The 60,948-nt window shown below is 52.0% G+C and overlaps 2 protein-coding genes, 1 long non-coding RNA gene and 1 other non-coding gene across 7 annotated transcripts; 2 read left to right on the plus strand and 2 right to left on the minus strand.

Moving 5' to 3' along the window:
- Window positions 1–340: 340 nt before the first annotated feature.
- LOC101120381 (uncharacterized) lies at window positions 341–10,546 on the minus strand. Its single transcript, XR_009598580.1, has 2 exons — window positions 10,504–10,546; window positions 341–7,983 (listed from the first exon to the last, which is right to left on the minus strand). It is a non-coding gene; the product is annotated as an uncharacterized LOC101120381 (transcript).
- An 8,490-nt stretch (window positions 10,547–19,036) lies between these two features.
- RASSF4 (Ras association domain family member 4) lies at window positions 19,037–53,590 on the minus strand. 4 transcript variants are annotated; one of them, XM_004021571.4, is made up of 11 exons: window positions 53,511–53,590; window positions 43,003–43,096; window positions 40,588–40,663; window positions 31,157–31,290; window positions 29,682–29,773; window positions 28,608–28,765; window positions 23,716–23,817; window positions 23,385–23,436; window positions 22,676–22,797; window positions 21,754–21,851; window positions 19,037–20,553 (listed from the first exon to the last, which is right to left on the minus strand). In XM_004021571.4, exons 2-11 carry the CDS (start codon window positions 43,062–43,064, stop codon window positions 20,493–20,495), a joined length of 957 nt encoding a protein of 318 aa, XP_004021620.3. In that variant the 5' UTR covers window positions 43,065–43,096; window positions 53,511–53,590; the 3' UTR covers window positions 19,037–20,492. The 4 variants fall into 4 exon arrangements, with proteins under 4 accessions (XP_004021620.3, XP_027818154.2, XP_027818155.2 ...); XM_027962353.2 differs by having other exon boundaries at window positions 43,003–43,099; XM_027962354.2 differs by lacking the exon at window positions 21,754–21,851.
- On the plus strand, window positions 33,934–35,378 carry DEPP1 (DEPP autophagy regulator 1). The gene is made up of 2 exons (XM_012105581.4): window positions 33,934–34,114; window positions 34,686–35,378. Exon 2 carries the CDS (start codon window positions 34,720–34,722, stop codon window positions 35,344–35,346), a length of 627 nt encoding a protein of 208 aa, XP_011960971.1. The 5' UTR covers window positions 33,934–34,114; window positions 34,686–34,719; the 3' UTR covers window positions 35,347–35,378.
- Window positions 53,591–53,788: 198 nt separating the features above from the next.
- LOC132658637 (uncharacterized) lies at window positions 53,789–58,846 on the plus strand. The gene is made up of 2 exons (XR_009598523.1): window positions 53,789–55,703; window positions 57,345–58,846. It is a non-coding gene; the product is annotated as an uncharacterized LOC132658637 (long non-coding RNA).
- Window positions 58,847–60,948: the final 2,102 nt, after the last annotated feature.

The following is a 60,948-nucleotide window of genomic DNA, read 5'->3' on the forward strand; positions in this document are numbered from 1 at the left end:
ATTGTGAGCATTACCTTGCTAGCATGTGAAATGTGTGCGGTTGTGCAGTAGTTTGAGCATTCTTTGGCATTGCCCTTTTGGGAGATTGGAATGAAAACGGACATTTTCCAGTCCTGTGGCCACTGCTGAGTTTTCCAAATTTGCTGGCATATTGAGGGCAGAACTTTAACAGCATAATTCTTTAGGATTTGAAATAGTTCCACTGGAATTTCATCACCTCCACTAGCTTTGTTTGCAGTAATGCTCCCGAAGGCCAACTTGACTTCACTGGATTTTTCTTTAGTTGGCTAAAATCAGTTTCAGCAACTTAGAAGCATAGAATCATAAATGAAACAACTGGTTTAACTGCCAAACTCGTCTTTATTTGATAGGTGAGCAGATTTAGGACCAGAGAGGAAAAATGAATTGCCCAAGGGCACATGGGTCTTCCACAGAAAAGGATCTAGAGCTCAGGACTGATCATTTCAATGCAGAGAAATCTCTCTCTGTCACACTGCCTCACCGCCTCTTATATTTAATAGCCCCTTTCTCCCTGCCCCGCCCCAGATGCACACGACCACTGAATACCCAGTTTTCCCACATGTAGGCTCCGTGACGTAATTCAGCCTTTTAGAAGTGGGGGAAAATAAAATACCAGGGAAAGGATGGGAGGAGCAAGTTCTAGATGAGGTGGTGAGTTTATGAAGTGAATGCTACTTGGCACTTAGTGATACAGTGCTGGGGCACCGCTCTGGGACCGCACTGCCTATTTCCCAGCTGTTCCCCGTCTCCATCTCGCTATGGAGTGCAATTGGCTTCACATTTATATTTAAATTGTAAGTATAACGCATTCATAAGGCAAAAGTTCAAATAGTTGTACTGAATCAAAGGTTCAAACTGTGGAGAGCAGACTAACTGTTCAACTCTGAAACGTTCTCTAACGTTAGTTTCTTCAACAGCATTCTTCCCTGCAAGGGTTCTGGCCTTACCTCTGAGCCTTCCTCTTAGTGGCCTTGAACCACTGTTCTGAATGAATTTTCAGAGAATCCTTGGAAACTGTTTTTCTGAGCAGAGAAGTGTTGAAAGCCTGATGGATTTTAACAAGGAACTGGCTAAGGAAAGAATGCCAGGTATGTAAAGGGAGAAATATAAAATCAAGGAGGAGGCTGTATAGGAGAGCAAAGAAAGAGGGGAGCACAGAAAATGGCTATGATTAAAAAAAAAACACTTTACATGATTTACTTTCCTACCAAAATAAGAAAGGGACTTGCTTATATCCCTGTGCTTTGTATATATTTAATGTCTAAGTTACGGTGGAAATGGAAATGACATCCAGGTAATTTGCCTAAAGTATGCTCAAATTAAGAAATTCAGTTTGTATCCTTAAAGACATTTTACTAAAGCCTAGCTGTCTGTAAAGAGTGGCCTCAAATTTGTTAGCGTTTTGAGTATGGTATTTTCAAGGGAAAATACAAGTTCAATGTAGGGAGGCTGGTTTCCATTTTATGTCCTTTGCTGCCCTCTAGAGACTGTTCCAGGTAGTGTAAACAAATGAAGGCGTCCAGCATCCCAGAATGAAGACTCCAGGAACCGAGTACATTCCGCGTCCTTTGCCCGCGCAGTGCCCTCATTGGCCTGGAGTGTTTCTGATTGAGCCTCGGAATCTGATCTGCTGATTTGCACCAGTGGTGACACTTAGCTCCTCAAGAGCACTTACTAAACGTGTTTCTGGGTCCTCTACGAAGGCAAGCAGACCCCTGAAAATGACAAGTGGGATTCAACTAAAGCGCAAGCAGATAGCCATGAGGCCATCACGAAAAACAAGCCCACCACTGAAGAGATGCGTATGTGATTACACGGAAGCTGAGCGTCTTCCACTAAGAAACCAGCCTTTTCTACAAGAACTTGCTGCCCTGTGTGCACATTGTATCTTTTGTTACTGTATCTTTGGGACCAGTTCCTCCACAGCGTAATTCCTGGGTCAAACAGTAAACCCACATACAAATCTGCTGGATATCGCCAAGTTCTCCTCTGTAGAGGTCCAATATTTTGTATCCCCACCAACAAAGCGTGAGTTTGGCCGGTTCTCCCTAGCTTTGCCAGCGGAGCAGCGTTCACGCTTTTTCACAACACAACCTGGCAGACAGAGCACGACAGACCCTGCACTTCCGGCTTTGCTTCCGTTTCGACTGTGGTTTCAAAGTCCAGTGAGGAAAAGAAAACCACACCAAATATTTTAATGCAGAAAACTAAATGCAGGTGAAATGTTGAGCAAGAATTGGACTAAAACGCAAAAGCAAGCACGAGGAAATGGAGAGTGAATGCAAACTAAATCAGCTACATTAAAACTCTCCACATTTGGAATGAACAGTGACTGTGGCCTTCAACTGACCTTGACTTCTCTCCATGACTGCTGCCCCCAAATCATCATATTGACCTCTCTCTGACTTACCTGGGCAAACTTTGACACTTAGCCTTTTAACCTCACTGAATTCAGAGGCGTTTCTTATGTGCCAGAAGATTGCCTTGAACATAAAGATATGACCGGGAGGGTTCTCTGAGATCTGAAAAAGATCCTCATCTCAGAAGCTTTATTTAAGTCGACATGCCCATCCCCAACTTTTGAATTTTTAAGAATCTGTGCCTGAGAGGTCTCTTGAAAAACTAGGAGGCAGAATGGCGCATAAACAAGCCACTACAATCTTGGCCCATTTTCTCGAAAACTATGATGTGGAGTCACAGCAAAGTATTTTACAACAAAGATAACACATAAGAAAAAACTTACAGCAGTTACTTCACGTATGCTGATGCAAAAACTCCAAATAAAACACTATCAGATGTTATAATGCTAATAATAAAACAGCACTAGCAACAAAATCCTATTACTTAGTAGGTATACTTTCTAGAACTTATTCAATGCATTACCAAGTAAATGGGTCAAAGGAGAAAGATATCAATCACCCCCTCATAAAATAATCACAAAAGATTTCATCTTATTATACTTAAATTTAGACAACACTGCTATGTGTACCTGGTCTTTTCTCCAAGGAAAGCGACCAAGAATTGTATCTCTAGTTTACATCTTTTCTCATCTTTCAGTAGCAAAATTTATGTTTCAAACTGGAGTGGATTAGTTTGCACTTATTATGAAAAATGAAGCAAAACTAATTATTTTACCAGATAAGCCCCCGTGCTGTATCTAAAACGGACAGAAAAGCATTTCTGGGTGATGAGTTTTATCGTAGAACTCTGAGTTTAAGAATCAGCTCAATACATTTTTACCTGAAAAAAAAAAAAGGGGGAAGGAAATGGATAGCCCCTTTCACCTCCAGGGTGGTGGAAAATGCAGGCTCAATCCTGTTTTGTAGTCCCCTCAGTACTCTTGCCTGGAAAATCCCATGGACGGAGGAGCCTGGTGCTGCAGGCCCTGGGGTCGCTTCGAGTTGAACACGACTGAGCGGCTTCACTTTCACTTTTCATTTTCATCATTGGAGAAGGAAATGGCAACCCACTCCAGTGTTCTTGCCTGGAGAATCCCAGGGACAGGGGAGCCTGGTCGGCTGCCGTCTGTGGGGTTGCACAGAGTCGGACACGACTGAAGTGACTTAGCATTAGCAGCGCCTCGAGCTGCACCACAACCTAGGGCCTCATGTGGCACCTGGACTCCAGAGGAGCGTCCTCTAGTCTTCCCCATGGCGGTGGTTGGGGTGCTCACTGTCCAAGCTGACTCATCGCTTTGACGTCAAGGTGGGGGAGCAGGCCCATCCCCTGTGCAATGAAGGGTCTCGCCCTTACAGGTGGGCCCCCGGGTGGCTGTGCACCGTGCTGTGCACTGGCCTTGACGCACACACTCTGCGTGCAAGAGGGATGCACAGCCCTTTCTCCCGTGTCTGAAGACTGTACAGGTCTCAGGACCAAGTTCCTAATTCCAGGGGTGGCGTCAGCAATCCTGGAGTTTCAGGTTGCTGTAGCGATGTATGGGGTTCAGGACCATCTCCCCGGATGAGTGTGCTGTCTGGAGGAGCGGGCTGCGGAAGGGATGCCTCTGGTCAATGCTGTATCAGGCCTGGCCTCTCTTGCTGGCCCGGAGCCCTGTGTATGTGCACCCGGTCACGTCCCCCTTTTTGCGACCGCACGGACTGTAGCCCACCGGGCTCCTCTGTCCATGAGATTTCCCAGGCCAGAATACTGGAGTGGGGTACCATTTCTTTCTCTGGGGGGATCTTCCTGACCCAGGGATCGAACCCGTGTCTCTTGCGTCTCCTGCCTTGGCAGGCAGATTCTTTACCACTGGCGAGGTCCAGAGCCCCACCAGCCAAAAAAGAGTCACCATCTGCCCCTACCCCACCCTCTCCAAAACGTGGCTCAGGGACCGAGCCCGGCATCACCGTCCTGACCCTCAGGGACACCACACGTCAGCAGGGCAGCCACTTGCTGTTGTCCGGGCAGACCCTTCTGTGCTGCGCAGCGTCCACTCCGTCACGCACCCCTACCTCTCACCATGCCAGGCTCTCCACCTCCGCCACAGCCAGCCACACACAGGGCCTTGAAAAGACAGCTCAGCTGTGGTAAATTCTCAGAAGTTCTATGGGTTTTAAAATCTGGATTTCTGGTTTCTCTGGAAAGTGTCAAGATGTGGCCTATCTGGGCCTGATCCTCCGACGGCCACAACGACCGAAACCGAGTCAGGTGATCCTTTTAGACGGGCAAGTGCGCTTCAGGGCACAGCTCTTCCCACCTCGCTCACTCACAGCAGCTGCCTGACCTCCACAGACTCCCAGGGTTTCGACTCCTTCAGTGTACATGCCATCTGCTCCAAGGGCCCTTCCCTCTTCCCTGCACCTGATGAAAATCCTCCCAATCTGAATGGCAATCAGACGGTATAGTCATTACCTGTTTTTTACTTTCACTTAAAATTTACCAGTCCCACCAGTCTTTGGTAGACGCACACACGGCCAGTTCTCAATAAGTATTTTATCTTCTCAACAGAATGACAGCACTTTCCTTCCCTATCATGGGGCCTAAACAGCATTTGCAGCTGTGTATCTTTATTTTGAAGACATACTCCCACCACCTGTCAGAAGTCCAAACAAATACTTCAATTTCCCTTAGGAACTTACTAAATGGTTCTCGTCCTCTATAGGTGTAACTTTCTTTCAAGAGTACTCACTCAGTCAAAATAAAATTGAACTAACCTTTAAATCTGAGAGTAATACTTTTGCTGCTGACAATTTTAGATTTAATTCAACAGCTTTTCTGCATCCAAAGACCTGATAAGTCAATCAGTAAAATCTAAACAATGTTTTTTGTAAAAGATAACTGTGTTCACTTTGTAAGGTATACCTTTATTGTTGTATTCCTTTAAAAAAAGAATTGAGGTTTGTGGCAAGTTTCTGGCAGCCTTGCACCGAGTGCCTGTCAGTGCGGTTTTCCCAGCAGAACGCGGTCACTGTGTTTCTGTGTCGTAGTTTGGCAATCCTTGCAACAGTTCAAACTTGTTCATTATATTTGTTATTTTCATTATATTTGTTACATGATAGGTGATGTTTCATGTTACTGCTATGGTTCACCGAAAGCTCAGATGATGGTTAGCATTTTTAGCAATAAAGTATTTTTAATTACAGTATTACATTGTTTTTTGGACATAATGCTATTGCAGTTAATAGACTACAAAATAGCGTAGACACAGCTTCACTACACACTGGGAAACCAAGAAAGTCCATGCAACGCACTTGACCGTGCCATTTGCTTTACTGTGGCACTCGAAGGCATGCCTGCGCTCACACAACACTATGAATATCCTGTTGGATCAAACTGCTGTTGACAAAGCCATCTGCCATGACTTGGCGCTCAAATACAAGGCCATGAGGGAGGCAAAGTTCAAGTTTGAGGCAATCAAAGACAGGCAAAACAAGAGGCTCTTCCCAGGCTGTGATTTAGATGCTGCCTACATCATCAGAGCAGCCTCCCAGGAGAAAAGCAAACAGAAGGCAGCAATATGCAAGGTACTCTTTAAAACATGTTTATGGATAACTGTCATTAATACAGCAGGATCAGATATGATTATGAAAGATACAAAAAAAACAGAAGAATGTTAGCATTTAATAGAAATTAAAACCTGAGCTGAAGGCTGATCAAAATGTTTGATACTTGGCACTATTCTCATGAAAGATAAGAAACTTGTTTGGTCTTATAAATAAGACAGGTAACTTAGAAAAAGTTAAACTTAGATTTCAAAAAAGCTACAATGCAGTAACACTTGACTTTTTCAAAACTTCACTATGCTACTGGCAAACTCTTAAGATAACCAGGGTTATAAGAAGCTCTTGAAGGGGGAGGACAGGGAAGCATATAAATTGTGGATTTTTAATCTGCAAGTTGAGATTATTTAGAAGAAATAATTTTGGTTTATTTATTCATTTAGCTCTAAAAGGCTGGCTCGGCCTGTCAGAGCACAAGAGAGAGCTCAAAGACGTGGGTAAGGACTGCCATGAAGCCGTTTCAGCTTCTAGAAATGAGCGGCGTGGTGTCAGACCACCAAAAAGGGCAGCATCAGCGGGGCAGGAGGCCCACGGTCGAACTCGCTGCTCTCTTTGGCTTCCAGAGTGTCGCTTACTAAGAATTTGATGAAAATCAATAGGGAAGCTCTACTCTTTTAATTAGTAACTATCTATAAACAGGAGAAATGAACAAAAAAAGCTAACACAAACTGATGTACTTCACTGACTAAAAACCTGTGAACGTGAATTCATTTTAGTCTGCTGAACCTTGAGACATACTTACAAACCAATGGGTAATATACTGCAAAACTTTAAAACATAAAGTCTCGTCTACGACAGAACTCTAAACCTGATGGAATTAATCTCTCCCTTTTAATTATTCTTTCCAAGGAAAGTCCTGAAACTGAGCAGTCACTGAATTTCTACACCTTTACACGTCATCAAAACATGATTTTTTTTTTTTTTGGTCAAAATGATGCAGGAAGCAATTTCAAAAGAGCTCAAGGAGCTTATGTTCTCTAGAAACACATTTCCTGTTTTTTGTACTGCAGGTTACATAAAAAAATAGGGAAGGCTGGACTCATAATCTCTCCGATCCCAATGTCACTGAACTCCCAACGTCCTCATGCTAGGAAAGGATACAGTGTTTAAGGACACTATTAAATTTAAAAAATACCTCCAGTTCTAAAAGAAACACTTTTTATTTTTTAAAAAAGGGCTGGTGCAGTGCCCTTTACTTAGCGGAGACCAGCCACTGACTTCCTCCCTTTACCAGCTTTCCAAGAGGACACCAAGTGAGCTTTCGCCCGGACGCTCTTGCCCCGGGCCCTCCGGGGCTTCTCCTCCTTGTGCACCTTCATGTGCTGCCTGAGGTGCGAGCTCTGGCTGAAGCACTTGCCGCACTCACTGCACTGGTAGGGCTTCTCCCCGGTGTGGGTTCGCTGGTGCTGAATGAGGTGGGAGCTCTGGCTGAAGCACCGGCCGCACTCGTCACACTGGTACGGCTTTTCTCCAGTGTGGATTCTCTGGTGCTGAATGAGGTTTGAGCTCTGTTTAAACCTCTCTCCACACTCATCGCACCGATAGGGCTTCTCCCCGGTGTGGACGCGGCGATGCTGAATGAGGTTAGAACTCTGAAAGAAGCTTTTCCCACAGTCTGCACACTTGTGGGACTTCTTTCCAGTATGGATCTTCTGGTGCTGGAAGAGAGTCGAGCTCTGACTGAAGCTCTTTTCACATTCGACACATTTATAAGGCTTTTCATCCAGGCCTCGTCTCAGTCTCCTGAAGCTTGAGTCAAATCGGACAGTCACCCCCCACCTCTGCCGCTGCCGGCCGGTTCTGCGCTGGTTCTCATAGACTTTTCCTTGGCTGGAGCTCCGAGATATAGCTCCTTTAGGTTTTCCTAACCGCATGGTGAAGAGCCAAATGTATTCTTAAGACAGGCTATGTCCTTCTTCTGAGCGACTGTTCCACTTCCTAGAGCTACACAGCTCAGAATTTTCTGTATAAAAGAAAAAAAAAACAAATTATAGATGACTTGTTAATTATTCAACTTTAACACCTCTTCTGGAGAATCCCAGGGACAGGGGAGCCTGGTGGGCTGCTGTCTCTGGGGTCGCACAGAGTCGGACACGACTGAAGCGACTTAGGAGCAGCAGCAGCAGCAGCAGCAGCAGCAGCAGCAGCAGCAGCAGCAGCAGCAGCAACACCTCTTTAAGCCCATCAAAATTCATCTATTTTTAAATTACGAATGTATTCAATATATATATGAAAACAAAGATAATTCTAGGGAAAATAATGTGCAAAAAAATTCTAATAATTTCAGTGAAAGTCACTCAGTCCTGCCCGACTCTTTGCGACCTCAGGGACTATACAGTCCACGGAATTCTCCAGGCCAGAATACTGGAGTGGATAGCTGTTGCCTTCTCCAGGGGATCTTCCCAACTCAGGGATTGAACCCAGGTCTCCCACATTGCAGGCAGATTCTTTACCAGCTGAGCCACAAGGGAAGCCCAATAATTTCAGAGTCTAAACTTAATAAATACAACCAAATTTACCTTTGGAGTTCTTGTCTGTGGGACAGGACAAAAAAAAGTGATAATATAAAATACAAATTTCTGTTGGGCAATAACAAATGAGTATGTAATTCTGAAAGATTAAAAAGTAGAGACAACATAATATTTTAATGGGAATTTAAAAATAGCTCCAAAAGACAATCAAAATTTGGGTAACAGATCATCATTACATTTTACTATTTGCTCCCATATTAAGCCGATTGTCATTTATGGGTGGCTAATTAGGGTGTCCAAATTAGAAAGAAATGACAACTCATACTCCTTTATTAAATATTTGTTTACCCTTATTTGCTCAGCCACTCTGCTTTCACAGCTGTGGAGGACAATCCAGTTCTAACTTTGTAGCATAAATTGTTTCAAATATGAGAACTATTCTATAAGCAGTGGAAAGTTTCTGTGAATCTATTCAACAAATACTGGATGAGGAAAATGTCAACAAAGAAACGTTTCATTATTATTTCTTCTAGATTCCAATGGCCCAAGAAAGGACAATTGTTTGAAAGCGTGGTACAAGAGGATTTTTTTCAGGGAGGGAAAAATTTCCAAAGAACTTTATTTGATAGTGTAATGAAACAGAATAAAAGGTGGTAGGTAAAACATAAGAAGAAGAAAGTAAGTATACACGTAAAAATAGGGAGGAATTTAAAAAATACCCAAATGCTGCAAGAATTCCAATGTTCAAATAAATTAATTTCACTTAATTACTTACAAGGTTATTTAAAATTGTGGCCACAAACAAGCACAAACTCCAAATAGGTGACAAATGTGGGAGAACCTAAGCCTGCAAAGGTCATACCATGATTGGAACTAATTTCCACCTCCTGTGTCAGCAAGTAAGTAGACTTTAAAATGGGAATAATCACCTTGGTCTTTGCACACAAGCTTACCAAGCAAATAACTGGAAACAATAATTACTTCATGGTTACTGCTTTTCCGTCATTATATTATATAACTGAGACTGTAGACCTGATAGTGCTGAGACTTTAACTGTGTATTTAACAGTTACATCTGCTGTAATTAAGGTAAGTACCAAAAGAGAAAACGGCCCACAACGCAAAATTAGAGCACTGCTCATTTCTTAACTTGGTAAATATTTGTGGAGCATCTATTTCAAGGAGACATCTGTCAGGTACATGATGTTGGTGCTCAAAAACAGCTATAATGGTAATTATACACTGAAAAAAACCCCATATTTATTTTTAAATACTACGGAAGGCAGTTCTAGTAGGAAGCTCTAATTCAGCTGGAACACTACAGATGAGGAAATCACACAGGTAGCCTGGGTCACTGTGCTATTTCATTCTCAGAGCAGGTTTATGGGACTAGCTTCATTCTACTCCCACTTTTAAGGAATCGGCAGGCACACTTTGGCCAGGCACCCAGCCCCTAGAAGCCTGACCCCAGAACCTGTACTCGCAGTGAGAACTGACTGCGACCGCAACTTGCAATGCCAAGTCCAGCGCTCCGGCCGGGGCTCTGCCCAGCTCCACGGCAGTCGCGGGCATCAGGGTACATTTGAGTGAGTGGGCCCGCTGGCCACGCCAACAAGCCGGGCCGGAATGTGCCTGCTTTCTCGCCAGCAACACTGGGACGACAACGAGGCCGCCACATCACCAGGGTGTTAGAAATTCACGCGCGTCAACGTCTGAAGGGCTCGCAACAGCCCTGCGCCCCCCAAGCGCTTCTGCAGGCCGTCTGAGCCGGCCGCGCGCCCGGCGGACGGGAACGCGGCCCCGGAGCCGGGCCGGCCCTCGGCCTCCGCTCGCCGGGCCCCCGCGGAAGGCCTCCCGCGCCGGGGCCTCCGGCCGCCGGGCCCACCCCGCCCGCCTCGCCGCCGGCCGCGGGGCCTCCCGGAGCGGAGCCCCGGAGCCGCGCCCCCCGCGCCGGCCGGGTCGGCGCCGCCCCGCCGCGGCCAGCCCGCGCCCCTGCGGGCTCGGCCCACTCACCGCCGCCGCCCTCGCCCGCTCGCCCCGAGCCCTTCGCGCTGCCGGAAGTGCAGGCCGCGCGGCTGGTCTGCGCCACGCGGTCGCTCTAGGATCCTGGCGGAGTGGCCCTCTATGGTCCCGAGCCCACCGGAAAGAACCGTCCTTCGTTTCCTCCCGTCCTTCCGTTTTCATCTCGTGTCCCTCGAGAGGCGTCGTGTGGCCGCCCAGGAGCGCAGGGCCTGCGGCTATCTCCCTCTGTGACGGAGGAGCCACCGGCAGGCCGGGAACCGCAGGCACGGTCTCAGGGCTTTTGAACTCAGTACCAGCCCGTTCGACCCCGAGACTCCACTGTACAAGTATTAATTACTGATTATATGGAGGTGCTTCTGGAGAGCCTAAACCATTCCTGATAGCTTTTGAGTCCTGATACTTATGTAATTATACCAAAAAGCCCCTACAAAATGGGAACGATCATACTCTTTAAAAATTTTTTTTCTTAAATGTTTTTTATTGGAGTATACTTGCTTTTTTGGAGGCTTCCCTGATGGTTCAGCGGGTAAAGAATCCGCCTGCAAAGCAGGAGACATAAGAGATGTGGGTTCAATCCCTGGGTCGGGAAGATCCCCCTGGATGAGAAAATGGCAACCCACTTCAGTATTCTTGCTTGCAAAATCCCATGGACAGAGGAGCCTGGCGGACTACTGTCCACAAAGAAATACGGAAACGACTGAGAGACGAAGCACACACACGTAGTTGCTTTACAGTGTCGTGTTAATTGATCATTCTCATTTCACAGCTAAGGAAACCAAGAATTAGAGCAGCAGTTTGCTCAAGGTCAGGCTGTGTTAGTGGACCGCTGCATATCGGAATGTGTCTTTTCGGCTCCAAGTCTCGTGATTTGCAACACAACCACCTGTTTTTCTTTCGTAATGACGTCTCCTGGTTTTAATTTCTTGGAGCCAATCACCTTCTTTTCCCACCTAGTCTGTGCGGGGTCACCTGATCCCTCCTCCTCTTCCTGGGCCCTCCTTTGCCTACAGAACGCCTCCAATCTAATGGCTTCAGATACTATGTGTATGTGCTGAACACTCTTGAACTGGTAACTCCAGTCTGAAGTTGGGATGCAAGTATTACTGAGCTCTAGATTTGTATATACAGTTATTCAGTGCCCACCAGATGAACTTACTATATTCACCAAACATGTTAATTCAGCAGTCTTCATCCTGACAGTTGATGGCAATTCCAACTTTCCAGTTGCTCAGGTCAAAAATCCTGATGTCACTGTTGTCTCTTTTTTTACCCCAAACCCAGTTCCAAGCCATCTATAATTCTATTGGCTCGATCTTCAGAATATATCCTGAATTGAACCACTTTCATCACCTCCTGCTATTAGCTCCACCAAGCTCTATTACCTCCTGTCTGCAAAGTTCAGTTCAGTTCAGCCGCTCAGTTGTGTCCAACTCTTTGCAACCCCATGAATCGCATCACACCAGGCCTCCCTGTCCATCACCAACTCCCAGAGTTCACTCACATTCGTGTCCATTGAGTCAGTGATGCCATCCAGCCATCTCATCCTCAGTCGTCCCCTTCTTCTCCCGCCCCCAATCCCTCCCAGCATCAGAGTCTTTTCCAATGAGTCAACTCTTCGCATGAGGTGGCCAAAGTACTGGAGCTTCAGCTTTAGCATCATGCCTTCCAAAGAAATCCCAGGGCTGATCTCCTTCAGAATGGACTGGTTGGATCTCCTTGCTGTCCAAGGGACTCTCAAGAGTCTTCTCCAACACCACAGTTCAAAAGCATCAATTCTTGGGCGCTCAGCCTTCTTCACAGTCCAACTCTCACATCCATACATGACCACAGGAAAAACCATAGCCTTGACTAGACGGACCTTAGTTGGCAAAGTAATGCCTCTGCTTTTGAATATACTATCTAGGTTGCTCATAACTTTCCTTCCAAAGAGTAAGCGTCTTTTTAATTTCACGGCTGCAATCACCATTTGCAGTGATTTTGGAGGCCCCCAAAATAAAGTCTGCCACTGTTTCCACTGTTTCCCCATCTATTTTCCATGAAGTGATGGGACCAGATGCCATGATCTTCGTTTTCTGAATGTTGAGCTTTAAGCCAACTTTTTCACTCTCCTCTTTTACTTTCATCAAGAGGCTTTTGAGTTCCTCTTCACTTTCTGCCATAAGGGTGGTGTCATCTGCATATCTGAGGTGATTGATATTTCTCCTGGCAATCTTGATTCCAGCTTGTGTTTCTTCCAGCCCAGCGTTTCTCAGGATGTATTCTGCATATAAGTTAAATAAGCAGGGTGACAATATACAGCCTTGACGTACTCCTTTTCCTATTTGGAACCAGTCTGTTGTCCCACGTCCAGTTCTAACTGTTGCTTCCTGGCCTGCATCCTGTCTGCAAAACATATCCAGAATTGAGCCCCTTTCAGCACCTCCACTGCCATTAATGCCACCAGGCTGCTATCACCTCTTATCTGGATTATTGCGTCGGCTTCCTCTCTGGTCTTCCTACACCTACTCACAGCCCCAGGGTGGTCCTCCGGAAAACAGCTTAGATTACGTCATTCATTTTGTTCAAAGTCCTCCAAAGGCTTCCTAAATTCTCGAAAGACTGCTCTTAGAGCAAAAGCTCCCCATTTTTCTAGAACAAGAGCTCATGACTTCACAGGGGTACCAAAGCTGTCGTGATCTATCTCCTGTTCTTTGTCATATCTGTAGTGCTCAGAACAGTGCTCAGAAGGTAGCAGGCACTCAGCAAGTATTTGTTGAATGAGTGAATTTATAAGATTTCTCATTGTTCACAAAGTGCTTTTACATCCGTTCTCTGGTCATTCATCTTTACTATAGTCTCACGAAGCAGGGATCCTAGTATCTGTCTTAAAGAGCAATAAGATAAGGCTAAGAGGGAAACTTGCCTGGAATACTTAGTTGGTTGATGGCAGAAGCAAGACTGGATCCAAGGTTCAGATCTCAAGATGGAGCCTTCTGCTCTGCAGATGGCAAAGCATGAAACTGTCCTGGACAGGGACTGTCATCTCGGTAATCTAGATGATAGCCAGACTGTTAATGATTAAATAAGATAATGTAAGGCACTTAGCACAATGCCTAACACATAGGAAATATGAGGCATGGTTTGTTGTTCCGTTGCGAAGTTGTGTCCGACTCTTTGTGACCCCATGGACTGGAGCATGCCAGCCATTGTTATTTTACTATTAACTTATTACTACAAGTGGTGGATTCTGGTGGCTGGGTGGGGGTGGGGGTATGGGACAGTGCATAAAGATCGTTTCGGTAAAGTTTCAAGAACAAAAGTGACCTGCTTGCACTGTTTGCTCTATGTCCATCAAAATAGTAAAAATTTATTCAAAAAATTTTTCTAGTAAGAGAGACATTACTCAGTCGTGTCTGACTCTTCTGCGACTCCGTGGACCGTATCCTGCCAGGCTCCTCTGTCCATGGGACTCTCCAGGCAGGAATCCTGGAGTGAGCTGCCATGTCCTTCTCCAGGGATCTTCTCAACCCAGGGATCGGACCCAGGCCTCCTTCGTTGCAGGCGGATTCTTTACCATCTGAGCTGCCTGGGAAGCCCAGTTAAAACTACGCATCCCTCGTAAAGGGGGATTATCCCTTCTGCCTGTACCTAAAAACATCTGGGCCAGCTACAGGAGGCCCAGAGATGTGCGGATGGGAGGGGTAGGGAACTGGATGAAGAAAGCTGGATCTTAAAAAGGAGAGGAGAAGTCAGGAGGTAAAGGGCTGTGGCCAAGAGTGAACAGAGTAGGGGGGGAGGATGGAGAGAGGCGAGAGAGAGAGAGAGAGAGAGAGAAGAGGATATGGGGTGGAGAGGCGGGGCGGAGTAGAGAAGAAAAGGAAGAAGAGAGAGAAAGCAGGCCAGGCTTTCCGCCCTCAGCCTGTCAGTGTGACAATAGCCGACACCTGCTGAGTGCTTCTAGGTTCCAGGTACTGTTGGAAGCGCTGGCAGTGCCTCATTCAGTATTCCTGTGCTCTGACTGTTCCTGAGCATTTGCTCCCCCTTCTTGAGTTTTACATCCCTGCTTAAGGCTGTGTGGCTTTCATTGTCTCCTAGTGAATGACTGTCCATTCCACTGATATTAACTTTGTATGAGTAGCACTGGCCAGCTGCTCGTGTGTGGATGCAGCGCACAGCCCATTCCAGAAGCCGCCTGGGTCACTGTGTTTCCGCCACCACTCTTGCTTCCTCTGCCTCAAGAATAACATGTCCCAAGTAGTGGCTGCTCCAGGATGAGAAGACGTGTGGAGTGGAGCCACACGAGCCCACTTGCAGCCACCTGCAGTCACATGTAACAGGCCAGAGAAATAAAACGCTCTTGTTGTAACCACAATTTTTATTGTTATTTGTTACTACAGCAAAGCTCATATACCTTCCACAACCTTAAGAGATAAGAATTGTTAGAATCCTGTAACAATGAGAAAATGGAGGCATGTAGCTTGCCTAAGGCCACATGTTCGTAAGTGGCAGACAGTTTGGCCTCAGAGCCCATGCCCTTCGCCTCTACCTAGCAGTATCTGTCAAATAGAAGTCCAGGTTGCTTTTAAACAGAGTAAATGACTGAAATTGGTCACACTGGATATTTACAGATCCAGTGTAAATATTCACAGATCCAGGGGATCTTCCCAACCCAGAGATCGAACCCAGGTACCCTGCACTGCAGGCAGATTCCTTACCAGCTGAGCCGCAAGGAAAGCCCAGATGTTTACAAAGCAGAAAGGAAAAGGCGGGCGGAAGGGAGAGGGAGGACTGTGCGGTCAGGGCCGCAGAGATGGGCTGTGTTCTCCTAACAGCACGTCTTCCTGAGAAAATTGGGTTAAGACAGGCCAGCTCTCTGAATGGTTAGGGCTTCTTCGGGAAACTGCTCACAGCAGGGGCCAGAGTGTCCCTGGGCCCAGTTGTGTCTAAAGGGCTCATTCTAGGAAGAAGAGGCTTCTGGGCTGAGAACAGTCTTTTTTTTTGAGTGTAATTGCGATGCAGAGTTGTGTTACAGACAGAACTGTCTTGGCAAGACAGCTTCTTTCTACTCTAGTTTCGTCCCTTGCACCCCAACTCGCTTGCAGACAGAGACACACGCCAGAAGGCACTGCCTCAGCAGGGAGCGCTGCTGCCTGGGGTCTACTTTGGCAACACTGCAAAGGAGGCCAGTCACACGTGTGGCCCAGCGACCAAGCGCGGGGACAGGGGCCGTCTCTCTCCCACGAAGAGCCCCTGAACAATGGTTCTGCCCTCCAAGCCTGAGGCTTTGCTTTGTTTCCTTTGGGTTCTCTGGGAATTCCCATTCCTGAGTTTGCAGAAAACATCTCTGTTAAAAGGCCAGCTGGGAGGGAGCAGAGTCCAAGGGCAGATCAGCAGCTGGCTTGCTCCCAGATAACCACAGCTCCTGGGACCTGAAGACAGCGTGTGCACTTGCTGTTTTTACATCTGGAAAGGCTTGAGTCTGACCGCCTATCCTGGGAGGGAGGAGCAGGGCGCCTGACAAACATAGCCCACTGCTGCCTGCAGCTGCGGGCACCTGGATCCTGCCCACACGGGCACATTGCGTATTGCTAGCTTCTCCACAATCGCCTGATCTGACAGGGTAAGCCTCGTGCTTTGTTTCCCTAGGACTAAGGGGCCAGGTGTGTCCTTGGTGAACCAATGGCTTTATTTTAACAGTGGGAAGGTCTTTAATCCATCTTCTGGTAAACAATCTAAACTGGTAGCAAATGGCTATCACCACAGGAAAAACAAGCCTTTTTTTTTTTTTTTCCTTCTGCTCATTTGCTCTGGGCAAATTACCCTGTTTTTCCTGAGTTCAGATCTTTTGCAATCATGCTGATTTTATCTTGCGTTTATTATTTGCCCTGGTTCCTGAAGTCTGACCTGGGAAGACCGTCCTGATCTAGGAGAGGACACTTATCACTGCAATCTCCACTCCACCTGTGTATACATTTTCTACCTGAGTTCCAGTGAGTGAAGCAAGGTATGGCAAACTCTCTAAAAGCTCTATGGAGAGAGGCACATGGAACTGCCACATAGACCAGCAGGAAACCGCAGAGCCTGGGAGAAAGTCTGAAATTGTGGTGTCCTGGTGAGCTGAGTTAGCATCTCTTCAAATTGCCTCTGGAAAGCAAGCATCGTTGAGAAAGCTTTGTAACCCTCAGATGGTTGTAGACGTGTACAGGCGTACTTTGCTCTGTTGTTCTTTGCAGACGCTGCATTTTTCTTAAATTGAAGGTTTGTGGCAACCTTGCGTTGAATGTCCATTGGTGCCATTTTCCCAATAGCCTTTGCTCAGTTCCCTGGTGGCTCAGACGGTGAACCGACTGTCTACAATGGGTGGGGAAGATCCCCTGGAGAAGGAAATGGCAATCCACTCCAGTACTATTGCCTGGAAAATCCCAAGGACAGAGGAGCCTGGTAGGCTGCAGTCCATGGGGTCCCAAAGAGTCGGACACGACTGGGCGACTTCACTTTGCTTAATTCATATCTCTGTGTCATATTTTGGCAATTCTCACTGCGGACAAAAAACTGTTGCATGTTGCCAGCCATTTCTGTAAACAAGAAATGTTGCCTGCTATCAAGCCATCAGTCACTGCAGCTGCTCCAAAGGTGCACCCTGAGGGGAAGTCAGGAGAGAGAAAAACAGGATACTGGCCCTCCACAGTTAAGATGCATATCTAAGGAGTAATTTTAATGAACCCAGACTCTAGTGTCTTCCATACACAGAAGGCAGTAAAATCATTAACTTGGGATGTCTGCTTTTTTGTGATTAGCATTAATCGTTTGATGTTTGATCACGTTTTTTTGTTCTGTTTTTAAGCAAAAACTTCATATCTTGTCTCCTCCCTTAACTCTCTGGAACAGTCCTTCAGAGCTGCCCAACAGGCTCTCCCATGGGGTTTGGTCCTCAGTAAGCTCCCCAAATAAAACATAACTCAGGAAGGGGGTTCAAGAGAGAGGGGACATATGTCAACCAATGCCAATTCATGTTGATGTATGGCAAAAATCATCACAATATTGTAATTATCCTCTAACTAAGAAAAACTCACAAATTTTAGGCTGTTTTTTTCAGTTGATATAGCAATTTTCAAGCCTGTCATTATAACAGTGATCTATGATCAATAATCTTTAACGTCACTGTTGCAAAAGATTATGCCAAAGGCTCTGAGAATGGTTAGCACTGCTTAGCAATGAAGTCTTTTAAAATTAAGGTGCGTGCTTTGTTTTTTGGACATGACGCTATTGCGCGCTTCACTGGTGACAGGAGGGCTTAAGCATAGCTCCGATACGCAGTGGGAAACCAATCTGTGGCTCACTTTATCGTGGCATTTGCCTTATTGCAGTGCTCTGGGACCGAATCTGCAGTGTCTCTGAGGTATGACTATACCTTTCCCCTTGTTAGAGATGTCTTAGCTATGCTGTTCAGAAGTTAGTTTCGCTAACTTTTCTATTTCACAAGTGGCCCTTATCAAGACAGGCTTTAAATGAAGTAATATTGTAACAGCTGAAAAGGAAAAACAAAACCAACCAACCAACCCCCCAAAACAAAACTGGGGAATGTTGACAGAGGGTTTCTTCATCTGATGGCTTTTCATGTGTCAGGCCCCGTCTGCTGCAAGGTTAGCGGGCGTCTTCAGGCTGGAATGTCTCACACGCTGTCTTAGGCCAGTGGGGCTCAGCCTTGGGCTTCCTTCCAGGGAGCTTCACCATCTCTCTGCTCTGCACATCCCCTGGCCCTGCAGGGTGTGTGGCCTGGTCTCCCAGTTAGGAGGCCTCTGAATGCAGGCTGCAGCAGGACTGTCTTTGTCCCTCTGGAGCTGAGCTCAGGTCTGGCACAAGGCAGTTGTCCCTCGGTTACTGCTGAACAATGGTCAGCTGTGGTCCTTGACCTGCATGTATAAATATGGTCTGGGAAGCCGGTGGTGGTTTTACCCATCATGTCTGACTCTTGTGACCCATGGACTGTAGCCCGCCAGGCTGCTCCGTCCATGGGATTTTCTAGGCAAGAATACTAGAGTGGGTTGCCATTTCCTTCTCCAGGGGATCTTCCCAACCCAAGGACTGAACCCAGGTCTCCTGCACGGCAGGCAGACTCTTTATCGTCTGAGCCACCAGGGAAGCCTTTTGGGTAGCTATCTCACTATTTTACTGGGGAACCCCGTTTGACCAGCTCTCTACCATCTCCTAGACCCTGTTGCATCCCCCTGAGCCCCGGAAGATTCCGAGGTGCCCCTGATGCTGGAACTCTGCAATTTGGGGCGACCCGGACGCTTACTGTCCAGGCTGCCCACAGACCTCCTCCTCTGAGCCCTACGGCTGTCGCCGTCCTCAGGCCCCACACCAGTCCCAAGGATGCGCCTGGAAAGGAAGGAATCATGTCAGGGTCAAAAGCGGTAGGCTGTGCTCAGCGTTAGCTCCTCTACCGAACTTGGTGACACGTCCCGCAGGACAGGAGTTTCAGAGGTCAGAGCAGAGGTCAGGGTGGACACACACAAGTGAAAAAAAAAAGCGTGGACCTAACTCCTTTGGTTGCACGTGGCAACACCTTTATTGAGAACCTAGGAAACCCTGCGGACAAAGGAGACGGGAACGGCGGCGGCCTCCCGGGGGCATCTCTGCGCCTGCCTCTGGGAGCAGGGCGCCAGGTGGGGGCAGTCCTGGTGTGGGGCTCACCCTGAACAGTGGGCTCGAATGGTGTAGCTGCTCCCATGCTCTGCTCTTTATGGGCGCCGGTGAGGAGCTGCTGATTGAGGCAGAGTTGGAGTCTCACTCATGCTGACTTTCTGGCTTCAGGAGACTTTATAGTTTTTCCCTTTAAATCCACAATCCATGGGCCCCATGGGGAGAATCTGGTCTCATTTGCTCTGTTTTGTACAAACATCTCACATGACTGCTGTAAACTGTTGCATAATTCTTGCAAAGGCCTTCTTATTCATTCTAGAATTTTTCCATCAACTGGCAGACCCAAATTGTTCTGATTTGGCCCCAGGGGATTCCAAGCCCTTTCTCCTCAAACAGTTTTTCCCGGTGGTGGCCTTTGATGGGAAGTACTGACGCACACCCAGAGAGGGCAGGAGGCACACAAGCGTCCGAGGAGCGCAGTGACGGGCGAGGCGTGGCCTTCCCAAGCCACTGCCGGCAGTCCCTAGACAGCTCCTGGCCTCTCACCCACCCTGCAGGCATCCTTTCGGGATCATGTGGGTCACCTCCTCAATGTGATACAGTTGACGAGCTTCTTTCAGCGAGCTCCTTATAAGAGTCCCTTCAGGTGCTGCCGGGGAAGTTCAGAGTGAGTGCCGCTGAGAGACGGGCTGCTGGTGCTCTTATTCTCGGTCTGACCTCTGCCGGCAGGGCACTGAGCTATGCGAGGCTCATGGAGCGACATCAGAGGCGCTACCTGGCACGCCACGGTGAAGTGACAGCTGGGAGCACTGCACATCCCATACCCGCTGGCAGTTCCTGCTCTTCCCAGCAGAGTTTCTGAGCGGCGGCATGAGGCGAGGGTGGACAGGGTCTAGGGGCTCACGTGTTTGATGAGGATAATGGCTTGCGGTTCTGCAGTAATTCTGGGCCAGGCACTGGGGAAGCAGGTGGAGCCCACACTCTAGAAGCAAGACTGTTCTGCTCCCCTGAGTTGGAGAGGTGTGGCATAAACAGGGCCGGCCATGCTGTCTAGTTCCTTAACTCGGCTCATGTCACAGCTCCAGGGCTGCTTGCAGCCCAGGCCCATCTCACATGCAGACCCCACCCAGCAAGCTCCTGGGTCCTCAGGCTTAGGACTGGGCCCCGTGAGTGCTCAGCTTGGAGCCACGCGCCAGGGCTGTGGGACTCAGGCTGCCTGGCGGGTGGACAGGCAGGGGCACAGACGCCAGATCCCTCGGCCGTGCGGCCAATCTGTGTGGCCAAGCGGGGCCTGGCCGCTGGCTGTCAGTGTGCGGTGGCTGCTGGGGGCTTCGGAAGGGGCAGGTGCTGCTGGGCTACTTGGCTTCCACCAGCTGCTCCAGGCGCTGTAACATTGTCAGACGCAGGGCTTGGAACCTGGAGGGAGACACAGCCGAGAGGATTCACTGGTACCAGAGGGGACAGGGAGCAAGGAGCACAGCAGAGGAGCCCAGAGATGCTGGGCCTGGAGACCCACGGCTCCCGACCGGCTGCTTAGTGGCCACCATCTCTCCTCTGCCAAGGGGAAGGAAGAAAGAGCCGGGACCCACATCCTGCAAGGCCACTGGCTTCGAGGAGCAGTTAAACAGGGCTGCAGACCCTGTCGAGCTTTACAGGAGAATGCTCCTTGTATTCCAAAGAGTCTCCGGTACAGACAGGAGTGTGCTGGATTAGACAGGGCGGCAGAGGGGGTCAGGAAGCCTTGTCCGAGCCCTGGCTCCACAGTCACGTGGTGTAGACTCCGTCCTCACCTCGGGCCGCCCTTCCCTCTCTGTGCACCGAGTGACCCCCAGGTCCCTCCTCGCTACAATGACACAGTTCCTTCTGCTGAGGTCTCCGCTGACTGCCTGAGTAGGGCCTGACTGTACACACAGAAGCCTTTTAAAGAGACATTCAGCCAGAAGCCAGGGTTTACATAGTCCCCCGACCGCAGACTCTCACGGTGAGCGGCCTTCCTCCTTCCCTTCCTAAGAGGGACTCTGGGACCGAGTTTCCCTCACAGAGGGAGACACAGACCATCGGGGTTTGTGACCTGACCTCACACAGCCAGGCTCCAGGAGCCAGCAGGTGACACCCACTCACCTGCTCACTGAACTGGTCCCCTGCGCTTGCAACCATCAGGGGGTACAGGCAGTCCCAATAACCGCCGCTTTGGGGCAGGCTCGGCGCTCCCGCCAGCATGGACCGGCACTTTTCGGACCAGGCTGAATGTGCACGGCAGCCCCCCGGCAGCACCTCCTGGGCAGTGCCGCCCGCAGAACACACAGCCCTGGGCCAGGGCCGGCCCACGCTGCTGCCCGAGTCTCCTGCCCAGTTTCAGCAGCTTGTGTCTGTCCCGTGACAGTGGGGCTGCCAAGGCTCGATGGGCGGGCTGGGCTGCAGGCCCCCATTTTGGCAGGCTGTCACCCCAGTCTGGTGGCACTACGGAGCAAGGGGCCAGGGGGAGGCATCCCTGAACTACGTGAGGACGCCTGGCACAACCGCAGGGAGAGCTCTCGCAGCCCCGGGCCTGGTGCTCCGACTGCACCCTTGCCCTGATGTTCCAGACCCATGACTGGCTATTCAAGGGCTGCTTACTTCACGGTCAGTTTGCTTATTTCTCTTTCCTCCTCTTCTTTTAATTTCTCAACAAAACTGTCCAGCACCGGCATTTCAAACTTAATGTACTGAGCGACCTAGAAAATCCAAGAACATTTCAATGTGCTTTAACTTAGAGGCCAAAAGTGTTTTCTTTTCCTTGTGGCCGACTCAGCAGGGTCTTGTCTCCAAGGAAGAGGCTGCCTGTCTTCCTCCCACCCCCCCGACACAGCTCTGTGTGTGCCAGGATGGGAAGATGGAGCCCATTCTGATCCCTAAGGCCACTGTGGTCCCTGGGAGGAAAGATTAAACTGAGTTTTAGGAAGACCGTTCAATAGCGAGGGGAGTCAGTCTGGGAGTTCTCTGGGGTGGGGGTGGAGACGGTGGGAATGCCATCGTTCCCAACAGTAGAATGAACTCACTAGTCTGCAAATGGCCCCAGGGACACAGGGTCACAGGCCTTCTTCTGGAGGTCCACACCCTATAGGCCTATTCTGTGTAGTGGAGTTTGGAAATGTGCTCATTGCCTAGTCAGGACTCAAGATGTCCTGAGACACTTGGTCCTTTCCATAAGGTGCAGTCAGACCCTAGGTAAGGAGCTTTTGTTGTTTTTTTAATGTAAATAACAACAAAACGCACTCCAATGAAGGAAAAGACTCCACCTGTCTGGAAAGAATGGAAAAGGCCAGGCCATGGTTTTCTAAGACCCAACTTCTTTCTCCCCTGAGCCAGCTGATGGATCTGGTGGTGGCTGATGGCAACAAGACGGATGAAACCGTTAAGACGGGATGGACTTAGTGATGGCCATGGGGGGCCCGGGAGCACTGCCCAAGGGGGCTCTGCCCGAGGTCACAGGAGTCTGCCACGCCATCCCCCGGCCGCCCCCTCAGGAGAGGCCTCGGGATGCCTCAGCCCCACTCACATCGTGGGGGACCTCCTCGCCCAAGTCAGCTTCCATCAGGAATATCCTGGCGATCTTCTCACAGGGCCCATGCAGGATTCTGGAAATCAGTGGGTACTCACAGTCCTTTAACTTTGTACGCTCTGAAAAAGAACGTGGTAGACAACATTCATGGGGTGGTAGGACCGTGTCTCTTTGTTCCAGGATGGGAATGGGATGGAAGACAGATGTCCAGGGGCCCTGGCAATGCTGCCAGATGTTGTGTGATGGACACTGCCTTGATGATGTGGATCGTGTCCTTCAGCGAAGGCCCAGCTCAGAGAGGAACCGTGGCTGGAGGAGCCCGGCGCGGGAAGCAGACCTGGGGAGGCCAGGCCATGCAGTGCCGGACAGAGGGCTGTGCGGTGCGAGCTCTGCAACAGCAGTTCTCAGTGGGTGAGGGGCTTCTCATCCATCCTGAAAACCCAGACGCACAGTCCTCCCCACGCCTCACTGAACCTACTGGAGAGAGCAGCTCACCATGTGGTTCTGGTGGGGTTCCGAAAGGGATGACAAGTGTGCCTGGATATAAGCCTGGGAGGGCTGCCTGTGGTGGGAGCACAGCATGTCCCAAGGCCAGGAGGGCACCTGCCCTGTGCCCACTGCACAAGCCAGCTCAGCCCTCAGAGAAGGAGCTCAGTCGGTGAGCTTGCCAAATGGATGGGGACTTGAGTCAAAGGCAGACACTTACCCCCAGACTCATGAACGATGTAGAGGGCAAACTCACTGGGGCTGTTTTCCACCTGCACAGGCAGGGACAGGGAGTCAGACCATGGCTTTTCAAGACAGGAGAGAGAGGAAAGGGCCCCTGGCAGTAACCACATCTCCAAGCCCCCACACACAAATCCCCAGGGACCCGCCCTGCCCCCGCCTCCTTAAATTCCCAGAGCATTTCTCCGGCTAGCTCAGCAGAGGAGACCTGTTCAGCCTTCCCCCAGGAGCCATGGCTTCCACCAGCCCCCTCCCCAGCAAAACTGCCAACCACCAGCATCTGGGGCGAGGCTGCCCACGGCCAGACTCACTCGGAACTTGTTCAGCAGCAGAGTGAGCACCTGGAGGGTCGTCATGGTGCTGTTGACTCTCACGTTGGTCGTGGACCCATAGGCGGGAGTGAACACGGAGGTCTGCACAGGAAGGGGGAGGCCAGAGGGGACACAGGGCTGACACAGGCAGGGTATGGGCATACGGTCAGCCCGCTGGCACTGAGCAGCCTGGGACAGCAGGTGAACCTGGGCTCTGTGATCACCTGTGTCTGTCTGCACAGATCCACACACAAGCTGCACCCAGATCCAGGCATGAGCAGAGAAGCTTTGACAGCTCACATCGTACGCGAGGCCTCTAAGAAAGATGCCTGCAGATCTATAAGAGCCAAACTCTTTTTTCTAGGAACCAGGGCCGTGGGAAGCTTGGTGTGTTGCAGTGCATGGGGTCGCAAAGAATTGTACACAAGTGAGCGACTGAACCAGAGAAGGCGATGGCACCCCACTCCAGTGCTCTTGCCTGGAGAACCCCATGGACGGAGGAGCCTGGTGGGCTGCAGTCCATGAGGTCGCTAACAGTCAGACATGACTGAGTGACTTCACTTCACTTTTCACTTGCATGCATTGGAGAAGGCAATGGCAACCCACTCCAGTGTTCTTGCCTGGAGAATCCCAGGGACGGGGGAGCCTGGTGGGCTGCCGTCTATGGGGTCACACAGAGTCGGACACGACTGAGCGACTCAGCAGCAGCAGAGTGACTGAACAATAACAAGGGCCGTGAGGGTCATCCACGAGGAGCTGGGGAGTGAGTCTCTCTACTCCGTCTAGAACCAAATCACCAAGTGTCTGCTGATTCTAAGGCTAAAGGTTCTCAAATCTGTCCTCTTTGCTCTATTCTCCCAGCTTGCCTGCGGTGAGGCCCTCTGTTTATACTGCATCAGCTTCCCAACTTTTCCCCTCTAGTCTCAGCCCTTTCGATCCATTTTCCTCCACCACCACCACAGCCTAGACGGCGGCGTCCGCAGCTCCTCCCACACGGCGCACATGTGGCGCGTGGCTCCCTCCCAAGCATCCCGTGCTCCAGCCACACGGCTTCTGCAGTTTTGGGTGCCCGTGGTATTCTCACAGGTATGCTGCCTTTGTTCATGAGACACCATACGTGAAGTCACCAGGGAACTTCCAGGGAATAAACTTAAAGCTTATTAAGTCCTTAATGATCACTAATCAGGTAATAACCCTGCTAAACACTTTACATAGATTCTTGATTTAATCCTCACAACAGTCCTTAGAAGTACATGGAGCTTGGAGAGGTTAGTAGCTCATCGGAGTCCCCCGTCTAGAAAGGGCAGAGCTGCCCCAAGCCTCATGCTTCACCAGCATGGCGCAGGGTCCTCCCTTCGTGTCTGACTTCCCTGTGGGCAAGCTCCTCCTTGCTTTCCGAAACCAAATTCCAGATCACACATTCCTCCTGGACGGTCCTAGCTCGGCTTTCCCCAGGATGTACTGGGGCTCAGGGTACATGAGGGCTTTGTTCAGTGTCCCCAGCTGAGGTCCAAGTGCTAGAGCCAGCCTCAAACCCAGACCTGCTTTCTCCACAGTCGAATGTAGAACGGCTGGGTGGCACAGAAAGTCCGAGTTTCTGAGAAATGTGAAACAGAGGAGTCGGGCTGTCTCTTGGAGAAGAAAGGTCATGTCAACAAGACGACGTGTTTCTCTTGCCCGAACTCTTTTCTCAAGAAGAGAACAATCAGCTCCAAGTGGGAGCAAAGGTCCCGTGGCTCTTTTCCCGTCTCTGCCCACAATGGTTTCTCCCTCACAGAACCCACATGATTCCGACGGACAAAGCACTTTTCTACCCACTCTGGAAATCAAGCCAACACTACTGTGAGTAAGAGCTGTCTTAGAAAATAATGAAGCGGAGCAATAGCGTGCAGTTCTAAGAAATAAAACCTGGAATAAAAACTCCAGGAAGTTAATTCTAGGAATTTATTATTGTTATTATTTTTTAATTGTTGCCTGTGACTCAAGCACTTGTTACCTAATTTCTAAGGACACTGATTCTGAATGGATGCGGAGCGAGGAGCAAAAAAGGGAGCCCCTTGCTCCTTCAGCAGATGTGAATCAACTGTCCAACATGCCTGCGACACTAGTTCATGAAGGCACCCAGTTTGCCTGGAAGAATGGACCCACATGTGGCAGGTAAGTCTGTGACTTAGGGAACAGCCACCCTGATTAGCGCGTCGAGTGTAGGTCTGGCTGGCTAAGAAGCCCTTCTTGGCAGGATGGCACCAAGGGAAGCGGAAGGCTGCGATAAAAGCCCCAACTGTTCACTTTGGTTCATCGCAAAGGCTACAGGGTGTTCGGACTTCTCCGCGTCCCTGTGACATTTGCAATGACTAATATAAGGTTTAAAGTGCCCAACACACCTCTTAGAGGACAGGAGAATGTACTGAAGATAAAGCCTACAATTCAGTGCCTTGAGTCATAAAAACCTCCTTTTTTTTTTTTAGGAATGTAGAATTAGAATGAGCCTGCTGCTGATAAGTCGCTTCAGTCGTGTCCGACTCTGTGCAACCCCATAGATGGAAGCCAACCAGGCTCCCCCATCCCTGGGATTCTCTGGGCAAGAACACTGGAGTGGGTTACCATTTCCTTCTCCAGTGCATGAAGGTGAAAAGTGAAAGTGAAGTCGCTCAGTCGTGTCCGACTCTTAGCAACCCCATGGACTGCAGCCTACCAGGCTCCTCCGTCCATGGGATTTTCCAGGCAAGAGTACTGGAGTGGGGTGCCATTGCCTTCTCCTAAATCCATGCAAAGAATCTTTCTAAATTTTCAAATAGTCCCTTAAAGTAGCATATCAATATTTATTCAAATATTGGCAAATGGTGGTCACTTTACGCTTTGCAGACTACACCTCTTTGGAACAGCATGTAAAGAATACCCACGTCGGGGGCTTTCCTGGCAGTCCAGGGGTTAAGACTTTGCCTTCCAGTGCAGGGGGCTGGGTTTGACCCCTGGGCAGAGAGCTAAGACCCCACATACCTTGTGGCCAAAAAGCACCAAGCGTAAAACAGAAGCGATATGGCAACAAGTTCAATAAAGACTAAAAACGGCCTATGTTGAAAAAAAAAAAGCCCAAGTTAGATGGCTGGTCCTTTGGCTAATCCAGACATTCTTAATCTCTGTTTAACTTCAGCCCTGCCTTCCCCTCCCGCTCTGAGGAAACTACTCTCAAATACTCCTCGTTTTCCTAGATTTGGGCTTCCCTGGTGGCTCAGATGGTAAAGAACCTGCCTGCAGTGCAGGAGACCCGGGTTCAATCCCTGGGCCAGGAAGATCTCTTGGAGGAGGGAATGGCTACCCACTCCAGTATTTTTGCCTGGTAAATCGTATGGACAGAGAAGCCTGGCAGAGTACAGTCCATGGAGTCACAAAGAGTTGGACGTGACTGAGTGACTGACACGGAGAAGGCAGTGGCAGCCCACTCCAGCACTCTTGCCTGGAGAATCCCATGGACGGAGGAGCCTGGTAGGCTATAGTCCATGGGGTCGCTGGGAGTCGGACACGACTGAGCGACTTCACTTTCATGCATTGCAGTCCAAGGACAACTGGGCACTCCAGTGTTCTTGCCTGGAGAGTCCCAGGGACGGGGGAGCCTGGTGGGCTGCCGTCTATGGGGTCACACAGAGTCGGGCACGACTGAAGCGACTCAGCAGCAGCAGCAGAGTGACTGACACACTCACCTCCTAGATTTAGTGAAGATAACCTATTGTTCCTCATCAACACTCACTGCAAACCTAGTGTGGAGTGGAGGAGGTCCTGATGATGGAGCAGGGTCCCTTCAGCCCGCCTTGTTGAATTCTGCATCCCCAAGGGCAGGGTACCGCAAGAGTGGCTTGAATGGCTCCGAGCAGACCTTCCCTGTGTGACTGTGCTTCAGATCTGACCCAAGGCCTCCCTTCGCCCAGCTCCCCCATCCCATGAGTCACCCACCACCTATCAGGAAGGGCAGCTGCTGAGCCGGGAAGCCCTGGCTTCCAGCTTCCCAGCGCTGCGGGATGTGCTCCAGGGCAGGACGCCCCATTCAGGGCCTCACCCACACTGCCATGCGCGCCATTTATAGCAACAATCCACTTCTCCTTTTTACAGCTGGGTTTGTTTGTGGAATGATGTCATCAGGGGAAGGAGATCTTTTTTTCCTGAGGTCAGTACAATACATACTTGGACAAAAGGCTAGGACAAAAGGCCAAGTGCTGGGAATCAGGAGCTGTGTGAGTTCTCTGGGACCCTTCACACATGCTCTGGGGCACACCGCGACCCAGCTGGCTTAATCTACCAAGCGACAATAACAGTAGGGACACGGCATTCCCCTGAAACAATGAACCGACCTTGGGTGGGAACCTGACAGAAAAGTGCCCTGTTGAAGACAAATTTAGCGTTGTCCTCCAGATATTCATGCAGTTTGTGAGGATGAACTGAGCGTGTGATGGGAAAAAGACAGGCTTTGTGGTCATGAAGTGAGATGTTATTTGGGGCAAGACAATTGTCCTCCTGAGCCTGTTTCCCCATCAGGACACAGGCGCCGCCTCGCCTGCATACCAGGGCTGTGCACGTGGGCTAGGTCGCTTCCGTTGAGTCTGACTCTTTGCGACCCCTTGGACTGTAGCCCCCCAAGCTTCTCTGTCCGTGGGATTTCCCAGGCAAGAATACGGGGCTGGGCTGCCACGCTCTCCTCCAGGGATCCAGCCTGCATCTCTTACGTCTTCTGCACTGGCACCACCTGGGAAGCCTACCAGGGTTTTGCTGAGGGTGAATTCAGGCGTGACCACCGAGGGCCCCCCACTGCACAAGGCCCACTGACTGCATGGTGCTTGGGGCTGGCTCTCTAAGCCTCAGCTTCAGGGCCCAGGGGAGAGGCCAGGCTGGGCCGTCACCTTGTGGTTGTAAAAGTGCCCGTTGATGGAGAAGCGGTGCCGCCGGATCCTCTGGGCCTCACCGGGCGCTCGGCTCCTGGGCCGCCTCTGGATCACACAGGCTGCGTCGCTCTTGGTCCGCATCAGCTGGGGGGTCTCCTCATCCTCCTCCGCTGGCTCTGTGGCGAGAAATGGACGAGGGGGTCAGGCTCAGGACAGGGGCCTGCAGCGGTGACAGAGCGGCCTCTGTGGCGGTGCCATGTGTGAAGCTGGCTCCCTGGCACACTGGGCTGCAGGAGACGGCAGTGTGAGCACTGTCCCTGTGATGGAGGCTGGGGTCCAGCCAGTGTGATAGCCATTCTGCAGACAGGAAAGGTGACCCCCAGACAGGATAACCTGTGTCACCATGCCACACGGCCATAGCCTCTGGGCCTCCAGCTCCAGGGACCCAGAGCAGGACTTTGACAGCCCTAGCCCTGTCCTCTGGGCAAGCCCTTCACTGAGTCCAGGAGGAGGTGCAGAGAGGACAGACTCCCAGGCACGGATCCTGGCGGCTGGGGAAGAGGCCCCAGAGGCCCGCAGGGCCAGGGGAGAGCCGTGTTCTCTGCAGATGTCCTCCTTTTCAGAAGGCAGCCCGTTGCAGGGATGCAGACAACCGCATCACCTCTGGAAGCCTCCGCTTCCCTGTCCTTGGGAGAGGAGTCAGTAAGAACGCCTTGGGCTGAGGAGAGATTGAGCAGGGGGCTGGGCTTCCTTGGTGGCTCACTGGTAAAGAATCTGTCTGCCGTGCAGGAATTACAGATGTGGGTTTCAGCCCTGGGTCAGAAAGACCCCCTGGAGAAGGGCATGGCAACCCCCTCCATTATTCTTGCCTGGAGAATTCCATGGACAGAGGAGCCTGGTGGGCTACAGTTCATGGGGTCACAAAGAGTCTAACACGACCAAAACAGCTTAGCACACACACTCTTGAAGGCAAACGAAGCCACTCTTTGCTACTCCACAAAGCTGATCTCCAGAGATGGCGGTCATGAGCCAGCCCCCCCACCACCCCAGATGCGTGGGACTGGGCCCTGGGCTGCTCGAGGCCCCACCGACCTGATCTGCCTCTGGAGCTCTCCTCCTGGGGCCCAGCCTGAGCGCTGGGTTCCTGGGCAGTGACTCTGCCATCTTGAACAGGTGGCTCCTTCCTGAAAAGAGACAGGCATGGTGCTGAGAGGGTTGCTGGCAGAGAAAGGTGGTTCAGATCAAAGAGAAGGAGGCCGGCTGCCTCTGCGGGCCAGACACAGGCTGGAGGCAGGGCAGGCCGAGCTGAGGCCGGGATTTCACACATGGTCAACGTAAAAGATAGAAAGAAAAGCAATAGATTGCCCGTGTCTGCTGGAAGGAGAGGGAGTCTGCCCTGCAGACCTGAGTGGCCTGTTCTAGGCCCTGGGGAACGGACAGATGGACACACACAGACCCGAGCTGGGCGCCAGGCCGAGGCGGTCGGCTTCTGCGGCCGCGTGCCGAGTGGGCACTCTGGGTGCCTTCTGGCCCCTCTGGGCTGCCATCTGGCCCGGAGAGCAGGGCAGCAGCATCCTGGAGGCGGCTAACCGCCAGGCCTCGAGAAAGGCGGACTCCAAGCCAGGGCAGCCAGCACTGGCCTGGAGGAGGGATGGCGTGATGGGGGGTGGCCACACCCGGAGGGGAGCCTGGGGGAAACGGACAGAGAAGCCAAGCCAGCACTGAGGGGCCTCCGCGGGGCCCTGTCTGGGGCTGCTCGCGTGACCGCTTTCACCTCCTTCGTAAGGAGCCCACCCTAACCTGAGGCTCTGAGGCCCCAGGTCCACTACGAGTGACCAGGGACATCTGGGGATGCACCGGGGCACCGGCGTGCAAAGGGCGATGAGAGCAGCGACTTTACTTGAATTTCGAAGGGAACGTGTTTTGAATTTCTGACTCTTAGAAGGATTTATGACGTGTGGAAGCAAGCAAAACTCAGCAGCTTACTGCCCATCTTTGGGTGTGAAGTGGGAAGAGGCAAACGTCTGTTAAGACAGGTAGAAAACCATTTTATCCTGATCAAAACGTTCTTAATATATTCAGATAAATCTGATATAAATAAATTCTGATAAATTTGTAAAAATAAACTCTGATATTGAAATAAAAGCAGAGCCGTTGGAGGCTAAACCTGTGTGTTTTGGGGCAGAACAGGAGGTGCTGAGAGGCTTGGCTTGCAGACGGCTTTGAGAGGCCTCTTTCTCTTACAGACAAGGAATGTCTGAGAAGCGCAAGTGGAGGTGAGGGCACCCTGGGTCGCTCTCCAGGAAGGGGGGTGACTTGGTTGTCATGGAGAAGAACCACTTTGGGGTGAGGCTTCAGGTTGGCAGCTGAGGTCCTGGGCTGAGGCAGTCAAGGGGTGACAGGAGTGACCGGGTTGAGGGTGGGTTACCTTCCCACCTCCCGCCCCAAACAGAAACGGGCCTTTCATGCAGAGACAGAGATCAACCTCCTGGCCCCGCACACTCCAAGCAGTACTTTTAGGTTGTCATGGAGACCACCTGGGCCCGCCCCACCCAGCGGGCACTCACAGATGGCAGCTGGACTGTCCGGGTGTCCAGGAGAGGTGCACGCGCTCCCTGTCATCCTGCATCTGGAGCCGGATGGGCCGCTTCAGTCCCCAGGAAATGGTGAGGAGCCCCTCGATGACCAGAGCTCCTTCCTCCTGTGGGGACCCACACGCTCAGCCCCTCCTCTCAGAGCAGCCGCACTCAGGGGTCACTGACCACCCTCACAGCCCACTCAGAAGTCAGCCCCCGCTCACGGGACCCCCCTGTGCACTCAGGCCCCCAGATGCAGCCTCTCATCCCGAGGGTCCCGTCTTCCTCTAGGGGAAGGCCTGTGAATTTCTCTGTGCTCTAAGGCACGAGGCCCGGGCTGGAGAGGAAGCCTGAGGCGTGCCCTCCCACCGCTCGGGCGCAGGGGCCGGGACAAGGCGCTGAGTCAGGTGTCCCACAGGAACGCAGCTGCTGTCCGGCAGGCACGTCCACACAGCCACAAGGAAACACGCCCCAGGGAAGCACAGCTGTGCAGACACCGGTGCAACACAGGCCAGCTCTCCGCCCAGCGCTGCGCCTGCTCGGGGGGGCCACGGTCACCTGGTCCTGCTGGGAACGTGCCAAGGGCACTGGATCCCATGCCCACTAGAGCTGAGCAGGACCAGCATGGTTCCCACCCCCGATTTCCAAGCTGGCCTCTTCCCTCAAGGCCAGTCTTGCCTTCCTCACCACCTGGGGTATGGCCAGTCCCGCGCCCCACTAGTGGCACACACACTCAGGGTACCAACAACAGCTCCCAGCCTGAGTCCCTGACCAGCCCTAATTCTCCAAGGTCTGCAGGTGGCACAGCCACTCATCTGCTGCCAAAGCCTGAGGTCCTAATCAACAGAGTCCTCCAGAAGCACTCGCAGCCGGCTCCTACTTGCTCCCCTCGGGTCCTCGATTCTGTTTCTTGACCTATTTCAGGCTTCTGTCTGCACACAACCACCTCCAACTCCCCTGTGCCAAGCTGATCAAGCCCACACGCGCTCCTGGCCAGGCTGCCTTGTCTGCACCCTCAGAGCACCTGCCAGAAACCTTCTCAGCCTCACCCTTCAGCCGAGTCAGGTCTCCCCAGCTACCTGCTCCTAGTCTGCTCTGATACTGGTCTTTTGGCAATGAACTTAAACATCATTCTCCCAGCACTCTCTCAAGCACCATTCTGTAATAGATTCATCAGCGCCGTTTCTTTCTCCTTGCTGGCACTGAAAACTGTGAGAACAGAGAGACTGTGGGAGTTTCATATTCCTGGCAACACTTACAGGGGTGTCTTGCAGTATCGATTTCATGGTTAGTTAGTAATAGTTTAAAAACACCCTGCCATGCACAAAGAAAATAGTTCTCTTCTGTTCAAGGTTATCAAAAACACACACAGCTTTCTGGAATGGCCTTGTACCATTTGCTAAAGAAGAAAACGAGCAACAACAACAACAGGAACACCCAGAGCCCCTGACGACCACTGAGGCTGCACAGGCATGAGGCGGCGACCAACCACCCCTGTGGAGGAGAGGCTGGACGGGCTCAGTGGGTCAGCGGCCCTGGGAGGGTGGCGAGAAAACCCAGAGTGGGTGGTGAAGACGGTCCCTCTTCTCTGCTGCGGGTTTCCTCTGATAAGATCAGAGAAAGCTGCAGGCCGAGAGGGCGTCCCCTCCATCCAGGGAAGGGGAGCTCAGACCCGGGGCCCCCCTGGTGTCTTTGCAGGGACACCAGACGTGAGTCACATGAGGCAGCTGGTCCCCAGCATGGCTCAGCCCTGACCTCAGGCAGCAGCTCTGCCCCAGCCCCTCGCTTCCCCAGACCAAGCCCCCGCATCTTTCTTCACAGTGGGGTCCCCAGAACCGTCTTTGAAGGCCTGGTCTCAGCATGTCCAGCCTCACGGACCCCGCCCCAGCTTTGCCCCAGAGCATCAGCTGGTCTGCGGCTATGGTTTTTTTCATGTTCCTCCACCCAGAGTCCGCCGTGGGGCGGGTTATCTATGGATAAACGTGTCTGCAAGTGGACATGAGCTGTCCCTGGTGGAGCGGAGGCTCTCTCCAGCAATCTGTCAGCATCTGACAGTGGTGTCTGAAGCCAAGTCTGAAAGCCAAGACCTGAACCGCACTTTGGGTGAAGGACATAACAACTCGCTCATTGCTATGCTCTCTGCACCTAGAGTAGTTGCTGGTGCAGAGGTGTACTGGTTAGATAGCCAGGAACAAATACACAAGCCCGTCCTCATCTGACAGCTCCTCATCTGTGAAGCAGCAAGACCAGGACCCTGCAGGCTGCCCCTGGTGCCAGAGGAAGCTGAGCATAGCTCAAGGCTCAGCAAGCCCAAGGAAGCCCGACCTCAGCCATCTCCAGGCTGAGTTCCGCATCGCTGTGTCTGACAGGGCCCCTGCAGACGCAGGCCCGGGGCTCAGTCAGAGCAGCACTGGGCCAGAGTGACTGGGGTGTCGGGGTGCTGGTGTAAGACGTACCAAAGAATGCTTCTAGGCAGAGATGGCAGAGCCTAGGGCCGCTGTGGAGGTCCAGTGGAGGCCCCTGGCCCTGCCAGTGCTCTGAGACGGCCAGGAGCTGTGGCTACCCCACCCCTGCCCTGCGGAGTAAACATTCCCAGAACCTCCCACGGTGCAAACACTTGCTCCGAGCTGGCAGCTGGGCCAGACTCCGCCCGCCAAGCTGTTTTCCTCTGAGAGCCTTCCTGAGCACTGCTATTTTTGGCCCTGTGTGACAGTAATTGATTGCCGGTGGAAAGGTATAAAAGCAGCGGCCAGGCCCCGAGGCTTGCCAGACAGCTCAGGGAGGCTCTCACTCTGGGCAGAGCCCTGGTGCGTCGTCCTCCTTGTCCCCCTTGCAGCAATCTGGCTCTGGACACCGGCTCCAGCTCCTCGACCCTGGGCCCTTGGCCCTGAGTTTCCTGGGTGCTTCCTGAGGGCTTCGTTGCTCATCCATCTCCCCTGCCAGCTACAGGTAAGGGAGGGCCACTGCTCTCTGGTTAGAGGTAAAACAAAATCGCATTGGGGATGTTTGAGGGCAGCTCTTAGCCTGGGACGTGCCCTGCCTCATTGCGGGTTCGCGCCCAGGATGCAGCTAACAGCGATAACAGCAGCTGCTGAGGGGCTTTGTATTCAGAGGCGTTTCCCCGGAGGGAGATGTTCCGTGTTTTCCCAGCACCCTTGAGAGGTGTTTTCACAACCCTGTTTTACCGAGAAGTGGAGGCTTGGAGAGGTGACTTTGCCAAAGAACCCTGGGTCAGGAACGGCTGTTCGGTTTTTAAACCCAGGTTTGGCTTTAAACCCAGGTTTCCTCAGACTCCAGCCCCATGAAGCGGGGCTCTGATTTGCACAGGTTCTTGAACCACAGTAACGATAGAGTCTTAGGGATGTCAGCATTAAGAGCCCAGGAGTTCGAGCCTGGTCTTGGAGCTGCAGACTTTAAACTGCTCTCGAGCTTCTGACTCACCCAGGTGACCTCAGATGGGGAAGGGGACGTGGAAGGGTGTCAGGGTGGCCGCAGTCCCTCACCCCAGGTCCTCTCTCAGCCCACAGGTTGCTGCCTCCCTGTCACCGGCAGCCATGAGGTCCCGGCTTTTGCTTTCTGTGGCTCTCCTGCCCACGATTCGGGAGACCTCAGAGGAGATGCTACCCGGAGGGGCTGGAGAGGAGCCCCCCGCCTCCCCCAGCCTGGAGGACTACGTGAGGTCCATTTGTCAGCTGGCACAGCCCACCTCCGTGCTGGATGAAACTGCAGCCAGGGTGCGAACCAGCAAACCCCACCGGCCAGCCCGTTCCTGTGTGAAGAGCTGCCCCGCTGGGTCTCTGCAGGACATCACCACTCGCTTCACTGGCCAGCAGCCCTCCCTGCCCAGGACTGGCCCTGTGGATCCCCTGGACTGGCTCTTTGGGGAGTCTCAGGAGAAGCAGCCAAGTAGAAGGGATGTACCACGGAGGACTGGACCCTCCGCTGATCCCTGGGCTTCTCGCAGACAGATGGACAGTGGCAAGGCACCAGGGACCCCCAGAGGGAGGCTGAGTGATGCCAAGGCTCCAGGGCACTCTCTGCAGAGAACGTCGAGGGACTGGCACCAGTGCTCCCAGGCTTCTGGGCAACCTGGACAGGATGCGGGCTCCCCCGCAAGCCCTCGCAACAGCAGCATCCTCAGAACTCTCTATTTGCACCTCCCGGTGATCCATGAACTCTGAGACCTCCCCAGTAAAGACTTCTGTAAATAGCACACAGGTCTGTGTCTCCTCCACACCTCGCCTTCCTATCCACCACCCCCGACCCAGGTGGGGACTGCCCTGGCAGGTCTCTGGGAGGGAACCACCTCTCTGCAGGGGCTCTCTGCTTTGGCAAGTCCTAGTGAGCCCCCTTCTTTGAATAACAGCCTATCCCACCTGTGGCTCTCCTAACTGGCTTATCACCTTCGGCAAGTTATTTAACATGTCTGTGCCTCAGTTTTCTCCCAGGTAAGCTGTGATTAATGAGGCCTGCCTCCTAGGTTGTGCTAAGACCCGCACACATCTGGGGCCGCAGGTTACGAGCCACACGTGGAGCAGCTGCTGCCTCTGGTGGCCTCACACGTGGGGAAACAAGGAAGGTTAGGGGGGAGGAGAAAGAAAGCCTTAGCCCTCAGCGGTGTCACGGCCTGGCCCTGGGCACTCCCAAGTCCCCCCGGGGGCCCATGAGCAAACAGAGGGGCTCAGCAAACGCAGCTGCTGTGCTTCAGGGGGTCGGTCCCTGGGGCTTCCCAGGGAGGCTCAGGGGCCCCACCGCAGAAGTCCTGCTGTGGCCCCAGGAGCGTTCCCCACGCTGACGGCCGAGACAAAACCTGCCCCGGCTGGCCTGCAGGGCACCGCACACCAGACCACACGGCTCTGTCTCCACTCGTTCCCACCCCCAACCGCCTCACCCGGGGCCTCTCATCCGTGGGGTGAACGGCAGGGTCCAGGGACCACAGCCTCATTCCACATGTCCATGGGTGCCCCCATCCCCAGCCCTGGGTCCCCACAGCCTGGCAAACCTCAGTTCCCAGAGGCGTCTGGCAAGCAAGGGGGTGAGGATGAGGAAGGGGGATGGGGCAGACTGCCTTCCTCAGGGAGGAGGGGGTCATGGGAGCAATCAGAAGACGCAGGCCTGAGGCCTGCTGCTGGGTTATCTTGGGCCAGGCCAGTGCTGGCTGCCCTCATCAGGGTGGGAAGGACAAAGGAGCAAAGGATAGAGCTGGGGTCACGGGGCGCAAGGCCTGCTTCGGTTTCCCCCACCTCCTGGCTCTGTGGACTAGCAAATTACCCCCCCTCCCGCCTCCACCCACCCTTCCCTCCCTTCCTCGCGTTTGCCTTTCTTTCCTTCAACTGTAAAATATTTACAACAATCACTCTGGACGTTTACAGTGCGTATCAGTCCTCGTCAACGTGTGTTCTCTGAGGAGGCAGAATGTAAACCATACGTTAAAAAAAATTATTAGAATGATAGTAATTTTAAGTTTTAAAAGAAAACGTTCCTGACTAGTGGTTAGTTTCCTGATCTGTAAAATGGGGACAGCAAGGCCCATCCTTCACATTCTACAGTGACTGGGGAAACAGTACAAGTGAGCTCAGAGGTGCAATTACGAACACTATATACAAATTCCCAGCAGTCACTACTGCTGTGCGTCTGGTGGGCTCAAACCTCTGGGTCCCTGACCTTCTGCAGCAAATATGTGTGGAACAGGCATTGGCTGGAACATCCTTAGGAGGTGATGAGGAGGGCTGACCTACTGGGTGGGTGTGTGGCTGGTGATGGGATGTGCTGGGCTCGCTGGGCCAGCCTTACAGCGAAGCCGCGGAACCTAGGATGACGCTGCGAATCCCGCAAGCTCAGAAATCACACTGCCGCATTTCGGGAGATCAGACAGGGCCAAGGAGAGGCCTGGGCTCTGGACTTCTCTGTCTATTTCCTGGATGTAAAAAAAGCTGATGGCACCTTCAGAAGGTACCCCCTAAAAAGAAAACAGAAAAGGCCTGGGGGAAGTGGCCCCCAGCAGCGTCCCAAGCTCCTGAGGACAGAACAGCCTAACAGAAAGTGCTCGTGCTGAGGCCCTAGTGAGCAGTCCCATTCTTCCCCCACCCAGCACTGACACAGGTAGGGGCCCAATGCCCCTCCCACCTGGAGAGGCAGACTGGGAAGCACTCAGCAACTCCCAGGGGACACGGGCCTAGTGGCCTGTCAGCCCCTGTCACTCCTGCCTTCAGGCCTTAGAGGAAGGCGGATCACTGTAAGAGGGATCCCTGGTGGAGGAAGGTCCTTCCCTTAAGCAGGACGCAGTGGCTCAGGGGCCGGGGTCCTACACTGGGTGTGATGTGCGCTCAGGCCACCAGGGGGAGCTCTGCGTCCATTTAGAGCTGAGCGCGGGCAAAGCGGGAGGCTGGCTTTGGAAGCTGGCCGCACACCACACCCAGCGACCCCAGGGCCCTAAGGCCTCTAGCTCATAATGTCAGCAGTGATATAGTTGCCCACTGGCACTTCCTGGTGGCCCATTATTCTCTATAGGCACCAACCAGCCTGGTTAAAATGCTTTGCTATTTTTCCAAAAGGTTCAGATTGCTCCTGGATATTCACACTTTCGGAGAAGGCAATGGCACCCCACTCCAGTACTCTTGCCTGGAAAATCCCATGGACAGAGGAGCCTGGTGGGCTGCAGTCCATGGGGTCGCTAAGAGTCAACACGACTGAGCAACTTCACTTTCACTTTTCACTTTCATGCATTGGAGAAGGAAATGGCAACCCACTCCAGTATTCTTGCCTGGAGAATCCCAGGGACGGGGGAGCCTGGGGGCTGCCGTCTATGGGGTTGCACAGAGTCGGACACGACTGAAGCGACTTAGCATTCACACTTTTCATTGTAAAACAAGCAGAATTATCCTATCCTAAAGGCGAGGTTTTCAATGAAGGAAGCTAGTGCTTCAGCCTACTGAGCTGGGGATCCTTTGCTCCTAGCCCTTTAGAAGCTGGGGGAAAGTTCACGGGGAAACGCTTGCTCCAGGTGCGGCCCCTGCCCATCGACACATTTCATCTCTCTAAGTTCAAGGGACCGCAGATGAGACAGCGGAAGAGAAGGTGCCCAACTGTAGCAGCCAGGCCGAGGCTGCTCCATGGCACGCCTGGTGACAACAGGGTGGGGAGGTACCCGGTGCTGAGCACCCCGTGCTTAGCTTGGGGGTGAGCCTGGGGATCAAAGGTAGCGAACAGCCCTCTGAGTCGCTAAGATCTGGTGAGTCATCCTCAACAGAGACCTCCAAAGGTCTCCAGAGCGTAATGCTGACCGTGCTACACTGCATTTCACACTCCTCTGCTCAGGCCTTGGAGCCACCAGCGTCTCTGTTACTTCAGTGTCATCGTGGACCAGAGAGTCCCGGTTTCTTTGCTGAAAAACGGCCCCCCCTCACTCATCAAGCTCTAGGACTACAACGAATAGAGTTGAGGCCAAGCTCCTCCTGTCTGTCCTGCCCTTGGGGCCTGCAGGGCCAGGAGAGGCCAGTCTCAGGCGGCCCTGTAGCAAGTTCTGAGGTCAGCGAGTCCCTGAGGCCCAGAAGGTCCCAGGTGAGCGATCTGAGGAACTGCAGAGGCCGACACTGGCCCCGACACGTCTCACTCTGAGACGTGGTGCTCCAGGAACCAGTCAGGCATTTCAGTGTTAGAACTCCCTGCCTCCCAAGCCAATGACCTGTCTTCATGGTGGCAGTCACCTCCAAAGACATACACTCCCTCAGGCTTGCACACCTGGATGGTTAAAGCTGCAGAAGTTTCATGAAAAGTACTTCCCAGCTCAAGGAGATCAAGGCAGACCCCCCACCCCACCCCTTCGCCACCCACTTTAGGGTTAGAAAAATGAAAAATCTCTGCCTGTGGGATGTTAACTTCCTGCCTCTGGGGAACGTCAGGAGCTTCTCTTCCTGATGCAGGGTCCTCTAATCCTCCACGGATACTGTCCCATCACACAAACAGGGTTGGGGCTTCCCAGTCCCACTCAGCTGTTCCTACAGAGGGGAATGTTCTGGGGAATCCCAAGTGCCAAGATCAAGCTCTTAGATTAGCTGTTCTCAAACTTGGCCATCACCAGAATTCCCTGGAGGACTTGTCAAAATAGCTGGGAGGGTGAAAGCATTTCTGATTTAGCAGGTCTGAACAAAGGAGGGTGGGAAGAGTCTGCTGGCCCTTCTCAGACATGGATGGGCTGCAGAAGGTCCAAGAGCCAACCTGATCTCAACCCTGTGTTCAGTCTCTCTGTCATGTCCCACTCTTTGTGACTGTATGGACTTTGGCCCGCCGTGTAGCTCCTCTGTCCATGGCATTTTTCAGGCATGAATATTGGAGTGGGTTGCCATTTCCTTGTCTAGGGGATCTCAACCATGGTAACTCCCAAAATAAAGCTTAATCATGATCACGATAAGACTTCCCATTCGGCTTTTTCAAATGTCCCAATATCCCGACCAGGGCTCCCCTGTGAAAGAGCCGAAAGTTCTGGATGGTGGTAAGACCGCCTCTACTTAACCTGCCTGGTGAGCGGCTCCCTGAGCCTTGGCCGTGCTGGTCACTCCCTGGAGTTCAGCTGGTGCCCGTGGGCTGTGTGCGGCTTACATGCGTGCTTTGTTTAGCTCACACAGTGTTTCGAGGTTTGGAAATTCCACATGAAATTCTGGATATCTAGCTTCTTTAGAAAAATCAGGAAGGGTTTGGGTGCCCCAATCCCAGAACGCCACGCGGCCACCCTGGCTGGGTCGGACAGGCAGCGGGGGTCTGACAGGCAGCGGCGGCCTGCCAGTGGGCCGACGTCCTCTCCCCCATGGCCACCCTGCCTTTCATGTTTGGACCTGCCCGGCCCTGTGAGCATCACTTGGGGAGCCCTCCTCTGCTGCAAGGCTCTTCTCCTGGCTGAAAAGCAGAGAAGCTCTGCTTTCACTCCTGGGTTGCTGTGAACTTGGGCAAACCAGGGCCCTGTAATGAAGGATGGGCAGAGGAAGGACTGGGCTGGGCGGAATCTCAGAGATTTCAAACACGGAATCCTGACCAAAGTCCCAGGAGGACGGAGAAGACCCACGTTGTGAAATCCATCGGTTTCAAACACGGAATCCTGACCAAAGTCCCAGGAGGACGGAGAAGACCCACGTTGTGAAATCCATCGGCTCTGCATTGTCCTGGGGATGGTCCGACCCTCAGCACCCCTTGCAGGGACCTCAAAGGAGATAATTTTGTCTCCAACTCAGAGAATGGGAGACCTGACAATTCATTATCCTTACTGGACACTTAAAGTGAAGGAAACATTCTTTCACTTGGTTAACAGGCATAAAGAATTACCCTTTGTTAACAGGCATAAAGCAGTTGCCAAAAAAAGACCGGCCAAAGTCTTTCTGGCCAGCCAGGATAAACGGTGACCTTATGTAACAGAAGACAGGCGGCCTTACCTCCCTGTGCCTCAGCTGGGAGCTCCTGCCCTCGTGGTAGCAGTTGTAGGTTTTCAGCAGGCTTAGGAGCTCTGACCTGAAGAGGTAAGGACACACATGTGATCTTGGAGTGTGGCCGGGCCCTGGATAAAGCGTTTGGCTTTGGTAGCCTCAGTTTCCTCATTTATAAAATGGGTACAATGTATAGACTTTGCCAACAATATATATTCCATTGAGAGGCTAGGCTCTGCCATCAGACACATGCCTTTTAACCTTCTATGGAGTTTCACATACCAGCACTCCTGGGAAGCCTGAGGTGGGGCTGAGACGGAAGCAAAACTCACCGAGGGGCCCAGGTCACACTGTTGTACTTCGAGGGTGTTTGCACAATTTCACTGTTATAGATGAGTTCCTGACAATCTCTCTATACTTTACTTCTGAGTCACCTCGGAATAAATCACTTGGGCTTGGCTAATTGGCTTTTTAAAAGCTTGCTTTTCCCCCCCCATATGATCTCCGATAAGGGTCTGGGCTGGCTGCTGTGGGAGTACCACCAGAGATGTCTGTCTTCTTCCTCCTGACTTTCTGGATGTGGTCAAGGTATGAGACTGACAGCTCCGAGCGTAAGATCCTGAAGGCCCTGGGAAGGCTACTTAATCCAAGCTCTTTCTCCCCCGAATAAAGGGGAAGCCACAGCTTGTGTCTTGGCTGAGGTGTGGCAGAGAGAAAATGACTCCAGCTTGCTGCCCCCAAGCCGGGCTCCGCAGGCAGTGCGGTCCAATAGACGTGAAATGAAGGCTACAGACATGGTGTTAGATTGTCCAGTAGCCATATCGGGCTTCCCTGGTGGTCAAGTGGTAAAGACTCTGCCTGCCTGCCTGCCTGCAGGAGACCCGGGTTCGATCCCTGGCTCGCGGAGGCCCATTAGAGAAGGAGATGGCAGCCCCCTCCAGTGTTCTTGCCTGGGAAAGCCCATGGACAGAGGAGTCTGGTGGGCTACAGTCCACGGGGTCGCAAAAGAGTCGGACACGGCTCAGGGACTAAGTCACCCCAGCAGCCATGGTACCAGGGAAAATAAAACGGGAGTTACTTCAATAGCACATTCTCCTGAGCCCAGTGTTCCTAAAGTAGTGTCATGTAATCTGTCACAAACTGTTACCGAGCCTTGGTTCATTGCTTTATTTTGTAAGCAGTGCTTGCCACTTGGAGCCTCTTTCACATTCGTGCACCCTTTCAGCCACAGGCTGCGTGCTTAGCAGCCACTGCGGCGGGCGGCTCCCTGCTGGAAACAAAGGCTCTAGAACCTCTCAGGCAGTGCTTTCACCCACACTCGAGCAATCTAGGGCCTGGGTGAGCAGAGCACACTCTGGTGCTCTGGTGTGCAGCCCTGTGTGACGTGGGATGATGGTAACGGGCAGGGTTTTACAATGTGATGGTATTAACAATGCAGAATTCAACATTCCATGTCTACTGTGCTGCGAAGTGTGTAATCACTGAATACAGTCTTGTTAGAATATATTTATAGCACATAACTAATAGGATACATATGTATAAATTTCCAGAACATATGACTGGGCTTCCCAGGTGGCGCTGGCGGTGAAGAACCCGCCTGTCAACGCAGGAGACGTAAGAGATGCGGGTTTGATCTGTGGCTGAAGCGACTTAGAATCCATCACATTAGGGTCGTTATTATGACTTTTTCAAAATATTTAATATTGTTACATTGCTCTTATTATCAAATCTAAATAAGGAAAACGATCTTGTAGGCAGCACTGTTTTTTCAGGGTCTTGGGAAGGAGGATCCTAGGAGGCAGGTCCTCAGTAAAAGCTAATGCATTTTAAGGAGGCTTGGTTTGCCTTCAGGACAACAGACAGGAGCTGACTAAATTTAGAAAATATTTGGACTCAGGACTCGAAAAGCAAGATAAAATGAAAAAAAAAAAAAGATTTCTTTAGTTCAGTGATGAACTTGGAAAAGTTTCCCAGTTTTTCTTTTTTTATCATGAGACAGACAGGGAGTAAATAAAATAAAAAGAAGCAGAATTAAATCATAATGTCAATAAAATATACTTTTTCAATAAAAACTCAACACCAGTTTTGAGGGTTCTCTCCATGAACTGTTTGACACAACAAGAATGTAGGCTTGCTCTAGTTTTTAAATAAATTAAATGCCATCTCTGCAGAGCCGCAGTAGGCAGGCACACTTTCCTGCTTCCCTGGGCCCTAGGAGGTGGGGGTCAAAGGCATACCTTGACCCTTGATCTCCAAAGAGAAAGACTTCAGAAAGGAGCACCCCCATCACTGTCCCTGGGGTAGGCCCACCATCATACCTATTAAAAATGCCCAGAATCCTTTCCCACAAAGGCTGCCCCCCACAGGGGCATGGCCTCCGGGGAGGCCGGGCATGGAGGCCCCTCTCTGCACACAGTGACTTACTTCAGAATGGACTTGCTGTCGCTGATGGGCACATGCGAGCTGGGGGGACAATCTTCCTTCATCTTCTCCTCTTGTCTGCAGACTTGGAAGCTACCTGCTAGGGAGACATGGGAGGGCCCACAGACGGGTGAGCCACGAGGAGCAATAGCCAGGGCGGGGCCAGAGCTCTGGCGTAGGGGCCTGAGACCACTCACTCCTGCTGCACCGCCCCACCCCGCCCAGGCACGGAGGGGCTGAAGTGCCAGACCCAGAGGGCTTAATGGGACCCTGCACCCCCATGCGCCAGCCCAGGCAGGGCAAGGTCAGAACTGCCGCTCAGCCCCCTGCCCCAACCTCCCCACAATCCCTAGGAGTGAGATCACTCTCCTAAGTGTGCCAGGCTATATTTGCTTTCCCTTTTAAGGACACCTTGAATGATGTCTTCCACCTCCATTGCTCCCTCAGACCTCTAAGTTGCCCTGCGCCTTTCTTGCCCATGCCCAAGGATCCCGGGGTGGTTGCCCCACTGCTGTCTTTGGAGTCAGCACCCCTGGGCCAGTCCTCCTAGTGACAGGCTGATTGATCCCATGTTCATACATGCTGGAGGCCGTTGAGTGTATTCTATGAGTTATTTATTCCCGACAGTACTCTTAGAGGTAAGGACCATCGTGCACTCATTTCACGGATGGGGAATCAGGGACAGAAGTTACGTGCTTCACCTAAGATTCCCAGTGAGTAACTGGCGAAGTCGCTGGTCACAAGCATCTAGCCCCCGATTCTGGTCTTTCAGCCCCTTCTGTACACTGACCTCGACAGCGACTTAAGCCCTCAGACCCTTCATTTTCTCTTTGGCGCATGAAGTAACTTCTGTCCTACAGCGCTGTTCATAGACTCATCCATGAAACTGTCTCTTCTCATTCACAACCTGGAAATGTTTGCGGAGCTTCCCAAGCCCTCGGGGCTCCTTTCATGGAGGGTAAATCTAGAGCTTTCTCTATCCTGTTGGCACCCTGTGCGTAGATCCCCATTGTGCTTTGGGCTCTAAGCCAGCATCACACACACACACACACACACACACACACACACACACACTCTAACCTCGACCCTGCTTCTGCCCGCCTTCTCCAGCATCACACACACACACACACACACACACACACACACACACTCTAACCTCGACCCTGCTTCTGCCCGCCTTCTCCCAAGGTGCAGCGAGGAGTGAGGAGTGTACGACCCTGGGGGATGGCACAGGCCTGGGAGGGCACACAGCATGTCTTGCTCATCATGGCGCTCCTTCAGCTTCTTCTCAAAAACAACACTCCACATCTGTTCACACAGCCTGGTTCAGCCATGCCTTCCTGACCCGAGTTTGCGCCAGGGCTACTGTGGGGCTCAGGGCCTGCTCCACGGCTGCCGCGTGCAGGGCCTCACTGCACAGAGCCCCGGGCGTTGGTCCCGACTAGCCCAGCACACCGTCTCCCTGCTGGCTCGATCCTCCCACACACAGGAAGAGCCAGCCTTCTTGCAGCCACATCAGCCCTGAGCGCCGATGCTGGAGGCAGGGGACACACGGTAGGCATGGAGACGGGGAATGATCTGAGGGTGGTGAGCTGCCCGGTGACATCAGGATCATCCCCGAAACGCCTCCCCTCTGCCTTGGTCTGCCATGTGGCAAACGGGCCCGCAGACGGGGCAGGCGCCCAGCTGCGGGGCATCGGCGCCGTGGGGCCTGGAGCTGGGGGCCTCCAGCGGCCTTCTCCTTGGCCTATTTCAAAATAGGGTTTCAGTTCCTCAGCATTTCGGCTCTCCTGTGGAAACAGTGATCTGCCAGCTTCTCTCTCCGGGTACTTCCTTAAATCCTACCAACACAGAAGCTGGCTTCAGCCCGGGGCAAGGCTGAGTCTCTCAGTCAACACTGCTTCTGTTGGGTCAGTGACCCAACTGTCTCGTTTTAAGCAAGGTCATAATGGGAAGGGCTGGATTTACCCAGAAATGGCCCGAGGAGCTTTTTTTCCTCTAGCCTCGCTCTCACCCCTCCCCACTTCCTGCTCTGCACTCCAGCCGGCCTGAGCGGCTCTCCGGTCCCCTGGTGGGTTCGAGGCTGTGTCCTCCCTTTGGGTTTCTATGGCCACTCTCTCTCAGCATCCAGCATCATCCTCATCCTAGACCCTACCCTTAGCTGTCCAGGAAGCCCTGCCCAGACCAGGCCCCTCCTCCAGCCATCAGATCCTCTCTGGGCCAGCTCCTGAGCCCCGCTCTCCGTCACAGGACCTGCCTCTCGCTGTGACTCTCCCAGAAGAGCAGGAGCCTGGCGTGGCAGAGGTGTTACTTTTACGCCTCACCGCTTGTTTCCAGCACAGATCACAAGACTGGATGCTGCGGAGATCCATAAATGGCTGTTAAATTATTGAATGAGTACAGAAAGCCTCATGAGGTCCACCGAAGTCAACTTTCCCAGAGTTGTGTATACATAGCCGGAATAAATCATGTCAAAGTCTCTAGGGCCAGGGACGTGACTTGGCTGAGGGACACTGGTCAGTGGACTCTATGGGAGCTTGGGGACATATTCTTCTTCCGGCGGGGCAGCTTTTCTGGTGTTTCATGAGAAGCCAGAAATCTCGGTTTTTACAGGCCGTAGCTCACTTTTAAAGTTGGGTGACTGTGGTGGAGACAAGCACTGCCCCTGGAATGACCGTGTGATAGCACCCGCTCCGCAGCCCCTTGCAGCCACGGGGCCAGGTGACTGGCTTGCAAATGGAAGTGCCGAGCGTCACTCCCAGGCCAGCGCACCTGGGCCAGGCTGTGGCCCGGCAGCTCTCCTGCTTCCCGCCACGGTGACCCAGAAAGCCACACAACCCAGTTAGTACAGCTTCCTGACGGTCAGCCTGGGTCCCAGGGTATCGCTGGGGACCGGAGGCCTCTGCCAGCCCGCAACAGATGTGGATGGGGAAGAGAAATAAACCTGTTTCAGGGATTTGTTACTGCAGGATAATCGAGTTTATTCTAACGCAGTAAATAATTCAGTTAAAATGAATATACGTCAATGCATGGCAAAAACCACTACAATACTCTAATCAGCCTCCAATTAAACTAAATAAGTTAATTAGAAAATGAATGTGTATATTTTTAACTTCCCAGGTGGCTCCAGTGGTAAAGAACCCCCCTGCCAGTGCAGGAGACACAAGAGATGGGAGTTTGATCCCTGGGTTGGGACGATCCCCTGGAGGAGGGCATGGCAACCCACTCCAGTACTCTTGCCTGGAGAATCCCAGGGACAGAGGAGCCTGGTGGGCTGCAGTCCATGGGGTCGCTAAGAGTTGGGCACGACTGAGCTACTTCACTTTCACTTTTCACTTTCATGCATTGGAGAAGGCAATGGCAACCCACTCCAGTGTTCTTGCCTGGAGAGTCCCAGGGACAGGGGAGCCTGGTGGGCTGCCGTCTATGGGGTCGCACAGAGTCGGACACGACTGAAGCGACTCAGCAGCAGCAGCAGCAGCATACACATATATCTGTAAAGCTTGCAGATACACGACAGTTTATAGCACTTCACGCTTTCACTCTCCCACAGCCTGTGAGGGATATGCCCCTTTTGCTCTATTTAGTAGGGACACTTATAAGTGGAATTCTCTTCTAAGAGAACTCTCTTATAATCAGTGATTAGTTATTAATAGAAGATATTTCTTAAAGTGTCCTGGGCTGGGAGCTGCTAAAAACCCACATAACTTCATGCTTTTTCCTCTCTGGGTCTTGATTTTTCCATCTGTACGAGAATACTGATTTCCACTGAGTTAGATGTTTTCTTAGCTGTGGAACTCTCCATTCAGACGGGATATTTATGCAGACTAGATTACAGGGGGTGTTCTGGCTGAAGGTGAGGTGGGTGGCGGGGAGCCCCCACCCACAGCTTTGCCCATGTGTGTGCTCACTGCTAAGTCGTGTCGACTCTTTGGGACCTTCATGGACTGTAGCCCGCCAGGCTCCTCTGTCCATGGGATTCTCAGGCATGAGTACTGGAGTGGGTTGCCTCGCCCTCCTCCAGGGGATCTTCCATCTCTGGATAATACTGTGCTGTATGACAGAGGAGATGCTCTCCGCACTGGGCTTCTGGAATACACTTTACCCTAGAGAGCCTGCTTATTTAAAGGACACGATCAACAAGCTGAGGGTCTCCAGCTGGAGTTGGGTGGCATCAGCTGGGGTTGGCAGCCCAGAGGGAATCAGGAGCAAAGTGCAAAAGGATCCTAGATGACACAGACGAAGCGAAAGGAGAAGGGGCTTGTCGCGTGAACAGCTTCTGTGGCAGGGAAAGAGAATGCAGGACACCGCCCAAGTAAGGGAAGGAGGGGCGCGAGGAAGGCTGGGGGAAGCAGCCGAGCCGCTTCCGAATTGCCGGGCGAGGGCTGAGCCTTACAGGGCAGGAACCTCTCCCCCAGTTCTCTTCTCTGAGAGAACCATCTACTGCTGCCCTGACGCCCACCACGCGTATGGCCTGAGGCTGTTCTCATGGCCTCTGATTCTTACACGTCTCATCCCCTGACTCCAAGCTGGCCACCCCGTCGTCTCCTTGCATTCCAGACCTGAGCTCTGGGGCCACTTTCAGAATCCCACTCCAAACGTCGATACTGTGTTTGTGCCTCATTTACCCAGCTGGAGGTTGAGACGGTCTTGTCCAGTTCTCAGGTGAGCTGCAGGGTACCTAAGAGGCATCCTACAGATAACTTGAATGAGAGCTTTGAGAGACAGCAGGGACACAGGCCCAGGAAGAAAGCCAATGGAGATGGCTCTGTTTGGAACATGTTCCTGAAACCTCCCCTTAAACACTCGCTGTCCTCATGCACTGGGCAGGACTTAATGAATCTCCAATGGAATGTTTTTCTACCTTTTATAAAAAGCATGATCTTATCTATCAATAAAACCCCAGGAGAAGCCCAATGCACAAATGGGTTAAAGCGGGCCGCTCTGGTCGAGGGTGGGGTCGGGGAGAGGGTGGGCTGGCCCGCCGCCCTGGTGTAGTCTGCAAAGCACAGAGTGAGATGCAGCTGGGCAGGCCGGAGCCCAGCTTTCTTTGTCTTGGCTGGCTCCCCTCCCCCAGGCCCCAGGGCACACAGATCGGGCCTCCACTCTTGCTTCCCTGGCTGGAGGAGGCTCTGTCCCCAATTCAGGGACTCAGGCTGCAGCCAGGGTTCCCTGTCCCCAGAGGAGGGGCCCCAGGGCAGCAAGCCAGCCATGGCTACCTGTCCCAGCGAACAGGCAGTGAACTGTTTCCACTTTCCACTTCAGTAGCTGCTCTGCCAGCCGTGAGGAGGGGCCGTGAGGACAGTGGGCCGGCTGCCTGCCCTCCCCATTGTCCCTGGTCTTTCGTTTGGGACAAAGGACACTGAAGGTCTTCAGCTGCCTGGTTTGGACCATCTTTCCTCTTTGGGGGCTGTGGAGCCGGTTATCGTGGGACAAGGCGGATGGCCCTTCAGGCCATCACTGTAGCCCACTTCCTACGGGCCAAGGTCTGAAGCAGAAAAAGCAGGCTGACGCAGTGGTGTTTTCCTGAGGCTAAATCCACTACATCTGAAAGGCTTTTACGTCAAGACGATGTGCCTCCCACAATGCCCCTCTTTCATGAACCTGGGGCAACAATGGATGGTCATTGTCCTCACTTGGCAGGATGGAAAATGGAATCAGTGTCCGAATTAAAATGTTCTGAGGATGTTCCTGAAATCTGAACGCTTGGTGACCTCTGCTCTTAATCTTATAAAATTGTGACTCTGACGTTCCTCCTTGCGTGGGTGCCCAGCTGTGTCTGACTCTTTGCAACCCCACGGTTGTAGCCTACCAGGTTCCTCTGTCCACGGAGTTTTCCAGGCAGGCATACAGGAGCGGGCGGGCAGGATGGAAATTAAATATGTTAAGGACCGGGACACGATGAGCCAAAGAAGAAGGACAGGGCATGGGGGCACGGCTGGGGGCCTCTGAGCCCAGGCCACTCAGACCAGAAGGAGGAAGGCGGCTCTCAGGAAAAGAGCAGGTGCTGGGACACCGCCATGCATTCCTGGGGAGCCCGAGTCCCCTGTTCAGCAGCCCAAGGCTACAACTTTCGATCACCAGCCAGGGCCAGCAGGAAGGTGGTGGGGAAAACAATGGACCTTTAAATGGGCCCTCGAGAGCACCTGTTAGCCAGCAAATGGCAGGAAGTTGCCAAGGAAGAAACCGTAGTGCCTGCTGGTACCAGCTGCCCCTGATGGCAGATCTGGCCAGACACAGGCCACTCCCAAGCAACAGATTTTTGCCAAGAGAGCCAGCTGCTGGGATGCGGGTGCTGAGCAGGAACATGGCAGCTGCGGCTCCCATCCCCTTCCACACAGCCGCCTCGGCTCTTCCTCTCTCCCCCATCTTCACCCCCACCCTGGGCGTGGCCACACCCTCCCCGCCCCAGCCTTGGTGGCCGGGATGCCCAGGGGGCCGTTGTGCAGCGCAGCTGGGGCTGAGCAGAGCAGGCTCCACTGCAGAGCCACCCTCCTCACCGCCGTCTCCTGGGCCCATCCTCTGACCCCGGCTTGCCTTCACCGTATCCTCTCCCCCTCAAGTCTTGGGCTTCCACCAGCTCTCTCGCTCAGACCATCCCAACACCCAGTCCTCCGTGACACCACTGCCCTTCCTCTGAAGAGCCGAGCCCTCCGCGCTCAGGCAGCCTGGCCCTTCTCGTAAGCGTTCTGACAGCTCCCACCTCGAGGCGGCGCTACACCCACACTCCTGCAGCCAGATCCCCGTGTCCTGTCCTTGCTTTCAAAACATGGCAGCCTGGGGCGAGAGAGCACGTCAGTCCTCCTGGCAAGTCCTTCCTACACCTCTTCCTCCTCAAACTGGACCCGCCCCTTGCCTACGGAAGAAGAAATCCAAGCAAACAGGAGGGCTTCCCAGGTGGCATCAGTAAGAGCGTGAGGACTCAGTCCCTAGGTAGGAAAGACCCCCTGAAGGAGGAGGCAGGGAATGGCAGCCCTCGCTAGCATTCGAGCCTGGAGAATCCCATGGACAGAGGAGCCTGGTAGGCTACAGTCCATGCCGTCACAAAGGGGCGGACACAGCTGCACACGCACTCATAGGAACAGGAATCCTTGCAGCGTGCTTTTGGGGCCAAATGGCTACTGAGAATGATCGCTGGCCAATATCCCGCTGGCCTGAGGTTAGCGGGGGCAGGCCCTCCAATTATTAAGTGCCAAGTGCTGTGGGGCGGCGCTGATGCTCTCTATTGCTGCCCCACCCCCTGCTCCCTGCTGCACCCTCCCTCCCCAGCCAGTGCTACCCGCTGCACCACACCTGTGCACCGCATGCAGCTGCTGAAGGCGGCTTCCTGCAAGACACGGTTCAGCTCAGAACCAAGGGTCATGGAGCGCTTTGGAGTCTCTTGAAAGCTTAACACACTGTCTCCAGAAAAATGCCCATGTGTGCGTGAGTGTGCACACACGCACACAGGAGGTCTGCTCACCGTTGCAGGGGGTCAGTAAACCCTTACCCACGTGCCCCTGGGTCCCCAGGTCCCAGGTTAAGAACTTCTGCGGAACGTGTCACAGCAAGAGAGAGGAGACAAGGGGCGTGCCAGAGAGGAGGCAGGTGCGGGCTTTGCTGGGGCACCGGCTTGGCACGTGATTTCAGCATGCTGCCGCATCTCTTGGGCCTCAGCCTAGCCAGGATTGTAGCCAGGCAGCTGGACAAGAGTGTCTTTAGGTCTCTTTCCAGCTCTGCAGCTATGGGGCTGTATGACACCCTCACTTCTACCCCCCAAGGTCAGGCAAGGCTGTTGTTGTTGTTCTTGTTGAGTCACTAAAGTTGTGTTCAACTTATGAACTCATAGATTACAGCCCACCATGCTCCTCTGTCCATGGGATTTCCCAGGCAAGAACACTGGACTGGGTTGCCATTTCCTCCTCCAGGGATTTTCCCAACCTAGGGATCGAACCTGCGTCTCTAACACCACAGGCGTATTCTTTACCACTGAGCCACCTGGGAAGCCCCAGGCAAGGGGAAGGGGCTCCAAATCTCTTTCAGCAGTGCATCCTGGGGAGGGAGGTCAGAAGCCGAAAAAGGGAGGGGACCAACTGCAAGTTCCCCTTTAACAGGAGTGAGAAATCTGCCGAAGCCTCGGACAGTGCAGCCACTTCCTATTTGATTTTGATTTACTTTAAAACAACTTGAAACTGTTTTCTTCAGTGTGCTCTGTGGCAGGATAACCACCAGCCTTTGCAAGAATCTGGATATAGAGCTCTGCTCTGGGATTCTGATGCTGAAGCTGAAACTCCAATACTCTGGCCACCTGATGCAAAGAACTGACTCATTAGAAATCCTGATGCTGGGAATGATCGAAGGCGGGAGGAGAAGGGGACGACAGAGGATGAGATGGTTGGATGGCATCACCGACTCAATGGACATGGGTCTGAGCAAGCTCTGGGAGTCGGTGATGGATAGGGAGGCCGGGCGGGCACACTGCATGCAGTCCATGGGGTCACAAAGAGTCAGACACGACTGAGCGACTGAACTGAGCTGTGAACTGGGGTTCTGTAGCCGTGTGACCTTAGGCAAATCCCTTTCCTTCTCTGACCTTCGGATTCCTCAGCTGAATCACTGACTGCTATGAAGGTGAATGAGGGAACAGGTGAGGTGGGCTTCATATGGGCTTCACCTGCGATAAAAAAACGTTCCCAGTAGACGTCTGAATGGGAGTCCAGGGCTCCAGAGGGACAGCGAGGCTCTGATACGGGAACATGGTACTCAGAAAGGGCGACGACAGTCCTCAGCAGGAGCGTCTATGAGCCACGGTATTTGGCTGAACTCGCTCTCAAAACCAGGGCCCGGTCCAGAGTGCTTTCTGGTAGCTCGCATAGTCAGACGCTCCCCTTGGAGCCTCTGCATTTATAGAACCTGAACTATAATACACGCCCGAGTTCTGTTCATACTCTGCTGTTACGGGCCATTGTCCAGCTGACCCTGACCCAGGGGGACTCTGGACCTTCGCTCCATTCTCCAGGCCAGCTACTGGAGTCTCGGGGTGGAAATACGGCTCCACCCCCCTGACCTCCTAACCCCCCAGCCCCTCCCCTCCCCTCATCCCCCCACCCCCATCCTCGTTTTCACCCTGACCCTTTAATCTGGGGTCTCAATCTCACTTCCCCTGCAAAGTCTTGAACCACCAGCACTGTGCATAGAGGGGATAATGACAAGAACTAATGGAAACGTACTGGCAGCGGTGGAACCCGTAACAGCTCTGGCCAGCGATTTCTGACCCAGGGCTAAGGCCTTCATCTTCTCTTTTCTTCCTTCCCCTTCCTCCCCTCCTCCCCTCTCCCTCCCATTACCCCCCCTCCCCCCTCCCCTCCGCCCCACTTAGCACCTCCCACCCTGCTGGCGGCAGCTCAGGAATTACTCCAGGGAGTTGGAGGCAGGCAGATCGCCATTTCAGTTGTTATTGTTTACTCATAGCTTCTGCCAACAAATCTTGACTGTGCTGTGAGCAGTTAAACTATGGAGAAGCCTGTGAGGGTCCTTCTTGCGAGTGCACGGCTTTGGAGTCCCAACTTGGCGTTCAGTCACTAAGTCATGTCTCTCTCTGCAACCCCATGGACTGCAGCATGCCAGACTTCCCTGCCCTTCACCATTTCTGGGCACAAATTCCAGAATTCGGGCCCTCACCTGTCATGACCATACTTAATTCCTCTGTGAAGTGGGGTTATTAAAGCTTTTTCAGTGATTTAAGAAAACACTGTCACTGGCCTGGCACTGATCCTGGTGCGAGAGATCACACACAGCCCTCCCCCAGGGCTGTGCCAGATTAATAAAACAAAGGCATCTGTCTAGAGTGGGAAGTGCAGGACAGTCAGGAGCACGGGGCAAAGAGGGTGCTGAAGTCACTGGGGGAAATGAAAGAAATCTGGCCTGATGAGCCCTGGCTAGAAATTCTGACCCTATCCCTGACTCATCTGGGTATAACCAGACAACTCTGTAACTTTTCAAGCTTCAGTTTTCTCATCTGAAGGTGGGAACACTGAAAGTATCAAGGCTGTGAGAAGTGTGAGAGGCATACTGTGCTAAAACTCTTAGCACAGGTCTGACAACAAGGCACATCCTCTGTAAAAAGCGATTGCGAGGCCCTACGCTGCTATTATCGTGGTCTTCCATCCATGAAATCTGAGGGTTGTGCAAGAGGCACTTCAAGCCTCTCCCCAGTTCTAAGATCAATGCCGCTAGGATATTGGCCAAGACAAGAGACCCGGCGGGCAAAGATGCAGCCGGCGGCCACGCGCGCACCTGCTTTGCTTAGGTTTTAGCTCCTTAAGTGTCCTCTCACTGGAGCAGGTGCCTGGCGCAGTGCCCACTCTCAGCGCTGGGCCCGAGGCCCAGAAAGTGCCAGGCTGGCAGAGGGAGGGGACTTAGCACGCTGCAGCCACAAGTGCCTAGACTCCAGAGCCCCTGGCTGGGGAAGGCCCTGGGCTCGCGCGGTGGAGGGAGGTCGGAGCTCGGCGGACGCCCCGTGCATCACTCACCGACCACTCATCGCGCCATGCAGAACCCGCGGCCGGTGCCTTGCCCTCGCAGTCACCCGAGATGCCTCCGCAGCGCCTACAGCCCGTCTTCCAGGACTTGGAGGGTCAGGCCCGCCCCTCCCCGCCCCTCGCCTCGCTCCGGCCAATGGCACAGCCCCATTACTCCCTTTCCGCCCCGCCCCCGGCTCTCCCCGCCCCGCCCCGCCTCTCGCCCAGCTCTGGCCAATGGCGTCCTGATACCTTAACGGACCCGCCCACCCCTGGCACCCCGGGAAGGTAGGGGAGGTGCCGAGGGGCCTCGGGGAAGGTTTGGGGCATCGGCTGTGCGGGGTGTCCCGGGACCACCCCGAGGGCGCCTTGAAGGAGACTCAAGAAGGAAGCAGCCCCGACTGGGTCGTCAGGATCAAGCACGCGGGCCAAGGTCAGGAACCCTGAGGGAACAGACACTCGGGTTTCCAACAAAGGTCGCTGTGCAAGCCCCGCAATTCCTAGTGTGCCTGTCATGAGAGAGGAGGTTATCAGTAGAACCCCAACGATGTTAGTTTCTGCTCAAGGGCCACCCGTCTGCAGTTCGGCTGCAAGGTTGGCGTTGCCTCTCAGAGCTTCACCGCCTTTAAGAAATCGGATCCTCAGATGATGGAGAGGAGATAACTTCTCTGCCTGTTACCGCCTGCTGCCGGAGGATTTATCTGCGCAGGGGCAGAGTGAACAGAAGACCACGGCCTTTTGGGGAACTCGAATAGTTCAGTAATTCTGGAGTGTGGGGGTGGAAGGGATGGAGAAGGGGTTGACGAAAACAACTCCGATTTCTGTTTTATGCCACCATCCCAACCCTGACCTTGGGACTTCCCCTTCCCTCCCCCCAGCATGAATCATTTTACTTTCCTCTCAATCTGTGGTTCCTAATATTTTTAGAGTCATATGGCCAGTTTAGAATGTGATATGGACCTTTTAGAAAAATGCAGGTTACCGCAAAGGCAAAAATCAGCCTGGGATTTGAGTCTGTGAGCTTCTGGATCCCATTTGAGGGAGGCTGGAAAGACTTTGATGCTGGGAGGGGTTGCGGGCAGGAGGAGAAGGGGACGACAGAGGATGAGATGGCTGGATGGCATCACGGACTCGATGGACGTGAGTCTGAGTGAACTCCGGGAGCTGGTGATGGACAAGGAGGCCTGGCGTGCTGCGATTCATGGGGTCGCAAAGAGTCGGACACGACTGAGTGGCTGAACTGAACTGAACTGAACTAATCCTTGTCAGGGCTGCTGGATATGGGTAAAGAGACTGGGCTCTACCGTCGACTTCCTGCATAAGCTTGCCCTGTTGCCATGGCTCTGGGCTTCAGTTCCCCCATCGTAAAAATGAGGGAGCTAAAGATGACCAGGCCAGGGGTCTTTCAGCTCTGTCCCCTCATCGTAAAAATGAGGGAGCTAAAGATGACCAGGCCAGGGGTCTTTCAGCTCTGTCCCCTCATCGTAAAAATGAGGGAGCTAAAGATGACCAGGCCAGGGGTCTTTCAGCTCTGTCTTGGTGTGATTTCATGAAGAGTAGCCCATCCTCTGCCAATTCAGGACACCCCTGTGGTCAGGGACCTCTGTTCCTGCAGAGCCCAAAGGTCTGATCACCAAAGCCGAGAACAATAATTGGGTGCTTCAGAAGTAGTTAAAAAAAAAATTTTTTTTTCAAACAGTAAGTAAAATTCAACGTAGCCCTCAACCTCATTCATGCCCAATAGGATAAGTGAACAGAGCACCTAGGTAAAATAATTTTCCTGGGGCTTTCCAGCACTTGAGATCAGCTGATCAGCTGATCAAACTCTCTCCAGGGCCAGGACTAGCCTGGGGTGATGATTGGCGTTAAGGAACAGCTTGATGAGTCCCTCACTCCCACTGTGCGCCAGGCACTCTGTAGGTGCTTTACTGTAGGGATCCCACCCAATTCCCACAACCTCCTGGGAATGGTTGTTACTAACCCCATTTTACATACAGCACAAGTGTCCATCCTCAAGGAGCTTCAGAAGAAGAATCACCTTTTCCCTGAGTGTTCAACGGCACCGTATCTGGCCCCCAGGCCACTTATGGTGGGTGTTGTGTAGACTCTTAGGTGCCAACCCAGTACCCACTCTCTGCTTTGGAAAAAAGAAAGAGGAGAAGAAAGGAAAAGAAAGGAAAATTGATGCAGCCCCTATGGAGAATGGTAAGGAGGTTTGTCAAAACACTAAAACTAGAGTTGCCATGTGGTCCAGCAGCCCCACTCCTTGGCTTATCAAAGAGATACACGGACCCCAGTGTTCATAGCAGCACCGTTTACGATAGCCAAGACATGGAGGCAGCCTGAACAGCCGCTGACAGATGGATGGGCAAAGAAGAAGTGGTAAATTCATACAATGGAATCCTGGGCATAAAAAAGACTGAGATACTGCCATTGGCAGTTGCATGGGTGGACCTAGAGGTTCTCACACTAAGAGGTGTGAATCAGAAAGAGAAAGGCACACGTCCTGTGATCTCACTCATATGTAGACGCTAAACTGTGACACCTATGAACGTATCTGCTAAACAGAAACAGACCCACAGACACAGAGAGCAGGCTTGTGGTTGCCAAAGGGGAGGGGGCATAGAGGAGGGATGAACTGGGAGTTTGGGATTAGCAGCTACACACCTGTTATATAGGGGATAAACAACAAGGTCCTACTGTATAGCACAGAGAGCTATACTCAATACCCTGTGATAAGCCATGATGGAGAAGAATAAGAAAAAGGAATATAACTGAATCACATTGCTATAAACCAGACACTAACACACATCGTGAATCAACAGTACTTCAGAAAAAGAGTTGAGAGGGAGACAGAAACAGAGAGGGAGAGAGCAAGAGTGGGCAACTGTTTGGAGCAGCAATGTGCCACTCCCTAGTAATGGATCGTGACAATCTGTGTTTTTCATACTATACTTACAGCTCAACAGTGTGCCGTGAAGCTCAGTTAGTAGTGATTTGACTGGTGTTTTAAAAATAGGAGGTTGTGTCTTGCAAAATTTTGTTTACCTTACGATTCATTTAGGTGTATTAGCTGTTGTATAAAATATGTTTCTAACTGTGGGCCTCAGTTAAAAAAGGTTGAAAGTTACTAAGTCAATCTCGACAGTCTGACATAGTTTTCTCAGCTTCCTTTGAAGCTATAAGTGGTCATGTGACCCTCTTTTGGGCTAAGAGATAGGGAAAACTGTGCTGGAGGGTGAAGACAACTTTTGCTTCCCTGATAGAAGGAACAGATAGGTTCCCCTTTTCCCTGCCCTTCTGTCTCAAACGTGGATAATGTGCACTGTCTGGAGCACTGGCAGCCATTTTGAGGTTGCGACACAGCATGTCCACATACTGAAGCTGGTGGAGCACAGCGATAACGGGAGTCTGGGCCTTTAGTAACTTTATGGAGCTGCTGCACAATGCCTTCACCGCCTTCTCTAGACTTCCAGGCAGATTCTTTCCTTTCTGAGCCACCAGGAAAGGCCCCCAATTAACTACTATTTGTTTAAGCCCCAGGTTGGTAAGTCTTTTCTGTAAAGGGCCAGATATTCAATATTTTAGGCTTTGTAGGCTAAGTGATCTCTGTCACAACTACTTAATTCTGCTGTTGTGGTTTGGAAGTATCCATAGATAGCAGGCAAATCAAAGGACCCTGGTGAAGTTCCAATAAAACTATTAACAAAACAGGTGGCAGGCCACGTGTGACCCCTGGGCTATAGTTTGCTAGCTTTCCCTGGGTGACCTTGCCCTTTTTATTGCCTCTCTGACCTCATCTCCTCCCATTTCCCCTCCCTCTCTCTTTTCCTTCCCACATACCAGGCCCACTCCCACCTCGTGGATTTGCCCTTGCTGTTCCCCAGCCTGGAAGGCTCTTCTCCAGGCCCACTCCCACCTCGTGGATTTGCCCTGCTGTCCCCCCAGGCTGGAAGGCTCTTCTCCAGGCCCACTCGCTCCTCCTGGATTTGCCCTGCTGTCCCCCCAGCCTGGAAGGCTCTTCTCCAGGCCCACTCGCTCCTCGTGGATTTGCCCTGCTGTCCCCCAGCCTGGAAGGCTCTTCTCCAGGCCCACTCCCACCTCGTGGATTTGCCCTGCTGTCCCCCCAGCCTGGAAGGCTCATCTCCAGGCCCACTCGCACCTCGTGGATTTGCCCTGCTGTCCCCCAGCCTGGAAGGCTCTTCTCCCAAATATCTGCAGGACTCCTCCTTCACCTGCTTCAGGCTTTACACACAAACTGCTCTTCTCTGCGGCCTCCCCTGGCCCACTGTCTGAAAGGCCAGTCCCTGGCCCACACGTACTGCTCTCTTGCACGCTGTGTATTTCATTTCTTTATCACGAGATCCTTGAGAGGGGGAGATTTTATCTGTTTCCTTAGATACTAACTCTGTCTGGAATGTGAAGGTGTTTAATCAACATTTGGTATAGGATTGATTTTTTTTTCCCTGCCTGTCAAATTCAGGTAAGAAAACAGACATAAGGAGGCTCATTACCCCATCCAAGGGGACAAAGTGAGTGAAGTCATAGAATCTGAGGTTGCCTCCTAATTGCCCTGATGGTCATATTTGTGCCGCCAGGGAAGGAGGGTGGAACAATATCTACCTCTATCGGGGGCTTCCCTGGTGACTCAGCGGGTACAGAAACGCAGCGACTAAGCATGTGCCTCTATTGGAAGATTGGGGCTCAGGGAAGCAGGGGCCACAGAATTTTCTGGAAGACTTCATCCCCCAGGGAATTGTCCCAATAAAGGGGACCTTTGGGAGTCAATAAGGAAATAGGGCATTATCCTGTTATCTTGGGCAGTCTCATTTTTTATAGCATTCCTGCTTCAGAAAATCATCAGGAAAAAAAGATCTTTATTTTGTGAACGGTCCAGACTGACTTGTAAGATCCATAAAACGCCGAAGGGAAGCACTCACCACCCAACAGTTTTAGCCAAGAAGGAGCCACAGAGAATAAACTCATGTTTGGCTTGTAAGTGTGGAAACGTAAAGAAGCCCAATTCTGATCAAACACGTGCGATTTCTTGCATCAGATAAGGCTGCTCCTGGGGCAGTGCGCTCAGCTAGGCTTTCCCTGAAGCTTCCTGGCACCATTCCAAGAAGGCGGAGACATTAGCTTCTTCCCTCTGGTGTTTTGAGAGGCAAGTCATGAAAATGCCTGGGTATAATCACATGCTGTTAAGATTCAATTTAGATTTCTCTGAGTCTTGAAAGAAAATAGACATATATTTTAACATAAATAATATTAACAATGAAGATGATTTTCAAGGCCATTCTTTTAAAACAGTAAAGTGGAGTTTGGATTAAAATTACTGGGTAATTTCCGAAGTCTTTTTGTGGGTGACTTTGTGTGATTTTCCCCTTTTACGTTCTCTGACAGAAGATTCTGGACAAGTGAGTTTTTAAAGCAAGTTTTCAAAAATTCTGCAGATTTTGAATGTATATCTTTGGAAAACAGCTGGATGATTGTACTTGACTGAGATCAGTAAGATCTAGTTTCAAGCAGATTTTCTTTGCTTTAATGGGTTCTGTTTTATTGAACCCATTAGCGGAAGATTCCACTTACAGAATACTTCTTGTCCTATTCAGTTTGGTGGAATCCTTGAGTAGCAAGGTCACCCCACTGTGTGATCTTAATGTGCAGCAGGATTTGCCAGTTTTCAGACAATGTCTCAAATAATTTGCGTACCATCTACGTTTCTTTCCTATTAGTTTTCATTAACTCCATTTGTTAGCATATAAATAATAACTTCAGGTTAATACATGGAACTCTGCAACCCATTCCAGAGGCAGGCTGAGAACGAGAATTTATTCTACAGATGGACATAAATTTCAACGATGTTTGCCATATAAGAGCCTTCTCCTTAAATGGGCACACACACTTAACATATTATTTGTCCTTTAAGTTATGCTTTGGAAAAACATCCCATGCTGCAGATCTAATAAGTGCTAGGCACTGGGTTTCTTAGGAGGAAGAGAGTTTGCTTTAAAAGGTGATACGTTAATTGCTAAAGATTGCTGCTGAAATTTCCTTTGGGGAAAGATAACTGCTTAGCTCTAGCCCTTTCTCCACTTGGCCCCAAGAAGAGGATATAAATGTACCCGGAACTGCTTGAGAAACACATGTGAGGACAAGGATGGCCTGAACATCTCCAGGCAGAGAGCAAACGCAGGTCTGCTTGGTTGATCAATTAAGATCCTTCTCTTCACACTCTCCTCCCTATCTTCCTGACACTGGACATACAGATTTTTTCGGGGGGCGGGGTGGGGTCCATCCAACAGCACAAATCAGAAAGTTAGGGGAGGGACATCTCTCCGCGTCCTTGGAGTCTCCCTGCCTTCGCATGCCTCCCCCAGACCTGCGTCACCTCCCCACTCACCCACATCTCGTATGTGCTTCCACTGTCTATGTGGCTGTGCCTCTGGAGGATGCTGACAATACGGGGTTGCCAGAAAGCTGATTGTTACGAATGGATATTGTGATGATCAGGGGTTAATAAGATCTTAACAACAGGATGAAAATAACCCGCAGTGCAAAAGTCCTGGACAAACTGCATTTTCACTGTAACTATAATTTTAACAATAGAAAATGACTTGAAATTGTTTAATATTTTGATTCATTTAACAAAAAGCAAGACTGTTTATGGAACACAATGGCTGGACTTGAAAGAGTATAAGGGCAGGAGGATTTACGGGACAATGCTTTTCAAAGGAGAACATCTTAATTAAGGATTTCCCTCCACAGACAGTCTGTGTTGCTGGGGAGCCAGAATCTCTATGAATAACAAAATACTGACTGATACTCGAGGCTGAGAACTAAGGAGTGTCAGGACCTTCCCTCAAGCCAGGATATTAAGCAGCCAAAGGAAGCTGGGATCTTCCAGATGAAAAATAAAGCATTTGACAAACAAGGGCGGTTTGTCCAGCTCCTGGGCTGTGAATTTCAAAATGATCCTCCTCAGGCACTTTGGGGAGACTCCCCGGCTTAGAGAATGAGGCTGCTGCTGTGCCTGCAGGGAGGAGTGGCCTCCTCTACCATGTCTTCTAAGCACTCAGCTTCCTGAGGAATGGAAAACATTCCCAGCGGGGAAGGGGCAAGTTGGCCAGACTTGACCTGTTAACCATGGGTTTAAAAAGATGTTTCAGCTGAATTGACCTTACCTCTGAACCTGCTATCAAAGCCACCTCTGTTTCGCCCCTGGTGTGACAGAAGCTGCCCATTCCCAAGCTTCCTTCTCAAACTTTGTAAACTAAAGCCCTGACTGTTTAAGAAAGGGTGTGTGTGTGTGTGTGTGTGTGTGTGTGTGTGTGTGTGTGTTAGTTGCTCAGTCCTGTCGACTCTTTGCGACCCCATGGACAGTAGCCCCCAGGTGCCTCTGTCCATGGGATTTCCCAGGCAAGAATCCTGGAGTGGGTTGCCATTCCCT

The sequence above is a fragment of the Ovis aries genome, chromosome 25 (genome assembly GCF_016772045.2).
Source record: "Ovis aries strain OAR_USU_Benz2616 breed Rambouillet chromosome 25, ARS-UI_Ramb_v3.0, whole genome shotgun sequence".
NCBI classification, from domain to species: domain Eukaryota; kingdom Metazoa; phylum Chordata; class Mammalia; order Artiodactyla; family Bovidae; genus Ovis; species Ovis aries.

Coding starts and splice junctions, on each gene's coding strand:
- DEPP1 (XM_012105581.4), top strand. CDS start 34,720: ATGAGGTCCCGGCTTTTGCTTTCTGTGGCTCTCCTGCCCACGATTCGG.
- RASSF4 (XM_004021571.4), bottom strand. CDS start 43,064: ATGAAGGAAGATTGTCCCCCCAGCTCGCATGTGCCCATCAGCGACAGC. Junction 23,818..28,607: donor GGCACTTTTACAACCACAAG/GTGACGGCCCAG, acceptor CTTCCTGTGCAG/ACCTCCGTGTTCACTCCCGC. Junction 22,798..23,384: donor CATCGTTCATGAGTCTGGGG/GTAAGTGTCTGC, acceptor GTTCTTTTTCAG/AGCGTACAAAGTTAAAGGAC.